Source organism: Eptatretus burgeri, chromosome 16 (genome assembly GCF_056783735.1).
Source record: "Eptatretus burgeri isolate ZD-2024b chromosome 16, Ebu_testis_v1, whole genome shotgun sequence".
NCBI classification, from domain to species: Eukaryota; Metazoa; Chordata; class Myxini; order Myxiniformes; family Myxinidae; genus Eptatretus; species Eptatretus burgeri.
This window is the reverse complement of record NC_140976.1, coordinates 14991000-15063088: the sequence shown is the minus strand read 5'-3', so window position 1 is coordinate 15063088 and position 72089 is coordinate 14991000. Positions and strand designations below refer to the sequence as shown.

At 44.1% G+C, this 72089-nt stretch overlaps 3 protein-coding genes across 12 annotated transcripts in view; 2 read left to right on the top strand and 1 right to left on the bottom strand.

The window, feature by feature from the left end:
- The window catches only part of LOC147010580 (paraspeckle component 1-like), a 118839-nt gene extending 110776 nt beyond the window's left edge, over nt 1-8063 (top strand). For 2 of the 4 annotated variants that reach the window (XR_015052538.1, XR_015052536.1), the window contains 3 exons: nt 1668-1703; nt 1829-1899; nt 6716-8063. The gene's annotated coding sequence lies outside the window, so the exon portion shown is untranslated. Of the gene's footprint in view, nt 1-1667; nt 1704-1828; nt 1900-6546 lie in introns of all 4 variants that reach the window. The other 2 variants (XR_015052540.1, XR_015052537.1) reach the window with 1 other exon arrangement.
- Nucleotides 8064-21158: 13095 nt separating this feature from the next.
- LOC147010579 (proto-oncogene tyrosine-protein kinase ROS-like) lies at nt 21159-64906 on the top strand. Of its 7 annotated transcripts, none has more exons than XM_085859757.1 (29): nt 21159-21315; nt 21493-21543; nt 31440-31496; nt 31626-31652; nt 31767-31824; nt 33390-33456; nt 34322-34416; nt 35350-35537; nt 36093-36187; nt 37705-37926; nt 38206-38525; nt 38623-38823; nt 40074-40184; nt 41485-41663; nt 42546-42731; nt 42845-42948; nt 44173-44396; nt 44529-44710; nt 44875-45013; nt 45358-45444; nt 45693-45849; nt 49261-49420; nt 50134-50198; nt 50452-50581; nt 51885-51982; nt 55856-56062; nt 56736-56870; nt 58672-58823; nt 64004-64906. In XM_085859757.1, exons 1-29 carry the CDS (start codon nt 21193-21195, stop codon nt 64480-64482), a joined length of 4299 nt encoding a protein of 1432 aa, XP_085715883.1. In that variant the 5' UTR covers nt 21159-21192; the 3' UTR covers nt 64483-64906. The 7 variants fall into 7 exon arrangements, with proteins under 7 accessions (XP_085715883.1, XP_085715882.1, XP_085715884.1 ...); XM_085859756.1 differs by having other exon boundaries at nt 45355-45444; XM_085859758.1 differs by lacking the exon at nt 31626-31652 and having other exon boundaries at nt 45355-45444.
- A 4080-nt stretch (nt 64907-68986) lies between these two features.
- LOC147010578 (gap junction beta-2 protein-like) lies at nt 68987-70773 on the bottom strand. Its single transcript, XM_085859763.1, has one exon. The coding sequence runs from the start codon at nt 70239-70241 to the stop codon at nt 69417-69419; it is 825 nt and encodes a 274-aa protein (XP_085715889.1). The 5' UTR covers nt 70242-70773; the 3' UTR covers nt 68987-69416.
- Between the last annotated feature and the right edge of the window lie 1316 nt (nt 70774-72089).

Below are 72089 nucleotides of genomic sequence, written 5' to 3'. Positions count from 1 at the left end.
GAAAAGCAAGCTTTACGTGTGGTCTCTCAGCCAGTCTGAAATCCAGACCTTCATTTGTTGCCTTGATTTATCATGTACATATAGATATATACACACCAAAAGGTAACGACTTGCCTTCCTCATTGAGAGCAAACGTATAGTGGGTGCATATACAATATACATGCATACATATTTAAACATACACTTGATGCACATATTCATATCCTGTTTATATTTATATACACACAGTACACACTGCCTGCATTTATCAATATGAGAGATCCATCAGGACCGTACTCTGTGCAGAGCGTTGGTGCTACCTAAGCAGTCTCCTTGGCTATTGGGCACAATCCTGGACGGGTCACCACTCCGACACAGTATACCAGCAAGCTGGCACTCATTTTGCCGACCTTGGAAGGATGACAGGCCAAGTTAACCCCACCTGGTATTAATTCAACAGCTGAGCGGAATTTGAACTTTGGACCCAAGGATCCCAAGCCCGCCACCCGAACCATTAAGCCAAAACCAGGCATATGTCAGAGATGAAAAGGTGAAAAGGATCTTATTCTGAAAAAGTGAAGTGAATGAGTTGTCATTTAGAATGAATGAGTTGGAGCACGTATTGGTCATCAACATTTATACCATGGAGAAACTTTGAAGTTTGTTTATCCAAAAAGACACGCGACTCAGGATCGTGGTGTGTGATTGATTTGCATTTGATTCGCTATCAGAGATTTGAATATCATCTATTGAGTCATCTGGCGGATTAAAATGTAACGTGTAAGGAAGAGATTTTCCATGATTAGTGTGAAAGTTTCTAATCTCTGACTGTGTTATTAAAGCATGTATAGAGTGTGTTCTCAGTTTTTCCAACGTATTGTTCAGTACATCTTTGACACGTGATGAAGCATATGACCCATGTAGATTAACAGTCCTTATAGGAGGTGATGGGGAACTTTTGTCCGGTGGTAGAACTGTGGAATTTGTTTCCTTCTAATATATGTTTGTTTATGATGGATTTTTTTTTGCTGTGCATTTGTGGAAGCCAGGAGTTTTCGTTTCTTTTGTTGTGGGGCTGTGTGTGCGCTTTTCCTTTCATAAAAGGTCCTTGTGTCAGCCACAAAGAAATGATGTTTGTGGAGGTTCAGGAAATGCCCTACCTCCTCTCCATCAGTCAGTAACACTCTGCACTACGTTTCCTGAACCTCCACTAAACTGCTTTTTCATTAATACCACGTCGGGCAAATTATATCGGGTCGTAAACCAACAGGTACATTTGCACACCATTATTACCCACACTTACCATGATGATCCCGATTAATTTAAAATCCCATATTCCAGGTTTGTTTATTTTCATTGAGCCTTTGACTTCTGCCGGAAACATGGATGACCAAAAACAAATTTCCGTTGATGGAAAGTCGTTGAACATTAACCTTGATTCCACTTTAGTAAACACGTCGGTATTTTGTGGTGTCTTCACTTTTTTCCACTTGTTCAAGGATTTTTTTGCGACTTCAGCCTTTTAAATAATTTATGTATTTGTACTCTAATTGAAAAGAAAATCTTCACATGGTTCGTGTTGCAAACGTATATTTTTGTTGGCATTGCACGAGAATAAATGAGATCTTTTTATTTTTATTTTTGACCTTTCAGTGTTGCCTTCTAAGATCGACTGGTTGTTTTCTCAGGTTGATGCTGCTTGAGATTTGAAGGAAGAAATTGTGGTGAGTATATTTTTGTTTGTTTGTTATAAACAGGAATTGCTGCTTGTTGATGGACAAGCTTTCTGCAAATGTTTTGATTTTGTTAGAAATGGGAGTACAACATTTATTTCTCTGGCTGTCACCAGGTGCACTCTATTCGCTTTTTCAAAGCTGGAACGAACCTGACATACACGCCTTCATAATTCGAGCAATCCGGGTGAGTTTTGTTGCCTTTCTTCCGACAATTGCTCGATTCGTTTGAGAAGCTGAATTTATTTTTAACACTTACGGAATCCAGTTTTTCCCGATTACCGACCGAGCAGGAAATGTTGCACACCAGTGCTTATCGTGGCTGAAGATGTGCCGACTTGTCTTTTCGATAAAAACAAAATCGATAAATAATCTTTTGCTGACGTCTGTTTTGCTGCGAACGATCAGAAGCCATAGTTTGGTGAACCTTGACTAATTACCGACCAATAATGCAATTGTTCTTGCCAAATACAGTGTTTCAAAAAGAGTGATGTAACTTTAAATGTTTATTTACAAAGAAACAGAAACCTCAGGAACATGAACCAAACATTTCTTGAAAGCTTATGACATGGTTATTTTCAATCACTGATTGCTATTGCAGTAAGTCACTGCGAGAGTTAGTGAGAGCCCAAGGTCTGAAATTGGCATTTATGTAAAATCCTTGTAATTGACGTTCTCGATGCGATTCCCTCCGGGGTTCAGACAGGCATTGATCCTGACTCCAAAGTTCTGTCCAACTTTCCTGCAGGTCTTTTGACAAATTTCCCTGACAATATCTGCTGCTCTTCCTTCGCTCCAATCGGTTCTTCTGACCACGTCCTTGTCAAAGTGGACATCTCTCTGGCTGTTATCAGAGAACCACCTCACCGCCGTCGAGTCTGGCATTTCACTCAAGCCGACTGTCAGGGTCTCCAAGCAGCCATCAAACTTACAGACTGGTCTCCTATCACTACTTTCTCCAACATCAACTCATCCTGGGAATTCTTTCAAAGAAACTTGCTCTCCCTCATGCACAGATTTATCCCCTCTCGTGTTCAGTTGTCCTACCCTTCCTCCCGCCCTTGGTTTACTGAAGCTTGTGGCGAGGCAGTTGTCCTGAAACAACTTGCCTTTGCCTCATGGAAAGCAAACCCAACTGAGGGCAATCTCAGTTCCTTCCACAAAGCTCGGACCAAGTGTGTATCTACCCTCAGGAGAGCCAGAAAACAACATCTTTCTCATCTCAAGTCTGAACTCTCAAACCTCTCTCCCTCTTCAAAATCCTGGTGGTGTTTAATCAAATCTGTTTCTGGTGTATGTTCCCCCTCCATCCCCTCCCTTACCTCAAATGGCCGCACTGCTGATTCCGCACGTGATAAAGCTGAATGTCTAAACTCGGTGTTTGCAGCTAAATCTTGTGTCCTAAACCCATCACTATCTCTACCCACTTTACCCAGTCGCACCCAACTGTCCCTGGACTCTGTATCCTTTTCTCCTGACAAGGTGGAGAGCTTGCTTTCAAACCTCGAGTCAGATTCTGCAACCGGTCCAGACGGCATCAGCCCACGTGTCCTCAAAGCCTGCTCTTCTGCTCTTGCTCACCCTCCCTCTGTTCTATTCACCCTCTCATTTGCCCAAGGTCATCTGCCATCTACTTGGAAATCTGCTAACATCACTGCCCTGCATAAAAAAGGTGCAAAAACAGATCCCTGTAACTACAGACCGATCAGCCTTCTCCCAATCATCAGCAAGGTTATGGAATCCATCGTCGCTTCAGACATGAAATCCTTCCTCTTCTCCAATGGCCTGATTTCCGATCATCAATTTGGTTTCAGACAAGGTCACTCTACCCTGGATATGCTGCTTCTGCTCTCCCATCAATGGATGGAGGTCCTCAATGCCAGACAGGAAATCCAAGCCGTATCCCTGGACATATCACGTGCTTTTGACACAGTCTGGCACCCTGCACTACTCACCAAACTCTCTTCCCATGGTATTCAAGGCCATCTCCACTCATGGCTCGCAGACTTCCTCTCCTGTCGCAGACAACGTGTGGCCCTAAATGGAGTTCTTTCATCCCCTCTTCCTGTCCAGGCTGGAGTTCCTCAAGGTAGCGTTCTGGGCCCTGTTCTTTTTCTGGTTTTCATCAGTGATCTCTCACTCTCTGGAAAATCCTCTATTTCTCTTTGCCGTACCATCTGTCATCCCTCAGACCGGCAAGCAGCAGCTTCTTCGCTCACTGCAGATCTGGATAAAATCACAAACTGGTCCAACACGTGGAACATGTCTTTCAATCCAGACAAATCTCACTCTCACTATGTCTCTTCGAAAGGACCGTTTAGAAAACCCCCCCATCCACCTTCTCAACAATCCTCTGGAAGAAGTCTTTTCTTTCAAGCTTCTGGGTCTCACTATCTGCCATGACCTTTCATGGGAAAGTCACATTTCCAACCTCGCCTCAAAAGCCAGTCGCCGACTGGGAATCCTCCGTCGTGCTAAGTCCTTCCTGGGCCCTCTTGAGCTCCTGACCACTTACAAAGCTTTTGTCCGTAGCCTGATGGAGTACTGCTCTCCCCTCTGGGCTGGTGCTCCTGCCTCCCACCTTTCTCGGCTTCACGCTGTCGAAACCAGGGCATTTAAGATCATCGGCATCTCCCGCAATGAAGCTGAGTCTTTGGACCTCTCACTCAATCACCGCAGGTTGGTCGGTGGTCTTTCTGTCTTCTACCGACTCCTCTCCAGCCTTGCCCCCCCTGCTCTCTCTGCGATTTGTCCCCACCACATTTCCACAGGGCGCTCAAGGTCCGCCAACAACCCCCTTCTGGTAAAACTACCAAAATCACGAATCACTGCTCATCTTCACTCTTTCATTCCTCTTTTTTCCCGCCTTTGGAATAAACATCCTCACTCTATTCTTTCCCATTCTTCCCTCCAGGCTTTCAAAACAGCTGTTCACCACCACCTCTTATCTTCCCCCATCCAAATCCTCGATCTTTTCTACCCCCGATAATCCACCCAAGCCCACTTCCTTCAATTCCCCTGCTTTCCTTCCTGAAAGTCCCTGTAATGTCCATCTTCCCTTCGCCATGTTCCCCGTCCCATCCCCATCCCTCTCCCTTCCACAGTTCACCTAATGTGTCTGTTCCCCACTGTTTTGTCCCTTCCACTCCTGCCCCTCTTGTCTCATGCTTCCTTGCTGTGAGTTGTGTGTTAGCTCTCATACGAGCCTCGACCAAGGTATACAAAAAAAAAGGTCTAATGTGGCACTGCCTGGAGGTAGTCTGACACCTCTTGGTTCAGATCATCCAGTGTGGCAGGGTGGTTGGTGCAGACATAGCCCTTGGCAACCCCCCAGAAGCAGTAGTCCAGAGAGCTCTGGGCTATGGAGTGCCCAGTCATGAGCGGTACCCAGGGCAACGAAGCGGTTTCTGAAGAGTTGCCGCAGGAAGTGATGGTGTCACTAGCTGTATGCGGGGGTGCACCATCCTGCATAAACCAGGTCATGCTGAGCTGGTTTGGGGTTTCCTTTTCGGCTATATCATTATGGAACTTCTGGAACACGGCCCAGTTGCGCTCACCATTGTCACCGTCCTGTTGCCATTCTCAAACCAGTAAGGCCCGAGCGTTCCCCATCTGGCATTGAAGGTGCAGAAGGAGGAGGAGGAGATTGGGACCACACTGTGCAGAGCATTGGTACTACTTAAACGGTCTCCTTGGCTATTGGGCACAATCCTGGATGGGTTGCCACTCCGACACAGTATACCAGCATGCTAGCACTCATTTTGCCGACCTTGGAAGGATGACAGGCCGAGTTAACCCCACCTGGTATTCAACACCTCAGCGGGATTTTAACTCAGGACCCTAGGATCCAAAGCCTGCCATCCTAACCATTAAGCCAACACCAGGCATAAGGTTCAGAAGCATGTGACCTTAGGCCCTTTCAGGTTCCTCTCAGTGATCTCAGGTGGTTCTGACCCCCCCCCCCCCCCCAGAAAATGTTGTTGTGGTTGTTGATGGCACCGTTCAAGTCGAAATTAGCTTCACTGAACCAGATCTGGTTGATTCAGTTTGGGTACCGCTCCATCCTGTCACTGAGCCAATTGTACATACCAAGTCTCCTCATGTTATCTTAGCTCAATTTATGCCTAATAGAGATGATGTATGTGAAAGGCTTCAGTTCCTTCGTGTGGATACGCCATACTGATGTTGGTTTGATGCCTAGCTTCTGGGAGTCCCAGTGGTGGGACTTCTTAGGACTGTCCACTGCAGAATCTTGCACGGCGTCGATGTTGGCTTGGCTCTTGGTTCCTGATCCTGGCCTGCCACTGGTGCCCTTGCTCTGGTTGTGCACTGCACCCTTGTGCTCAAAATGTTTCACAACATGTTGAATGGCACAATTTGTGGGCCATCACGTGTTTTGAGGTCGTATTCCCGGCAGAACCTCGGGTGTCTACATATGATTCTCATACCACAGAGCCACCATTTTTGTCTTCTGCTTCACTGTCAATGGCATAGTTGAGTTAGAGCTCGAGATCCTCGGAAACAAATACCACAATAACACCACCAACCCTGAAAAGGAAAACTGTGTAGGTCAAAAAACAAAGAAATGGCAGGAAGTCAAAGTTGTATCCATCTTTTTGAAACACCCTGTAGAATAGTTGGTGAAACATAATTTACCTGTTTTTTTGTTTGTTTGTTTTGCAGAAATTGCTTAACCCTAGCTAAATTGAACCCTAGCAGATGTCAATTTCAGTGAGCACCATGCCCGCACTCTTCCGGGCAGATGGTGTTGCATTTCTTGTTGAATATCCAGTTATTCCCTTTCATTGAGGATTAACCCTTTGAACCCTCGTAGCTGTTTTACTGCCGCTAAGCCAGGAGAGCACATATTGAGCCAGGATAAGGTAGAGTCCCCGATATTTCCTGCCAGGTCAGTATCGGTCGGTAATTAGTCGGACCCACTGAATCCATTTGAGAGTTGTCTTTTCGTGTTTTGTGGGGTTGTCTTTTTTTTTATCTTGCAGAGGAAACTACGCAGACGCACTTGTCCCAGGAAATCCTGAACCTCGGACATCTTTCACCTTCATCTTTTTGGAATCCAAAAGTTAAAGTTAAACTTCAAACATGACGTCTGAAATGTTTTCTTTCATCCAGTGCTTTTCCTTCAACACGTGGGGGGTGGGAGTGGGGGAGATCTATGCTTTTTTTTTTGTTTGTTTGTTTTTAATAAAGTGATAAACCTTTTCATCACTTTGTGTACTCAAATGTTACTTGTAAAAAAAAAAAAATTTTATTATTATTTTTTTTTAGTTGTGTGCAGTTTGATTGTGATGAAGTGATTTGGTTGTCATGTGAATGATTGTTTCACTTCAATGCAGTTTGACAACATTATTGGCATAAATGAGTACTTTTCATTGTTGTTGCTTTGGAAGGTCTTTGTCTCTAGCTGAGACAGGTTGACCTGCCTTTAAGGCATGTGGGATGATTGTTCCAGAACTAATGGAATTTTCAGAGATTTTTCAACGTCATTCCCAAGATATGTCAACTGCACCTTTATTAACAAATCCCATCAAGCTGAGCTCATTGATTTATTTGTTTATTTATTTATAAAATTATTCATTCATTCATTCAGTACCTGCCAAAGATATCCAGGGCATGGGTTCAACATCCAGAAGTGATTATCAAGTTGTATGCTTTGGCACACATTGCAAAGATGTCAGTACTGTTGACTCTTACATTCCCAGATTTGTTCCAATTTCCAAAACAGTTTTTGCAGCCTGACGTTTTGTCTTGCTGCAAGACGCATTGCTTACGTTAAATTGATTCATGAGGAATGGTCGCCATTTGCTTCAAATAATGCAAGAAAGCCTCGATCTAGCGCAGGCTAGTCAAACATATTACACTCACTGCAAAAACTCAACTCGGTCGGCCCCTGTACGGAGTGGAGTTTCGATACCGCGGTGTTCTAAGATTCTACAAGTGAATGTGAGAAAATGAGCCTTAACGTCTCATCCAACAGATGACCTGCTCTGTGATGCAGCGCCCATTGCTGCCACTGTGCTCGGTGACATTTTTGATTGGTTCCTTTTCTATTGTCATTTCAAACCATGGACTTTGCGACAACACAGAGGCGAGCACGCATTTATATGCACTCCACTAGCAGCATAGAACATGACTCCAGCTCTTTTCATTAAATACCCAAAAATGTTTTAAAGTGACGTGACTTGCCCCACGGGTATTTTTTATAAAGTTTAACGGGATATTTATTGGCATCCTCGAGCCATTGTTGTTTTTTTATTGGTTTTCTTTTTTTTATTCATCGTAAACTCACTTGTATGCTTGTTCTATAATAAATGGCATTCTCTTCGTGAATCTTATTTGTACATCGTACAATTATATTATGGATCTTATCAAAATCGAGCATCGAGGTTTCAATTTTTTTACTGCAAAGACTGTTCCGGCTCCGCCAAAATCCACAAAATCATGTTGGGTGTGTACAGCGAATGTGCATCCTTATTCTATCCACATTAATTTCAGACCTAACTTTAATCATAGACACTAGTCCATTGAAGATGCTGAGGTCAGGACATCTGTTCGGTGTGACTGACCCACAAGCTATTGCCCAGGATGAGTGATTACGCATGCAAGAGAAGACACGTAGACACATAAATCTTCCCCACAGTATGAGGTCTTTTTCACTCTGAAGCAGGTTCTGCTCAAGAATTTGCCTGTATTCAGCTCCATTCATTGTTGGCTCTATCCTTGCATGTCTCCCAGTTCCTGCCACTGAAAAGCATCCCAATAGCATGATGCTGCCACCACCATGCTTCATGGTTGGGGTGGTGTTGGATGGGTAATTAGCTGTGCCCAGTTTCCGCCAGACGTAGCGCTTTGCATTCAGGCCAAAGAGTTCAATTTTCGTCTCGTCAGACCACAGAATCTTTTGCCTCATGCTGTCAGAGTTTTTTACATGCCTTTTTGCAAACTACAGGCATGCTGGTATGTGCCTTTTTCTCAGGAGTGGTTTCCGTCTGGCCACTCTCCCATAAAGTTTAGATTTGTGAAGTGCTGCTGAGACTGTTGTCCTTCCAGCAGGTTCTCCCATCTCAGCCAAGGAACTCTGTAGTTCTGTCCGAGTGGTCATTGGTGTTGCTCACCTCCCCCACCAAGGTCCTTCTTGCCCGGTTGTTCGGTTTGTTTCGGGCGGCCAGCTCTAAAAGAGTCTGGGTTCCATATTCTTTCCATTACCTAATGATGGAGCGCATTGTGCTCTTGAGGACTTTCACCACTCCAGAAATAGTTTTATACCCTTCCGCAGATCTAGGCCTTCTCACAATTCTATCGAGAGTTCTACGGACAATTCCTTGAACTTCATGGTAGAGTTTCTGCTCTGACTTTGCAGTCAACCCTGGGACCTTATATAGAAAGGTGTGTTTCTCTCCAAGTCATTTCCAATCAATTGAATTGGCCACAGGTGGGCTCCAATCAAGTTGTAGGGATGATCAAAGGAAATTGGTTGCACCTGAGCTCAATTTGGAGTGTCACAGCAAAGGGGTTGAATACATATCGACGGAAGACATTTCAGCTTTTCATTTTTAATTAATTTGTAAAAATTTCCCCAAAAAATAATTCTACTTTGACATTATGGGGTATCATGTGCAGATTGGTGACAAAAATATGTCAAGGCTTGAGCATTTACAACGTAAATTTACAATGATGATATTTACTATTTATCATGTTGGGAGGGTGGGGGTGGATTGTGATGGCACAACATCAAAAGACATTGTGATGCTGTGCCCAAAGAGGATTCTGGTGTCGTATTGTGGCATCGTAATGTGTCATTACTCCCTTGTTTGGTTCTTCTTTTTGAGATTTCATCCCTCTGTTTTCACATTTTTTTTTTCTTCTTGTTTCTGCGATATATATATATATATATATATATATATATATATATATATATATATATATATATATATATATATATATATATATATATATATATATATATATATTGTTACGTTTGAGGGGGGGGTATGCATTCAAAGGGTAATTAGGATGTTTAATTAGGTATGCCATGCTGTTCGAGTTTACCAGGATCTCGATGTAATAAGTAGCAATTCAGTGGTGATAAGTTGTCTAGTAAATGTTCATTTCTTCAAGGGGGGAAATGATAATTGTCACGTAATTAGATAGGGACACGGGATAGGGTAAGTGTGTCTGCGTAAACCCCTTTTGGTATTCTCTGAAGACTGGCCGTGACATCACAGGACAGTGCAGCGGATGGCTCTGCCCCGTGATCACGATTGGCAGAAGGCGATGGCGGTGGGCCAATAAACGGCTCGATTGGAAGTGACGAGGACAGGAGGATAAAAAGGTTCTGTTCGGGGTCGAAAAGGAAGAGGAAGAAGATTACAACCAAAAGATCGTGTTTTTTTGGTGGGGAGGCTGTTGCGCGGGGAGCATCCTTGTTGTTGTGCTGATTCGATCGTGTTCTTGATCGTGTCTTGGAGCCTTGCTGAGCCTCGTGCCTCACCTTGGTTGGCTCTGGGGTTCTGCTGACTCGGAGTATGGGGTCGAACGGCGGGCGGACCTGCCTCCCTCTCCTGCTCGCAACTTGGCGCCAGAACTGGTTCCCTGGCGGCTGTGAGCGGACTTGGGCCAAGACCAGGAGGTCGACAGCACCACGGTTTCTCCTGCCCCCCTGACGAGAGCAAGGCCAGCTCGTCCGACGCCGATCCAGGGACAGTTGCCTCCACACCATGGTCCAGCCTGACCACCAGAAATAGCTATGTTGTGTGTGTGTGTGTGTGTGTGTGTGTGTGTGTGTGTGTGTGTGTGTGTGTGTGTGTGTGTGTGTGTGTGTGTGTGCTTGGCGCCTTTGAGGGATTGAGAACTGTATATTCATTGGAATTGTCTGTTTTTCCCCACACCCGATCCCACACCATCCCGTCGAATCGCCCCGGATCCCTCTTCTTGCCGAGTCTTGTTATTTCTGGTAATAATAAAAACAAATAAACATCATCAACTCAGTGAAAAGTGACTCGTGCCACCTTCCTCGTCCCGTTTGCGGTAGAGCGATTAGAACCGCCATGTTTGGGTTATAAATAAATAAACCGCCTCCATCGTTTTGGCTCATTCTACGTTGGCGGGACTGTTCAAGTCCCGTGGACGTCACATTGGTGTCAGGATGTTGGATGTTCGAACCCCTCTAAATTATATTTGGTATCGGGACAATATACCAAGATTAAAATCTCGCCACGAATTGGAATATAAAACTACTACAGAAAAGCGCGCGAGCGCGGGAAAATTTTGGCGGGATTTTTCAAATTTAATTTGATTGGCGGCAAACGGGACTTCTGCACCATGGCGGATGTGCACATGTTTGAGGAGGAAGGCCACGTGTCTGGCAGCGAGTCGGGGGAAGAAGGGAGAGACGGGGGTAGGGTTGGAACCTCCCCCATTCTGAGCGTGGACTGTGCTTCATCGCCCGTAACGGAGCCAGCAGCGCCGGAAACCGGCACGATGACGATCTGGACAATGTTGGAACGTTTAATGAGTGCAATTACAGCACAGGGGGCAAAAATGACGGCACAGGGGGCACAAATGGCAGAAATGACGGCACAAATGGAAAATCAATTCGTGACACAGAGGGCAGAAATGACGGCACAAATGGAAAATCAATTCGTGACACAGAGGGCAGAAATGACAGATCAATTGGGGGTAATGGGGGTACAGTTGGGTGCACGGATTGATTTAATGAGGGATGAATTGGGGGAAAAGATGGAGAAAATGCAAACTGAGATGCAGGAGTGTGTGGATGTTAAATTGGGGGAAATACAAAGTGAATTCGAGGATAGATTGGAGGAAACAAAGGTAGAAATTACATTGGAGGGGGAAAATATACGTAAAAAATTGGTGGATAAAATTGATGCAACGAACATTCGGGTTGATAAAGTGGATGAAAGCCTGGAACGTCATCGTGCCTGTGTGGATGCTCGTATGCAGCTGCAGGTTGAAGAGTGGGGAGAGCTGAGGAAGCAAGGGATGAATTTGGCGGAGGAGGTAAAAGGATTGGAGGCTCGTTTGGACGAACAAGATAAAATTATGAGCCAAGATGAAGTCTTGGATAAAGGCCTGGTAGAGCCGTCTTTTGTAAGTAGAGTGTCCGGGTTGGTTGAGGAGCAGCTACAAACTCGCGACGGAGCCTTGGAGGAGGTTGTGCGGGCCCAGAAGATCCTGCGGGAAGAGGTGAATCGGTCCATTCAACGTTTGGAACAGGAGGAAAAATTGACCCATGAGACCCTCACCACAAAACATCTTTGGCCACATTGGGCTCCGAAATTGGATACGCAGCCACAAGGGTGTTTGATCCCTGGGCTGGATTCGGACAAGGGAGAAACTGAGAAGCGTGCCACCGTAAAAGTGATCCCCCTGGTAAATTTTGACGGGTCAGGGAGCCTTGAAGCTTTTCTGATGCAATTTGAGTGTATTTCCCGACTAAACGGGTGGAATGAGCGGGAACGTACAGGGAATTTGGTGGCAACGTTGTGGGGACCAGCCGCAGATGTGTTAAACGTGATCGCGGAGGGGATGTTGACCAGCTCCCACATTTGCGAGGCGTTGAGCCGTCGGTTTGGGTTTGCAGCGAACTGTGATCTGGTGCGGGCCCAGCTCCAGCACCGCAGATTAAAGCCGGGTGAGACAGTGCAGGAGCTGGCACAGGACATTTACCAATCAGTCAGGATCGCGTATCGGGACCTTACAGTGGAGGCATGGGACAGACTGGCACTAGAGAAATTTTTAGCTGCTCTTCCTGACCCTGAGGTCCGAGCGCTAGTGGAGCTACAGGATCCACCCACCGTGCACCGAGCGGCCGAGTGCGCGGCCAGGCTGGCCTCGTGGAGTCGGCCGGGTCGGGTGCCCGAGAAGCCATCGGTGACGATCCGACAGGCGGAGATTCAGGATCAGGGAGGGGGGCTGGGAGAAATTGGCATTACCCAAATGTTACAGGAAATTTGCCAGAAACTGTCAAGTTTGATAAGGGGTAATTCGGTAGTTGATGCGCCAAAGCGGCGGGGTCCAGCCCAGCCAATAGAGCAATTCGATTATGGCCGAGGGGGTCCGGAACCGGAAGAGACATTACACCGATACCCACGGGGGCCTTTTAAGGGGAGTTGTTTCCGGTGCGGGCGAAGAGGACACATGCAACGATATTGCCGGTACCCGGCGATTGAGGGACCCTCCAATAGACTTTTAGACTCGGAGAGGGTGAATCCTCCTGCTGAACCGCCAGGTCTATCCGAGATGCCCTTTCATAGGTCGGGTCCGGAGATCACTGTCGGGGGTCCGGGAGACTAGATCGGGCTGAGCATATAGGGCCATGCACGGCTGGTGAGATTGTGGCGAAGTGCCCTCCTTTGTTGGAAAAAAATGAATTGTGGGAAAATTGGCATGGGTTTGTAAGTTCTGCTGGGTTTTAGAGTGACAATCGGGACAGTGGGTAATTGGAAACAAAGCGGGCACGAGTGGCTGTCCAATGGCTGGTGCGTGGATCGGGTGAGAAGTGCTGTGTGGGTTGTTTTAAGTGAAGAAGTGAAATGTATGGTGCACACATTGTTTTTTTTATTGGGCATGGTGTGGTAACAGGGAAGGTCATGGTCGGTGAAGTGTTAGAAATGCAGGTGTCACATGTAAGGCCGATGGGGTGGGGGAGTTATGTGGGTTTTGTGGGTGGGGATGATGTGCTTGTCCACAGGGATTGCTGAAGCTCACGGTGAGCGTGAATTGCGACCCCCTTCAAGGAGATTCACCACCTGGTGGCTAATGGTGACAGTGTCTGGAGGCAACTGGGAGAGGGTCTGGTTGGGCGACCAAGGCGGGTAGGACCTTGGCGACCCAGGAAGGCCAGAGGAGCCAGTGAGACCCCTTCCAGTGTGTTGTACGGGATGAGAGCTGACGACTACCAGGGGGGTGGGAATCAAAGGGAGCGGGGCGGAGAAACGTCTGGGTTGGACTAAAGCTTACCTGTGGGCATGGTTGCACCTGAGATGCCCCCATCATCTTGTGGTAACCCACCCCACGGCCACGACGGGATTCAGCCTGCATGATTAAAATGAGGACCATGACCTAGAAATGTGATGATGACCATGGTGTGAGTGTTGTGAAGATGTGTGGGTCCCACTCGATCCCGCACAACTTGACAGGTGCAGCAAGGGCATGATGTCCGCATAATTTTGGGGCAAGCAAATTTGAAAATTGGCTCCCCAGGTAACGCTGGGTCTATTAGCATCCACTGGGGGAGGCGGTCAAGTGTAAATATCCTGTGAATAGTGTCGTTAAGGATTAGAGTAGGAATGTAAAGTATAAGTGTTGTGTTTTTGTGGAACCTTTTGTTTCCCCTCCCCAGATCACTGGAAGAGTGCTGGGCAAGAGCGATGATCCAGAGGATGGAGTGCAACTTCGCTCAGTGCTCTCATGTGATAAAATAAAATAAAAAAAACGAATGATTGTTTAGGCGAGGATAAGGCCATAAGGGGGTAGTACATTAAGCAGGATAGGTAAGTTAGCTGCGACTCGCTGCCCATTGCCCCTCCTACTTTATTTCGTTAGGTTAATTAGGTTTGAGTCAGTAAGTGTTAAGGCTGGTACGGTAGCGCCTGTGATATACCTTGCAGGAGCTGCGGTACCAGAGGAGGGGGCAGTGTTATGTTTGAGGTGGGGGGGTATGCATTCAAAGGGTAATTAGGATGTTTAATTAGGTATGCCATGCTGTTCGAGTTTACCAGGATCTCGATGTAATAAGTAGCAATTCAGTGGTGATAAGTTGTCTAGTAAATGTTCATTTCTTCAAGGGGGGAAATGATAATTGTCACGTAATTAGATAGGGACACGGGATAGGGTAAGTGTGTCTGCGTAAACCCCTTTTGGTATTCTCTGGAGACTGGCCGTGACGTCACAGGACAGTGCAGCGGATGGCTCCTCCCCGTGATCACGATTGGCAGAAGGCGACGGCGGTGGGCCAATAAACGGCTCGATTGGAAGTGACGAGGACAGGAGGATAAAAAGGTTCTGTTCGGGGTCGAAAAGGAAGAGGAAGAAGATTACAACCAAAAGATCGTGTTTTTTTGGTGTGGAGGCTGTTGCGCGGGGAGCATCCTTGTTGTTGTGCTGATTCTATTGTGTTCTTGATCGTGTCTTCGAGCCTTGCTGAGCCTCGTGCCTCACCTTGGTTGGCTCTGGGGTTCTGCTGACTCGGAGTACGGGGTCGAACGGCGGGCGTTCCTGCCTCCCTCTCCTGCTCGCAACTTGGCGCCAGAACTGGTTCCCTGGCGGCTGTGAGCGGACTTGGGCCAAGACCAGGAGGTCGACAGCACCACGGTTTCTCCTGCCCCCCTGACGAGAGCAAGGCCAGCTCGTCTGACGCCGATCCAGGGACAGTTGCGTCCACACCACGGTCCAGCCTGACCACCAGAAATAGCTACGTTGTGTGTGTGTGTGTGTGTGTGTGTGTGTGTGTGTGTGTGTGTGTGTGTGTGTGTGTGTGTGTGTGTGTGTGTGTGTGCGTGTGTGTGCTTGGCGCCTTAGAGGGATTGAGAACTGTATATTCATTGGAATTGTCTGTGTTTTTCCCCACGCCCGATCCCACACCATCCCGTCGAATCGCCCCGGATCCCTCTTCTTGCCGAGTCTTGTTATTTCTGGTAATAATAAAAACAAATAAACATCATCAACTCAGTGAAAAGTGACTCGTGCCACCTTCCTCGTCCCGTTTGCGGTAGAGCGATTAGAACCGCCATGTTTGGGTTATAAATAAATAAACCGCCTCCATCGTTTCGGCTCATTCTAAGTTGGCGGGACTGTTCAAGTCCCGTGGACGTCACGATATATATATATATATATATATATATATATATATATATATATATATATATATATATATATATATATATATATATTTTTTTTTTTTTTTAAAGTAACTCGTGGGCCTGTTCGTCCATTGGACCAAATTTTCATTGGTCTTCACAGCCTTGTAGCATATCCGCCTGCTATTATTGCTTGAGCATTAGCTTGCCTTTCACCAAAACCAGATGTGCTTGGGGCCAGCGTGGGGATTATATGTTAATTATTATTATTGCCATATGATACTCCTATTCTTATTATTGTTGTAAATATTATTAGTATAAATTAATGTATGCTTTGTTACAATGTTATCATTGTTTTTGTTATTTTTTTTGGAATTAGAATGCCATGCCATGGTAGGATGTATTAAGCTGTTTTACATACCTCAACATGGCATGCGTTTAAACCATGGGAATGCTAACCGATTTTTTTTTTTAATGGTTAATTAGCCTAATCAACTCAGCTGGTCATGAAGATCATTTTGGTGTATCACATTCCACATCAGAATGCTCTTGTAGAGTTCTACAAAAACCATCACACACACACACACACACACACACACACACACACACACACACACACACACACACACACACACACACACACACACACACACACACACACACACACACACACACACACACACACTGGATTAAATCCATCTATGTTATTAAATGTGGCTTATGGTACATTTTACCCCTCCCCCTCAATCTTGGCATTTGGTTCGGTCCATGATGGGGATGACCACATATGCGAAATGATGCGATTATCATTAAAAAAAAAAAACCTTAATGTTTTATATATTTTACTATTTTGGTTTGGATTAGATCCATAGATGTTATTAAATTGTTTTAGTTGTTTCAGTTGATTTGGGTGATTGTCTGGATATGTATCACTTTGGAATGGTTCTGTCCACTGTCCATTTCCCCCCCTCCCACAATCCCGGCCTGGTTTGGGTGAGTCCACATTTACCTTTGATTATTTTTTCTAATAAAACGATAAATGTTTTATATATTTTAAAAATTTTGGTTGCGTGCACTCGCCCAGAGACAAAGTAACTTCCTCGCGTTGGAATCACCATCATAGCTTCAGCAATAATTTAGGTAGGTTGGGCTACAGTTTTACATTGTTTTGAGAGGGTAAGAAGCAGAAGTAGTACAAATTGGTGTTTTATCAATCTCTCATTGTGTTACTTTAGCAATGTATTTTGGCGTCTTTTTAAGTCTTGGGAGTTCAGAAAATGCTCGAGAATAAAAGTTATGGGTTTTAAATGCTTTTTACTTCACTCTATTGGAGTTTATCAGTGTATCATTGTGTACACGTTTGAATGGGCAGCCATTTTTTTTTCCTGTATCATCCCTCAATATGGAGTACTACCATACTCCATGATAAAAATAAAGATTTTAAAAGTCGAAGAAATTAATTCTGGAATTTACCGCTGTTTTACCCAGTGTTTTATGCACTCCCTTCTTTGACACATTACATTAGTTATTTGTGCCTGTTGTTTGTGTCCTTCATGACTTCCTTTTATAGAAATAGTAAGTTTCCTGTTTGGAATTATTGCCATATTGCATTTGGGTCTGTTTGTTACTTGCAAAATCGAAGATTTTTCAAGTATATTGGTTAGTCGCTTTTGTTGGGTGGTCGCTAGACTACCGTTATTCTCAGGTTTTCCATCTGTCTGTCTATGTATGTAATGGACAGCTCTGGAGGCCAGGGGAGTCAACCGATTTTGATGAAACTTGACTGGTAGGTTCATACCAGGATCTAGTTGTATGCTTTTGCGCACCGTTGCTATGGACACCACCGTTGGCCAGCAACGGGACTTTGAAATTTTTGAAAAAAATCCGAATTTTTTTTTTCCCGAAAATCAAAAATCGGCTTCCACACTTTTATGCGCACTATAATCAACCTTTGTCAAAATGTTCAGCCCGATCTGTCAAAAAGTGTATGACTAGTATGCAATTATGTAGCGACCACCCATGTCGCCTACCGGCTTGTTCTTCTGTCTATTTGTCTTTATGTCACCTACAGGTCACAAATTTAAACTGATCTTCACAAAACTTCACCACATGGTAGAGTTTGTCATAAGGAAGATGCCTATTGTTTTTGAGGTCGAAAGGTCAACAACTAAAGTGGTATTTCTAAAATCCTCAATTTTCATCCTATTGACTTGAAATTTGAAGAGGATTTATATTTCAGGTCAATTAATTCAACCAGCCAATTATTTTTGAGGTCAACATGGACCAAAAGGTCAACATAGGCCCAAGGTCAAAAACTGAGGTGGTATTTCTAAAATCCTCAATTTTCATCTGATTGACTTGAAATTTCAAGAGGATTTGTATAATTGGTCACTGAATTCAACCACCCATTATTTTCGAGGTCAACATTGGCCAAAAAGACAACATAGGCCAAATTTCTAAAATTGTCAATTTTCATCCGATTCACTTAAGATTTGAAGAATAGTTGGATATTTGGTTATTGAATTCAACCACCAATTATTTTTGAGGTCAAATTTGTTTTATGGATTTCGCAAGTGTCGTGCTCCGCATGACGTCATCTTCTTGTTTGTTTATTTGTCTTGGATTTCTACTCTTATATTTTGGTTTCTTCTCTTTCTTATTTGTTCCATATTAAACCTCCTGTTATTGCTGTGGTTATTTTGGTACAACGTCGCCGTCTTGTTTGTCTGTCTTTATTTGTTTGGCCGCACAGAACTTTCATGTTTTTCTCCGCAACTGCTTGTCGGATGGAGATGAAATTTTCACCATTGTTGCGACTACTCATGTAGAATGTTTCATTGATAATTATGATGTCAGAGGTCATGTGGTGTGGCAGCCATATTGAAAAAATGGAAAAACTTTGGACCTCTATCTCTGAAACCCCACCAAGGAAAATTTTGAAACTTGGCACACGGCAAGTACTCTTCATGGGGGAATGAGTGTGATTTTTTTTAATGACGTCATAGGTGCCCTCACTATGACGTCATAATTGCATATGTAGAACGCCACATTCAATCCGTATGAAATTTTTTTGAGTCATCTCAGGATAAAATGGTCCAGACAAAAATAATTTCATGACATCATCAGTCACGTGATTCGTCAGCCATATTGTTTTTTTTTCAAAAATCATCTCTGAAGTGGCTGAACAGATCGAGGCGAAACTTTACACATTTGACCGCCTGTCCATGAGGAACGAAAGGTTCACACATATGATGTCATTGGTCACATGGTTTGGCAGCCATATCGGATTTACCTGAAAATCTGTAAAAATACACCACTCAAAAGAAGTCCTGGTGAGGGTTTGCAATCTCTGATTGCTCTTTTTCTTGTTTTCAATTTTGTTTGACTGCCAGACAGGCAGGCAGAGTAAGAAAATGATCTCACTCCTCTCTGCATGCGTAATTGGGACGAATTCAGAAACAAAGTACTGTAAACGACGGATTTGACTTGCGATTCATGTTTGGATTAGTTTTCAAACTAAAACATTCAATTCAAATCGGTTGTTCCTCGATCATAAACTGATAAGATGGACGGATGGACGTGAACCAATTGCTTAATCCTGCTTTTCCTTCAAGTGCGTGGGGTAATAACAAGTGTACTGGATTAAAAGGGATCACTGCCACCCAATACATTTCGCACCAATTCCCTCGGCTGACAAGACATGGCCTCTCATTTTTCACTCTTGACTTTCTTTTGCACCTCCAACATTAATTGAGAATGACTTCTTGTAACAAGGGAAGGGAATAAGAGTGAAGCACAGTATGTGTTTGTGTCACATGTAAACCAGCCCAGGTAACTCAGGTAGATTATCCCTTCGTGAAGGTTGTTCACAATCCTGTTGAGTTGTGGTGTTTTTTTTTTTTGCCAACAATCCTATATTGTTGTGGCAGTTTTGAGATTTTCTCTACTTTCTGAAGCTTAGTATCTAAATATAGCCTCGAGGTATGTTATCACCTCTGTGCTGTCTCGCATGGGTCTGAATCCTGGCCCAGCTATAAACTGTAATCCTGGTGTTTTACCAGATAGGATGATTCATCAATGTGTGCACCATCACAAAGGTGTACCTGAAACTGGTTGTCCTGTCTGTCAGCATTAGTTGTTGGGTGTTAGATCCCACTTTGTCCTTCATGAAGTGGATAAATTCTTGCTCTAACCTTCAAGGGGCACTGCATCAGTGACACAGCTTTGCCCCCCCCACCTCCCCCCCCAGCAAATGATACCATTTTGCTGCAAACTAAACAAGATGGTACTGCTGCATTCAGCTTGATTTCACCGACAATCTTAAGTATGCCAGTCCATTGTCCTTACCGACAAGCCACCGTCGCTGGATCGACTGCTGTACAGCTTGGTACTGGACCAGGGTGACTCTCTTTGGACGTTTGAGGTCCACTGGCAAGGACTTGGTGCTGGCAGAAATTTGAAATCAAAAGACACCATGTGGGATCCTTCGCATCCACCAGCTCATGGTTTCAGAATGGACATCAAACTTGATGTCCATCCGAGGGATAGCACCCTTTGTGGTGTAACGCCCTGCCTGTGAAGCTCCAGTCGGGCCAATAATCAAATCCAGACTCGACAGCTCAAAGATGAGCTTGACTTTTCTGCACCATCCTATTGGACGTTTAAATGTGTACAAAATGTCTGTCTTCCCTGCAGTTATGTGTGATAAGAGTCCATTTTTCAAATAATCCTTTTGTTGGTCTCCAGGAGTATTTGATAGGCTCTCATTGAATGCGTTGTTTGCAGTCGGTATTAAAAGCAGTTGTCCTTCAGGATGTTGCAGGGGAAGCACATCAGCCTCTGAGCTGTTGATTCTGGGGTTTGATTCCCACCCTGACTAAATTCCTGTTGATGCTTCACAAAGAGGTCATTGCATCACAAGGAGCCCAGAGATGAGATGGGCAATACCAGGTTTTTTTGGGGGGGGGGGGGTTGGTTTGTATACCTTGTCGAGGCTCATCTGAGAGCTTACACTCAACGCACAGCAAGAGGGGCATTAGACAAGAGGGGCGGGAGAGGGAAGGACAAAACAGTTAGGAACAGAGACATTCGGAGATCTGTGGAAGGGAGACGGATGGGGCAGGGAACACGGGGGGTATACAAGATGGACATTACAGGGACTTTCAGGAAGGAAAGCAGGGAATTTGAAGGAGGTGGGCAACCCTCTACTGGTAAAACCACCAAAATCACGAATCACTTCTCACCTTCACTCTTTCATTCCTCTTTTTCCCCACCTTTGGAATAAACTCCCTCACTCTATTCAATCCCATTCTTCCCTCCAGGCCTCCAAAACAGCTGTTCACCACCACCTGATAAAAGTTTATTTGCTCCATGGAAATGCCCACATCGCACCCCCAAAAAACTGCTTGGTTTTACCTGCCAAAATTGTCACACCTGCTCAAATTTACTTTCCAAAATAAATTATTGGTGAAATGAGTTATAGTGTTTTCTTTTAAAGTTTCTCGCACCTCCGCAAATAATTCCCTTGCCGTGCGCATCATGCCATCTCTGCCACACAATGACGTCACAATGTGCGTTGCACTTTGCTCTTGGGCGGCACCGGGTAATAAATTGGAATACCTGCCGGGGACGAGACTTCCATGGCACTGGGCATGAGAGAACGAATCTTTGTCTTGGTTGTCCTGGTTCTCACTTGGGGAAAGACCCTCCTTGGGCAGAACGGGTGGCCCAAGGCATGTCGGACGAGGTGTGACAATTTCACGGTGGGTTTTGTGCTCCACATACTTCATTCATTCGTCCCTCTTGCCTTTTCCTTTAATTTACCTTGATTTATTTATTTATTTAATACCTACATGCCCTTCAAATCCACCCCACATTGAAATATTATACGTGATAAACTTTAATTGACATATTTGTTTATTGTCGGCATGAAAATTCAGCAAACCACCGAGGGCTTCTGGACCTGCAACAAGACCTCGAGTTTGCGACCAGTGAGTAACCTCCTGCTCACCTATCATCTCTTCCCTTGTTCACCTGTCAAATCCTTTCACTTTTCCAATCTTCCGATGTGTTCTTCCTGCTATATTGGAATCTTGGTATTTCCAACTACGATACCTCAAAAACTTCCGCAGGCCGACAATCCCACCGAAAGTAAAGGAACTTTATTTTTATTTTTATTTGAAATTTTGGACAATTTTGTGAAACTTCTTTCCCATTATTCCTGATTGTGAAATATTCTTCAGATAAATGTGCTTTTAGGGATTGAGAGGTCCCGATTATACAATGCAACTGAGTGTCACTCGAAGCACAGCATTGTTACAAATCGCACTTACGGCTGGTCATCGAAGTTTGATCGACACAACAGTGATAACTGAAAACAGAGAAGGGGTGAAAGCACGAACAAAGGGGGAAAGGAATACTGTGCAGGAAAAGCACAAAGGGCAAGCGGTCGAGCAGCTTCATATAGGAATAACATGTACAAGGCTTGCTCACCCCTCCCCCCCCCTCTCGCATCCCAATCACCTCCCTTTGTGGCTTTCCCCTCCTCCCCATACTCACCCATTCTTCCTCAATAGTCTCTCCGTTGTGACCCTCTACCAAGCTGATGGTGTATTTCTGCTCTTTCCACTGTTCTGTTTTGTGTTGCAGCTCTTACATGAGCCTCAACTTCATATACGACTCGATGTCTGTGATCGCCAAGAGAAAGCCTTCGCCGGCTTACCCTGGCGATCACCCGCGACTTTCCCTTGGCCCGCGATCCAATGATGGCCATATTATTTTCTGACCGCCATATGGCCTTGACTTTCAACATTTAGGGATAGAGTGTAAATTAAGAAAATGTGTCCACTTCGACAATCTATCCAGAAAACTCAACATCATGAAAATCGGAGGACAATCATTCAAGTTATGATTAAAAAAGTGTTTTTATTTTATTTTATTAATTAGGTCACAATCCAAAAAAAGTAGGTCAAGGACACTAATCAAATATCAGGTGCACAAATATTATGATGCAAGAACATCTTGGAAGGCCAAGCAGTCTTTGAGATTCCGCATTGGCAAAAATGGAGTGATGCGTACCTTGTCCAAGGCTCGTGTGATGACAAAAAAAAAGTGTTGTTTTTTTTCAATTGACTTTGACCGCATTGTTTTTCAGACTCCATTTTACCTTGACCTTTAACCCGGAGGGATATGATGTAAATGTGCCTTGATCTCGGCGGTCTGAGGAGTGCAATTTAGTTCCAATCAGAAAAACTTCAGTTGAGGTTTGGTGAACGATGTTAAAATGTCGAATTCGGTCATGAGCATGAAAAAAAATTAGGTCGTGGTCAAAAATTATGTCAACGCTGAATACCTTTTCCATTATTGATGCAAAAGTCCCAGCCAGATGCAAGATAAAGCTCGTAAACTGAGAGCGCAGGAAAGAAACCCTAAAGCAGGTATTGGCCTTCCCCGACCGTGTACGAGTCGACGGGGAGGCTTAAATAGACAAACCATGTTGTAAATGTCGAGCAGGTTTATGGATTAAGTTTCTCAAATTGGTATTTGCTGGTGTTGTTTGTGTCGGCTGAAAAAATGTCTCTTACACCTTACTAGATCAAACTGGAAACGATGGGAACAGCCGATGATGCTGAAGGTATGTGTGGTCAAGCTTTCTTCTGATTCGTTCTTCCTCTGTATGTTTGAACAAATTTTCGAGGTGAAAGGCAAACATCATATTCTTGGATTTTTCAAGTGAAAGGCAAACATCATCTTACAGGAACCAACATTCTCTCGGAAGAGCTCGCGACCAGTCGATGTCAGTCCTTCGATAAGTCGGAGCCCGACTTTGAGCTCACCTGAGGTCAATTACACAAGGATACGCAATAAAATTTGATGCAGGAGGAGGCCATCCGTCCAATCAAGTCTGCACCCCATCAACTGATCCCCTTCCGAATACAACCGAAAACACGATTTGCTTTACCTATAGCTGCCTGGCACTGTGCTACCTGCTTACCTCCCATATCTATTAGCACCCCCAGATCCTTCTCCCGTGTGACACGCTCCAAAATTACCCCTTACATCCTGTAATCTCTATTTTCATTGTTCTTTCCCATCCCCAACACCTTACACTTGTTCAGGTTAAATTACATCTGCCAATCTTTTACCCAATCGATACAAGTATCAATACTTTCCTGTATCTGATCCCCATCCCCTCTGCTATCCACCTCACCTCCAAGCTTTGTGTCATCTGCAAATTTGGAAATCTTACTCTTTACCCTATTATCCAAATCATTGATGTAAATAATAAATAGTAATGGTCCGAATCCTGATCCCTGAGGGACCCCGCAACTTCCATCCTCCCAGCAAGACATCCTCCCACTCACAGCCACTCTTTGCTTCCTACCACAAAGCCAGTTTGCAATCCAATTAGCTACCTGACCAGCCACTCACCTCTGATGTGATCCCTTATCAAATGCCTTCATAAAGTTTAGATATACTATGTCCACTGCCCTTCCTTCATCCACCCAATCAGACACAGCTTCATAGAACTCCAAAAGATTTGTTAAACAGGAACCACCTTTGGTAAACCCATGCTGATTTCCTTGAATTAGTTTGTATTTATTTAAATGATCCCTAATTAATGTCTCCAACAGCTTCCCAACAACTGAAATCAAGTTCTCAAGCCTCTCACCGTCCTCCAAGGCTTGGTGGCAGGTGGTCAATCCTGTCTGGTATAAATATCCCATCTGTACCTTCACTCCTATAAAGAAAGGGTGGTCAGGTTGGTTAGACATTGCTCTTGAAGAAGCTGAATACCGTAATTCTGTTTGCTGAGATGGCCAAGATTCCCAATCCCTCCTTTTATGTTCCCATCTTTTCAATGGAGAAGTCTTCAGGCATTATTTCTTCAACAATGCTCTCATCTCGGATCATCAGTTCAGATTCTTCCCCAGGCTATTCCACCTTGGACATGTTTATGTTAACTTAACATTGGATGATGGATTCAACAAATGTCAAACGAGAGGTCAGGGCCATCTCACTGGACATCTCTTCAACCTTTGATACCGTCCGACGCACAGACTTTCTTCCCAAGCCGTCTGTCAATGGGATTCAGAAGACCAGCCGAGAATGATTATCTGATTTTTGTTTTTTTCCTTTGCAAGGACATGCAACATGTTGCTCTTGTTATCGTCTTGTGAACTTCTGTTGAGGCTAAATGTCACAAGGGCCATTTTAGAACCAATGCTATTCCTGATCTCCATCAGTGACTTCCCTGCATCCCTGTAAAACCATCTATCTCATTTTGCTGCTCCCCTTCCCTGTGCAGAGCAGTATCACCACACTCTGAGAATTATGTTATTGCAGCAGCTTACCTGTCTGCAAATCTGGATTTGGAAAAAAAAATCACAAGTCGTTGGTCATCTACCTGCAATGTCTTTCAATCCAAGAAAATCCCACGCACTAAACCCATCCCTCCAGATTGCATCTCTTCAGGAGTTGACTTGAGAGGTAAATGAGGTCCCCACCCCTCCCATTTACCTGTGTGGTTGACTTCTGAAATAAGTGCAATCGCCGGAGCTCTTTGGTCTCACGAGCTGCAACAAGCTGACTTGGGTGCACCTTATCTCTAAACTCCTTCTCTTTCGGCTGTCCGTTGCAAATGATGATGACCGTGGAGGCGTGTGGGTTAACGCTTGCGTGATGATGGGCAGCGAGATCAGCATCGGATACAAATCCTTTGTTACAATGAGGGCAATGGAAGTTTGTCGGTCAGTTTTTATTGCCAACTTTGTGCCGCTGGAGATGACTGCGTTGATATTCATCCTCTCTTTGTTGCTGAACCATCTCAACTGAGTCGTAGATAATAGTTCTCCACTGTTTTTTTTTTTTTTCATCTCTGGCAAGTTCTTCTCAGTTCTCTTTGTTCATGTTTGCTTTCTTCAGATGTCTTTTCACAACATCTTTGTCACGTAGCTTTTGTCCTCCAGGTGCACGTTTGCCCTCCTTCAACGCTCCATAAAATAAAAAAATTTTTAGGAGCCAATTCTCTGGCATACGAATGACATCACCTGTCCATCGAAGTTGAGCAGATGTAATTAGTGCCCCAACACTGGGTATCCCAGCTCTCCTTCGGACTGTGGTATTGGGGACTCAGGTCTTTTTAAGACATTGTCGAGACTCGTATGAGAGCAAACACACAGAACGTACAATAAGGGGAGCAGGAGACAAGAGGGGTGGGAGAGGGAAAGAAAAAATCAGTGGAGTACAGAGACATGAGGAGATCTGTGGAAGGAGGAGGGATGGGGCAGGGTACATGGGGTAAACAAGATAGATACTACAGGGACTTTCAGGAAGGAAAGCAGAGAATTTGAAGGAGGTGGGTTTGGGGTGGATTAACGGGGGTAGAAAAGATCATGGTTTTGGATGGGGAAAGATAAGAGGTGGTGGTGAACAGCTGTTTTGAAGACCTGGAGGGAAGAATGGGATTGAAGAGAGTGTGGGAGTTTGTTCCAAAGGTGGGGAAAAAGAGGAATGAAAGAGTGAAGGTGAGCGGTGATTCTTGATTTTGGTAGTTTTACCAGAAGGGGGTTGCTGGCAGACCTAGAGTGCCCTGCGGAAATATAGGGGGGGGAGGACATATCTCAGACAGAGCAGGGGGAGCGAGGCCGGAGAGGAGAAGGTAGAAGAAAAAGACCACCGACCAGCCTGTGGTGAGGGAGTGAGAGGCCCAAAGACTCAGCCTCATCGCAGGAGATACCAATGATCCCAAGTGCCTTGGTTTCCACAGCGTGAAGCCGAGAAAGGTGGGAGGCAGGAGCATCAGCCCAGAGGGGAGAGCAGTACTCCATCAGGCTGCGGACGAAAACTTTGTATGTGGTCAGGAGCTCAAGAGGGCTGAGGAAGGACTTTGCACGACGGAGGATTCCCAGTCAGCGACTGGCGTTGGAGGCCAGGTTGGAAATGTGGCTTTCCCAGGAAAGATCATGGCAGATAGTGAGACCCAGAAGCTTGAATGAAAGGACTTCTTCCAGAGGATTGTTGAGAAAGTAGATGGAGGGGGCAGGGGAGTTTCCAAACGGTCCTTTCGGAGAGACATAGTGAGAGTGTGAGATTTGTCAGGATTGAAAGACATGTTCCACGTGTTGGACCAGTTTGTGATTTTATCCAGATCTGCAGAGAGTGAAGAGGCTGCTGCTTGCCGATCTGAGGGATGACAGATCATTCATGAAAACTGGAAAAAGAACAGGGCCCAGAACGTTGCCTTGAGGAACTACAGCCTGGACAGGAAGAGGGGATGAAAGAACTCCATTTTGGGCCACACGTTGACTGCGACATGAGAGGAAGTCTGCGAGTCATGAGTCGAGATGGCCTTGGATACCATAGGAAGAGAGTTTGGTGAGCGGGGCAGGGTTCCAGACCGTACCAAAGACACGCGATATGTCTCGGGATACGGCTCTGATTTCATTTCTGCCATTGAGGACCTCCATCCATTGTTGGGAGAGCAGAAGCAGCATATCCAGGGTAGAGTGATCTGGTCTGAAACCAAATTGATGATTGGAAATCAGGCCATTGGAGAAGAGGAAGGATTTAATGTCTGAAGCGATGATGGATTCCATAACCTTGCTGATGATTGGGAGAAGGCTGATTGGTCTGTAGTTGCAGTGATCTGTTTTTGCACCTTGTTTGTGCAGGGTAGTGATGTTTACTCATTTCCAAGCAGATGGCAGATGACCTTCAGCAAATGAGAGTGTGAATGGAAGAGAAAGAAGGTGAGCAAGACAACTGGAGCAGGTTTTTAGGACACGTGGGCTGATGCCGTCTGGACCGGTTGCAGAATCTGAGTCGAGGTTTGACAGCAAGCTCTCCACCTTGTCAGGAGAAAAGGACACAGAGTCCAGGGACAGTTGGGTGTGACTGGGTAAGGTGAGTACAGAAAGTGAAGGGTTTGGGACACAAGATTTAGGATTAAACACGGAGTTGAGGCATTCAGCCTTTTCACGTGCAGTGTCAGCTCTGCGGTGATTTGATGTAAGGGAGGGGATGGAGGGGGAACATACACCAAAAAGTGTTGTCATTTGATTCCCAGAAGCTGCCGCAGGTGTCTTAATTGCAAGTTTGTGAGTTTGTTTATGTGGCTCTTGTTGAGAGTCATAACTTCCACTGAGTACAAAAGTGCAGTCATCACCACAGCTCGATAGACCTTTGTTTTGTTTGTAGTTCTGATGTCATGCTGGAACCAGAGACTTTTGGTCAGGCTTCCGAAAGCTTTTGATGCTGCCTGCATGTGGTGGAATCCAAATTAATTTAGAGTCCAAATTGTTTCGCTGCATCCCTGAGTGAATGGGCAACTTGGGCTGAATCGTCAGCAAACAGAAGTTCTCCAACGCATTCTACTCGCACATTGGTGTTGGCATGTTTTCTGCTATTTCTGGCCTGGATATGAATTCCAGAACTAAAATTTTGTGACACTGGTAAAGACTCAAGTTAGGAACGAAGTCAACTGAATGGGTGCTGGCGCACGGCCCTGTGTGGGTGCTAGCGCACGGCCCTGTGTGGGTGCTGGCGCACGGCCCTGTGTGGGTGCTGGCGCACGGCCCTGTGTGGGTGCTGGCGCACGGCCCTGTGTGGGTGCTGGCGCACGGCCCTGTGTGGGTGCTAGCGCACGGCCCTGTGTGGGTGCTGGCGCTCGGCCCTGTGTGGGTGCTGGCGCACGGCCCTGTGTGGGTGCTGGCGCACGGCCCTGTGTGGGTGCTGGCGCACGGCCCTGTGTGGGTGCTAGCGCACGGCCCTGTGTGGGTGCTGGCGCTCGGCCCTGTGTGGGTGCTGGCGCACGGCCCTGTGTGGGTGCTGGCGCACGGCCCTGGGCGGGTGCCGGCACACGGCCCTGAGCGGGTGCCGGCACACAGCCCTGAGCGGGTGCTTGTGCACAGCCCTGGGCGGGTGCTTGCACACGGCCCTGAGTGGGTGCCGGCACACGACCCTGAGTGGGTGCCGGCACACGACCCTGAGTGGGTGCCGGCGGACGGCCCTGCGTGGGTGCCGGCGCACGGCCCTGGGTGGGTGCCTGCGCACGGCCCTGGGTGGGTGCTGGCACATGGCCCTGGGCGCTTTTTGAAGTGTGTGTGGGGTCATTGTCCTGCTGCAAGACCCATGACCTTCGACAGAGACTCGGCTTTCTGATGCTGGGTTGAACATTGTGCTCCAAAATGCCTTGGTAATCTCCTGATTTCATGATGCCATGCACACATTCACGGCACTCAATGCCAGAGGCAGCACAGCATCCCCAAACATCACTGAACCTCCTCCATGTTTGACTGTAGGGAAGGTGTTCTTTTTTTGAACTTTTCATTTTGTTTTCTGTAAACATAGAGATGATGTGCTTTTATTTATGAAAAAGCTCTAATTTGGTCTCCTCTGTCCACACGACATTCTTCCAGGATTTTGGCTTGTTCAGGTGTGTTTTGGCAAATTCCAGTTGGACTTTCTTATATCTCTCTCAGCAGCGGGGTCCTCCTTCCATCGAACCACCTTTCATTGAGTTGGAGACAGATGGTGCGAGTTGAAACTGTCGTACCTTGTACCTGAAGGTCAGCTTGAACCTGTTTGGCAGTTGATCGAGGTGCTTTCTCCACCATTCGAACAATCCTTCGCTGCAATCTTCGATCAAGTTTTCTCTTGTGGCCACGTCCAGGCAGGTTGGCGACAGTGCCATGGGCCTTAAACTTCCTGATAACATTGTGTACGGTGGACACAGGAATATCAAGGTCTTTGGAGATGGACTTGTAGCCTTGAGATTGTCCATGTTTGGCTACAATCTTGTGTCTGACCTCTTCAGACAATTATCTGGTTTTCTTTGTTTTCTCCATGCTCATTGCGGTACATACAGTGACACAAAATAGCAGAATGACTCCTTTTCTCGATTCAAACCGGTTGAATGAGTGATTTTTATATATTGCATGCACCTGTAACTCACCACGGGTGAGTTCAGTTCCAAAGTAAAGGAGAATCACCTTCCTGAAATCTCATTATTTCCAACAACTTCTAAAAGGAGCCAATAATATTGTCCAGGCCATTTTAGGATTTCTTTGTGTAACAAGCAAAGATTTAGTGATTATTTTTCAGCTTGTTGTGTTTTGTTCCGCTGTAAACCAATAGAAATACATTTGTGGAAACAAAAATATGTTTTTTTTAATTTCAACAATTTTCTGAAAGAAATGGTGCATTATTTGAAAAATGTGCAAAGGTGTCAATATTTTTGGCCACGACAGTGGATCCAATCCAAATTTCGAGTCGCACACAGTTTATCCCGGTGTCCAAGGCCTTCATCCAAAGTACAAAGTTAATAATTATGGACTGTTCGTTTTCTATCGCCTCGTTTCTGGCCTTGATCCATCTGCCCTCTTTCCTTCAGTCCACCCACAGACCACCCTCTCCTCCCCTCCTCCCCTCCTCCTCCAGTTGCCATCCCCCAGGTCACACACGTTCTTCGAGAAATCCACACCTGGTTTCCTTCACTACTTTTAATTTGGGTGCTCACTTCCATTCATTCATCCCTCTGTTCTCTCATCTATCGAACCAACTCGTTATGAATGTTGCCCCTCGTCTTCCCTCCCGTATTTCAAACCTCACATCTGTTGTTCGTGCCCCCAATTTTTAGTTGTACCTCGAGTTTCTTCGACCCCTTGGAGTACTGAACCACCATTTAGGTTTTTTTTTCTGTTCATTAATTTTTTTCTTTCTCTTTTTTTTTTTGTCGACAATGTCGAGACTCGTATGAGAGATAACACCGGAGACTTTTGGAATGAAATTTTGCATCAATAATGTGAATATAAATGACACGCGGTTGACTTTTTTTTTTGACGTTGACCTAATTTTAAGGTCGTGACCTAATTGTAGAAAACTTTTAACATTTTTCACCAAAACTCCACTAATTGGGATTGGAACAAAATTACCCTCTCTAGATGGCCGAGAGCAAGGCACGCTTACCTTTTATTTATATCACACCCCTCAGGGTTAAAGGTCAAGGTCAAATGGCGGTCTGACAAATAAAAACTCGTGTTTTTTATCATCGCTAAGTTTTGCCAATGCGGAATTTCAGACCGCTTGGCCTTCCAAGATGTTCTTGCATCATAACAGCGTGTACCTGCACTGAACTTGTGCACCTGATATTTGTTTCGTGTCCTTGACCTATTTTTTTCAGATCATGACCTAATTAATAAAGATAAACACCTTTGTGATCATAACTTGAAAAATTTTCCTCCGATTTTCAAGATGTTGAGTTTTTTTTTTGGATGGATTGTTGATGGGGACACATTTTCTTGATGTACACTCCATCCTTGAATGTTGAAGGACGAGGCCTTATGGCGGTCCAAAAAAGAAAATGGACATCATTGGACCGTGGCTGTTTTGTGATTGCAGGTATCTAGTTTTAAATATTTTTTTTTACCTCCGCCAGTCTGTGAAGCTGTTGCTCTCTATCGTTTAGCTCCTCCATGAGCCAGACCAGCATATTTAAAAAAATTAATAAATTGTTGTTGTTGATTGCCAAGCACAACACATCATCACCTGTTCGATCTTCAGACTAGGTATTGAGGGGGTGAAGGAGGGATCACCGAAGAAGGAAGAACATTGCAACCCAAGTCTCAGTCGAATGTAGAAGTCAGTTCTGGAGGTCCGACAGACACCATGTGGGCTGGTTTGTCGATGTAGCTTTGGAAGTCATGTCTGATCATATCTCAGGTGTTTTGTTGGGGTTTTTTTTTCTTTCTTTTACCATGTGTGGAATGGAGCCAATTAAATGGTGCTGTTCGTGCTCAGGAAGTTGGGCGTCCATTGTATCTGGTATGACATGCAGTGTACGTTTGTGTTTGGATAAAGGTACAAGGTACATGTCATATGTCCGCAGTGTATCGCCGGATGTACCTCTCGCAGCCTTCGACCCCTGACTTGCAATGCACGATGTGTAAGTTTATTTATTTATTTTCTCCCCCCCTCTGATATTTTCTTGATCACTTTTGTTTTGTGAATTATTTTCTCATGGATGTTTGTAATTTATCAACAACTTTAACCTGTTGTTTTATAATCAACCCAGAACTCAACTTTTCAAGATGCTTGTGAGGTAAGAAGACCATCATCGTTGGAAGCACGAAGACCGACATCCAAAAAGTTTTTGTCGTTTAATTCGATGATGATGCGGGTGCAAGTTCTTGATCACCCTCTTGTTTTCCTTCAGGTCCGCGCCTGCCGCCTTGGATGCTCGTCTGCTCTCGAGGATGATCAAACACCTTTGGGTAAGATTATAATCTTGTGCATGGGTCTTTGCTGACTTCTGGTGCGTTTCAAAGGCCCCTGGTGTGTCCAAGTGCTCATCTGATTATTAGAATTCATTCGAAATGGGGAAAAAAAATCATTTTCCATCAACTACTGGGCAACAACATTGCATCGCTGATTTGCAGCAAAATCCAGATTCCTGAACAAACAAAACCGATGATATTTGACACTTTCGTGTGAATGTGGCGGTGATGGAGTTTCACCAACAGATGCAATAATACAAAGAAGCGCCAACGTTTTATTTTTCAATCTGTAAGTACAGTATTTGTCAAGAAAAAAAAGAAAATCTGCATGTCATGGATGAAGAGTGTCGAGCCATTAACTCGCGTGATTATTTGTCTCTTAATTACGTACTGTTTTTACGTCAGTTGCACTGTGACTACGTCTATCAATTACATACCATTGGAACGTACCTTTAAGCCTTTCGACCCTTTCGACTCATGAGACCACTTAGACCTTTGAACACCCTATAACACCCTTTAGACATTTGAGACCCTGCTTAGACCCCTTTAGAGCCCTAAGACCATTTATAACCCTTGAGACAATTAAGACCTTGGAAGACCCTATATACCCAGCTAGACCCCCAATACCCCTATAGACCCCTAAGATCCTTTTGACCCCTAAAACCCGATAGACGCCGAAGACCCAATAGATGCCTTAGACCCCTTTAGACACTTCACATTTTAGATCCTTATACACTTTTGATCCCACAGACTTTTTAGACCTTTTCGACCCACAGACCTTTTTGACCTTTTTTTTATGCTTTCGACCCTTTAGACCCCACATAACCTTTATACTCTTTCGACCCTTTCGACCCCAATACCCTTTCGACCTTTTAGACGCCAATACCCTTTAGACCGCAGTCCCACAGACCTTTTAGACCTCCATACCTCTAAGTCCGTTGACTCCCTTTGGACACCTTTGACCTTTTCACCCTTTCGACCCTTTAAACTCTTCATACTCTTTAGACATGTTAGACATCTTTAGACTCCTTTGACCATTTTGACTATTTCGACCACTTTGACCAGTTAAACCTTTTTAGATACTTTAGATCCCTCTTGACGCCTTCACACATTTGTATAGACTTTAGAGATTATATAAGACCCTTCAGACCATCCAGAACCTTTCAGACGCACACCACACAAACATCTATAGTCTTCCTGCAAAACTCAGGCTCCATTTTTTTCAGTAATAATGCACAAACTCGACCCACCTAGAGGGGCTGTACTCATAGTAATTATAATACAGCTGTTCGTGGATTATCGTGCACATCTCATTCCATGAACTTTTTGATTTCTCCCCCGCATGATGTTAGAGTCCAAGGTTGGAGTCCTGACACCTCTTTGTGCTGTGTGTAAAGACACAGAATTTGAATGAATGGCTCATGGTATTGGTCGATGAAAACCCTGAACCTGAGTTGGGAAGTGTTTGCTTCAATGTTTGTTGGAAGGGCTTTGGTAAAGTTTGTTATAAAATCTAACAATACTGTAGTTCCAAAAAACAAAAAAGTACTCTTGTTTTTCAGGACCAAGGGAAAGAGATTCTGAATACGCTTTGAATGCCACTGATCAACGGAAGTCAAACAATGAATTGTAAGAGTGGTTTTGTTAATGAGAGAGAGAGAGACAGACAGAATGAATGAGTGCCAGTGACATTAGAAATCCAGAAATAATGACATTTACTTATTCATTCATTTTCTTTCAATACAAAAGTGATAGATGAAGGGCTCAAGATAGTCTCAGACAAACAAAACCTCCACTGCACATGCTCACCGTCACCATCAGGGTTTGACGAACCTTGAGCTGGCAGGATGGCCTGGAGCCATAGTGGTACACACACACACTCGCCTCTGAGCAGTCTACGCTGGGTTCGAATCCAGACCCAGCTACAATCTCTCTCAACCTGGTGTTTCACAGGAAGGGGTGCTTCATCAATACGTGTGTGCCGTCCCTCGGATGGATGGTTAACTGGGACTCCCATCTGCTGGCATTTATTAATTTGTGGACGTTAAAGATCCCACGGTGTTTTTCGCAAAAAGTAGGCAAGCTATCTGCCGGCACCATGAACTAATTCCAAATTCCTGCTCCAACTACAGAGGGCAATGCATCAGTGGCACAGCCATGCCCTCAGCCAACGATCGTACTCCTCAACCTTGTGCTACTTACGGAATAATAACGAGGAGGATGACGAACCTTGGTGGCGTCGATGTGATGGAGCAATGAAAAGTTGACTTATTCGATATATTCACATGTGTGCAGCAAATCTGTAAACTTGTGACGATTCACTTTCTTGAAACATCCTGTTTGTGTTTCCTGTTTCCATCACCCATTCTCAGCATATTGATGCATCCATCATGTCTGCCTTGCATGGTCCTCTCCATGTGCGATGCCACCGTGAGTAGGGCTTTATTTAGTCGCGATGCGGTTGCTAACTAGCATTCCCTTAATTCTTCCTCAGGTTGAACGAGTCAACAATTTTTGCATCGAAAGCTTCGACTTTGCTCATCGATGAGGCCACGTGCATCGAAAAACTCAAGTTTGGAAACATCACAGGTGGGGACCTGGCCTTGCCCTCAATACCAGGGAGTCAGAACCATCTCGAGGTTTGTCCCAGATCTAATGGCAAGCAGTTTCTGTTTAAAATAAAATTATCCACTTTTGTGAAGGATCTCCTGAGATATTGTTTGTCCAAATGACTGCACAAGGGAAAGCTGCTTTAACATTCCCCTCTGTAGGAAGATTTACTCCATCGTACAAAACTTTCTGTGTTGCACGAGTTGCACAACTGTTCCATGTTCCATTCCAGCAAATACCATGTGGTTCGATTCGAGACCAAGAGAGCTGGGAGCCAAACACACTCTCGATGAACAGTCTGTCTCGACCCTCTCCAGTTAAACAAAGCTTTTTTAAGTTTGTCTCTTCACCCCATTGACATTTTTTTTTACCTCCGCCACTGAAGGTGGACGGATGTTATGTTTCCACCCCTGTTTGTCTGTCTGTGAACAGGATATCTCAAAAAGAAGTCATGGACAGATTTGGACAAAATTTGGTGGACAGGTCAGGTGTGTGACAAGGACGAATGATTATGTTTTGGTGAAGATCCAGATCCAGATACTAGAATCTTCTAGTAATTTGTCAACATTGAAAGATCTAGACAAAATCGATATTGAGCACAAGATCTCAAAACATTGCGGACTGATTCGGACGAAGCTTGGTGGATGAGTTGGATAGGTGACGACAACAAGCCGATTCGGTTTTGGTTCTGGTTCAGGTCCGGATTCAGATCCAACCTTTTGGTGAAAGACAAAATGTAAACTGTTCAGCCTGGCAGGGGGAGGGGGGGGTGTGCTCAACCAAGTTCCGTTCTTGTTGAGACAGAATTTGTCAAATGTACACTTCTAACATGTTCGCCATTGAGACTTGTCCAGCTCATATTTTAAAATGCTGTCTCATTCCGCTCCCTGTGTCTGTGCCCATTCTGCACAGGCATCTCTGTGGACGTGCAGGGTCGCATGGTTTATTTTGTGGATCGTGCTGCTCTCTGGGGAGCCGTCGTCAAGCCGCCTGATGTACACGACATACGCTTGGTGTGGAACGCATCTACAGAACTTCCAGCACTTGATGTTTCCATCGATTGGTTAAATCGACAGCTGTATGTGCTTTCCATAGGCACAGTGAGTATGTTTATTTATTTATTTATTTATTATGTTTAATCAATGTAATAGTTGCCAGATTGTATATCTTACGAGTAGGGGTACCCGGCATTGCCCGTTGCTCTTCTATTCCTGTAACATTTTGAAGAAATCAAATGTTGCTTTTTGGGGGTTTTTTTTGTGGGGATTCTAAAACACTTCCTAACACCCACTAAGGAATTAAGGAATGTGGTTTGGGATCATCTAATATTACCTTTCATGCAGATACAAAAGCTTAAGCACTATCAAGCGATTTAAAATAAAAAAAAATTCAATCTTCAAAAATCCCCCCAAAATCAAACTTTCATTTCAAATTTTTACCGGCTTTTCAAATTACCGGCTGCTATTCAAACCTCCACATACCTGAGCAGCTGGGTTTTTCTCCAGGGAGCCCAGGGTGGGGGAGCTAAAAATCCAAGGAGCTCAGGGTTCAAAGGGTTAAAAAAAAGAAGAAGAAAATGTTCCAATTGATGATATGTCAGACTTTTTTAAATGTTCGAATTGATTGATTTTAAATGTTCCTTGGCACTTTGCCAGGTGCTGCGCTGTGAGCTACCGAACTGCCCAGCACTCTCCACGATCCTCCTGCTCAACACCACAGCCACCACTATCACTGCAGATCCTTACAATGGGTAAAGCTCGACCATCCACCAGCCCTTGTTTGTTATTATAATCATGAAAAATAAATTCTTTAATTTTTTTTTTCTTAAAAACCTCGATCCATAGCATGACTCGAACATTGTTGAAGTTCGATGCTTTAGGCGTCAGCATTTAATGTTTAGACATTGACTTCGAAAGATATACAAATGAGTCTTTACTATGGACTCAACCTCCCAGAAGTGTGATTGAACCTTTTATCTGTTGGCTTTGGGGGATTAAACGAGGCTCTTTGGGGCTTGTTGCTAATGTATGTCCCTTCCATCAGGTCTCCTACACACTTTTGCATTATTTTTGGTCCTTGAGGAAAGGTGTATATGATTTTGATTTTGATTTTGATTTTGATATGTATATATATCTCCCAGCTCTACTTTTTATGTACATACTCGATACCTTGCGATTTATTACTTTTTATACCTATGGTGGATACATTGCTTCCATGAGCTTCTGGTGTACCAAAAACTTGGTTTATAAACAAATCAAAACGAGACAAATCTACTTCTAATTTTGCTCGAGTAATCAAATTGATGCATTCTGAATTTGCGGAGATCGGTTGAGCCAATGTAGATGTGGCTCGGTCTTCTTGTTTTCCCTCCAGGTGTGACAGACTTTGGGGGGAATGGTGAAGCTGAGCGTGATCATGCGGTCTACAGGGTAACAATAGGTTATGAAACAAAATGGCCTCACCAGATTTGTTGTAGCCCAACCTCATTTGGAAAATACAGACTGTCAGCTTTAGGAACTCGCAATCAAAACAGGGCCATCTAGTCGTAAGGTATACACAAGTATCTTCCACCACACTCTCATTCCCCACTTTTCCTCTCTTGTCATCCCCATTCTTGTCATTCCTTTTACCAATATAAATTTCTAAATTTAGCCCCCTCTCTCCACAACTATCTCGAAAATGAGCAAAGTAGGACGGCACTCGGTAGAGCGCACACCTCCGCCAAGCTGAACAGTTTACGTTTTGTATCCCACTGATCGATCGGATGTGAATCCGTACCTTAACCAAAATTTAATCGCCTTGTTATTGTCACCTGCCCAACTCATCCACCAAGTTTCGTCCGAATCCGTCTCCAACATTTGGAGATCTCATGCTGTGTATTCGTTTGGCCCCATCTCTCGATGGTACAGAATCACTTAATAAATGCTCGTATCCGGATCGGGATCTTCACCAAAATCTGATCAATTCGTCCTTTTGTCACACACCCAACCCGTCCCCAATCCGTCCCTAACCTTTTGAGATGTCGTGCTCACAGACAGACAAACGGGTGGAAACATAACCTCACCTTTGGTGGTGGAGGGAAAAAAAAATCTCCAAGTGCAGACAGTCAGACACCTCCAACTGGTCGAAGTAAATCAGAACCATCTGTTGTGATTGGTGATGAATTACGAAGTAGCAATGATGCCGAAGATAGGAAAACGATTTTTGGTATGGTGAAAATAGCAAAAACTAACGGTTCTTCTACTTACTTTTCATTGTGCTGTCAAGATTCCTGTTTTGGCTTTCCTCGGAGGGGATATTCCGCACGGATTTGCCGAGCCACGCCATCAACGGCAACTGCGACAGTGTGGCATGCCGCACAGATCACCTGGTCCATAGTGATGCCGTTACTGCAATGGCAATTGGTTTTGAGTCGCGGAGGGTGCTCTACTATAACTATTCCACTGGGTCCATCATGGCAATGTCACTGAACGGCACGGACGTCCAGGAGTAAGAAAGCATATCTTTGTGTCGACGTTGCGTCAGTGCTTTGTTTCTTACGAAATGAATGATTCATTCTTTTGTTTTGGTCACAGTAACTGCAAATGGGTAGTTTGAGTCTCCTTGGTTGGTGGTTCTTGTTCTCATGTTAAACTTCTTGCAACACGATTATAATCTGGAAAGTTTTTTTTTTTTTTTTCCTTTTGCTTTCACATTGAATATATATATAATGGAAAATTCTGAAGTCCATGTTCTCATGGTTTGTGTGGTCATGTAACCTGCGAGCAGAATGCGCTCGCTCGACAGTATTAAGAGCAAAGGCCAATTGCTTGACTTTGACCACCTTCGAGAGAATCGACTGATCTTGAGCTTCTCCACATCCGTTATGCTTGAAGAGTGGAACCAATTGACGAAGACGTACTACTACAATGAGGTGATCTTTTTTTGCCATGTTCTGGGAAGTATCGGTGGACCTGTTGCATACTTTGCCCCCACAGCACAACCCGTCCCAACACCCACGAAAGCTCCAGATGAGTTCCAGGCCTGGTTTGGAATCGATGAGGTGCTCCTTCAGTGGAGTAAACCCATCGATGATGTCGCTGAATCTGGTGGGTTATGAAGATTCACCGTGGATAAAATGCTCTCCTCTCAACGATGTTGAGGAACGAGACAAAGATCAGCTTCTGCTCCTCTGTTTCTCTGCAGCGTGGCAAAACTGGAAGTATGAGGTGGAAGTAATGAACACGAGCTTAACAGACCAGGTGCTGAGCACATCACTTGCTCTCCAACACCGGATAGAAGGACTCTTACCAGGCAGCAACTACATCTTTCGTGTTCGTGCCGCATCTGCTGCCGGTCAAGGCCCATGGACGGCCAATTTCTCTGGGCAGACTCTCCCGCCCAAAGGTATTGTTTTGATTCATTATAATATCTTATGCGTCAAACCTGTTTTGCTTGCCAAGTTCTCTGTCCGTGCCATGGAAGGCCACCTTCATTCCTGGATTTCTGATTTCCTCAACTCCCACAGTCAACGTGTTACCATCAACGGAGCCCTCTCCTAGTGGAGGTTGGAGTTCTCCAAGGCAGTGTTTTGGGCCCTGTTTTGTTCCTCGTATAGTATTGAAGTAAAAAAAAATTAAAAATGTTTTTTTTTCTGGATAAAGAGGACGTTGTTGGTCAGGCGTCCGATCAAAGTGGGGTTCTATCAAAGCAGTGGGGCAGGGGATGGTACCCGGCCATAACTACTCGCAGTTATAGAGCATATAGCGCTTCTCGTTTAATTTTTTGAAACGGTAAACACAGGTTCATGGAGGCACTTGTACATATATCACAGGGCTGGCAGGATGGCCCAGAGGTCCACGCACTCGCCTCCATATTGTCGAGTCTGTGTTTGAATCAGAATCTCAACCCAGCTATAAACAATCATCCTGGTGTTTTGCAGGCAGGGTGATTGCTGATTCATCAATGTGGGTGCCGTCCCTCGGACGGACGTTAACCTGGAGTGACATCTGCCGGCATTAGTTGGTGAACTAGTTGGTGAACGTTAAAGATCCCACAGTGTCCTTCGTGAAGACTTGGCAAGCTATCGTCAGCACCGTGAACAAATTAGAAAATCCTGCTCGAACCAACAGAGGGCATTGCATCAGCGGCACATTCACACTCGCAGGCAATGATGCTACCCCGCAGCCTTGTGCTGCATACGAAGAAGAAAGACACATCACCAGTAGGACAAATACATTGGGTCGACATCAGTGAACCTTTGCATTTATTTCAAGGTCATAAGCATGCCAATGGACGAACATGTACAGAGAATTGGATTTTAACCTAGGTTCCATGCGTAATGAGCCAGGGGTTCAGAGGGACTACTGAGGGGCCAAACCTTTGTGTTCTCGACATTTTGGGTTTCTACCCCTGTTAAACTTCATCAAACTCTTCTCCATACTTCTCATTCATACGTGATTCCTCCTTCCCTCAATGTCTGTTCATTCACCCAACTGTTTGTTGTGTATTTTCTTCATTGCTCCCAACCACTGCCACAATCTCCCCCTCTCCAGAATTTCTCCCATCTCGTTCCATGAACATTTAATTGATCTTGGAATCTGATCCCTTAAAATGAAAATGCGAAACTTTTTTTGTAAATCTTGTTCTTTGAGCAGTTGAAGGTGAAGAGCCATTTATTTGGTTTTCGAGTGGTTCTGGCCTGTGGAAAACTGCTCTTGGGGCTCACAATGTGCAGACCCTCGTGTTCACGAACGTCACCATCACAGGTGAGGATCCCAAGATCTTTCAGGTAAGAGAATGGTAGACTCACGCACGGCCCCTTGTAAAGGCTTGATGGTCACTTGTGCTTCGGTTTTGTGATGCAAATAGAAGCATCGGTGGAACATATAACTATACACACATATTAACTACGTCCCGCCAGGGCATTGGGAGGAACCTGACCACAACGTGATGACCTTTGAATATCGGCAAAGGTTAAAACTTCACCTAATTGTCATGAAAGCCCTGACATCATTACCCCGTGCACCGCGATGCGAAAAGTGGAGTTAACCAATAATTGGTTCATTTGTCTGTCTGTCTGTCTGTCTTCAGATGTCAGTCCATGACCGAGGAACTACGTACTTGGTTTCAATTGAATGTGATATTTTGAACATTGTAGAACACGAATCGGAACACGAACCTGCAGTTTCACAGTACTTGGCTCTGAATTTGGCAAACTGTTCGGAATTTTGTCTCGAGCACGCATCCACAGCCTGCCTGGCAGTCAAACAAAATTTAAAATCATTCCAAACAGGAAATTACTCTTTTTCAGGACGTTATAAAGGACACATACAACAGTTAACTAATGTAACATGTTAAATAAGGTGGTGTAAAAGATGCTGCATCAACGGCCATAGACTTCCAATTCAATCCTTTTTTTTCCCCCCCTTCGTTTGTTTTCTTCCTACACCTTTTAAAACCTTTATTTAATTTCAATTGAATTATATACTTGAACACCATAGAACACAGATCACCTTATTGGCAATTCCAAAAATCTCCAGTTTAGCCGTACTTGGACAAAATATTACGCCATCTTACGACACCTCAAGCAATGAACGAGTCCTTATCACGTGCTCCCAGTGTTGGGGGAATATTGAGATTCTGACTCAACCTAATCTTGTCGGAAATATAGATTGTGCTCGGAAACGCAAAGAAAGAATTAAAAAAATAAAGACGCTTCTCATGTCCTTTATCTCAAGACCGCAGTCAGAGAAGGTGTTTTATGAACTCTCGTTTCCATTGTAATGCACGGGGTTCTGGCACGGATCAGGCACAGCCCTCCCCTTCCTCCTGCTGCCTCCCCCCCCTTCAACCCACTCTCCATCCCCTCCCTTCCCCATAACCTCCCTCCTCATCTTCCTTTCCCTACCCTCTCACCATTGAAATTAGAGTTGTTGTCCTATGTCTCGCGATGGAATTAATGATCCTCACATGAATTTAAACTTTTTAATTGAGATGCACTTTGTGTTTAGACCTTCAACGTTGGGCATTCTGCCCACACCTTACGATAATTCCTCTGCCATACAGATCTGACATGGTCGAACGGATTCCTATACGGAAGCTTGTCTTCAGGAAGGGTGCAGATGTGGTCACTGAATGAGTCTCATGACCTGCCAGTCACAGTGCCCAAGGTTAACCTGACCACAGCCATCGCTGTGGACTGGCTGGGGAACAGGTTTTACTGGGGAGACGGAGAGAGCTATAAGGTCGGTGCTGAGTCAAGGCATGGCTATTGACACTCAAGACTGCTCAACATTGGAACATTGTTTTGGAGTAAACACACAATACACAAGTGGAGTGTTCAGGTTTTTTTTTAATGTTAAATATATACTTTGGGTTGATGATTTCTTTTTTTTTTTCTTTCCTTGGAACTGTTAATATCTATAGTTGTAATAACTTTTTGAGCACCCTTTGTGACGTTGCTTAATGCCATCGTTTTTTTTACTGGGCGAGACGTATTTGTGAAAATGCGGAGGGATGATTCCTGGTCCACGGATTTATTGTCAGTAATTCTAGAGGGTGAGATTGTGGATGGTCCCTTTTGGACTACCCTCTGATGTGGTTGTCATTGGACCATACACTGATCTGGAGTACGATCCTTGCTGATTTCTCATTGATAAAAAGATCTGTGGGATCGATTATTTTTCTATTGACTTTCTTTGGGAGCCATCTATGTATTATGTATACATGTGGTTGTGGGAGGGAAAGGGGATGGTGGGGAAGGTTAAGTGGAGAATATTTAAATTTACAAAAGGAAGCAATCAGGGGAGGTAGCAGGTTGAGAGGGAGTGCGCAAGGAGTGGTGAGAGGAGGGAAAGAAGGTTGGAAGGAAATGGGAGTAATTGTGGATGGGAAGGGGGGGATGGGGGGTTGCGAGCTTTCTTGGAGAATAATGGAGTGAACATTGTTCTACATTGGCCCATATAATTAATAAATGTCTCCAAGTAAACCCAGCTAAAGGACAACCCACAGGAATACTGCACATTGTCTTTATGAAAAACCTCTTTGAGCAGAAAATTGGAACAATTATGTCATTGACTTGCATGTAACTATTATCTCAGTCGAGACCTGTACTTGTATCCCCACAGCTGGTTCGGATGGCCCTTCCTTCTGGGCCATCCGAAGTGGTGATTGATGAGACCGATGGCCCTGTTTTGGATTTGGCACTAGACGCTGTGAATGGACATATGTATTGGACCAGCGGTGTTCATCTTAGGGGAGCATTTCTCAATGGCTGGTCACCAGTCAACTTTCCAGTTCAGCATGGAGTGAACGTAGGTTTTAGCTGTCAAAGGATGCATACTCACAACAAGCATTTTAATGTTTACCTGGAATTGGCACTCTCGTTTACAGTGGAAGCATGTCGCTTGGACATTGTTTGCCGCAGATTTCAACCCTGACTGTTGTGTTGGACCATGACAGCTTGTACTGGCTTACTCAGGACAGTGCATCCTCCGTGTCCATTTTCTATGTGAAGTTGCTGAGCTCCGGGTAAGTTTAAAGTACTTTGTGAAATTGCGGATCAACCATTTCGTACGCAGCCCGTGCTTCCTGTTTGTATTATTCCTAGGAGCGCAGCTGTGCCGTTGATGCAGTTCCCCCTGTCGGTCAGGGTCGAAATTTTGTAATTTGTTCACTGTGCTGACGATAGCTCGCTCGCCTACTCTTCGCAAAGGACACCATGGGATTTTTAACATCCCACCAACTAAAAACTAACGCTGACGGATGTGACGCCCCGTTTAACGTCCGTCCGAGGGACGGGCACACACATTGATGAATCACCCAGCTTGCAAGACACCAGGATGACATTTTATATCTGGACAGTGAATGGAACCCAGGCTCGACAGCTTCGAGGAGAGTGTGCATACCTCTCGGTCTATGCCATCCCATCAGCCAAATACCGGATAATCCATTTCTGAAGCTTTGCATTCGACGATTGACTTATTCATGTACTTGTGTTTGATCATGTCGAAGGTCCATGTACTTGACTTTGATCTGTCTATTTGGATATTCCTTTTCATTTTTCCAGGGTAAATTTGTTCCCTTTCGAATGACAATGCTGCTTAATACAATGCCCTGCTTGTGAATCTTCTGGCCCACAGTTAATCGTCAGGTTCTTTCCAGACAAGACCGATCAAACGCAAGCACACCACTTTTAGCCATTACATACTTGGGACAAAATATTACGCCATCTTTACGCCATCTCAACCTGTCAGGATGATCTATTCCGAGCAACATCTATATATTTCCTATGAGACACAATATTGTCTACATCTCAATATTCCCCAAGTTTGAGAGCACGAGCGGCAAATTTGATTGCTCGAGATGGCGTAAAGACGGCGTAATATTTTGTCCCAAGTGCGGCTAAACTGGGGAATTTTTGGAAGTGTTAACAAGGTGATTTGTTTTCTCTGGTGTTCAAGTATATAATTCAATTGAAATAAAATAAAGGTCTTAAAGGCTGGAGAAAAATAAAAAAAATTGGAAGTTTACACAGTGTCTTTTACACCACCTTATTTAACACATCACATTAGTTGCCTGTTTGTACGTGTCCTTTGTAACGTCCTTAAAATCAGTAATCTCCTGTTTGGAATGATTTTCAATTTTTTTTTTTGATCGTTCATATTCACTGCCAAAGTATTCCCTGTGTTCATATTCACAGGACGTCATTCATATTCACTACGAGGCAACTTTTGGACGTATTTTGTTTTTCAGAACAACGGTGCCGGACAAGCCGACAAAGCTGCAGTTCTTGGATGGTGACCACGACGGAGGTTGGGGCCTATCCTATTACAGTGCGCGGCTGGTCTGGATGGACGCGAAGGGGGAAATCGTCGTGCAGAGTTTGCTGGGAAATGCGAGTCAATTGCCAACAGTATCTGACGGCCTCGGCTACCGTTCCCTCACACTCGTTCAGCCTACATTGCAACCGTTACCAGGTGTTTGATTATGACGAACTATAAAAACAAGCCTATAGATTTCGTGTCCTGACGATGTGGTTGGTTAAGACTGGGAACGATTGTACATCGGCGATTTCACGACTAATTGTTGTCGTTTTCTGATTTTTCCAGGTGGGTATTCCTCTAAACCGCTGGTGGTACCCTCACAAATACCCTCCGATTCAGTCCACATTACAGGAACGTCCAATCAGTTCAATGTTTCCTGGGCACCTTCGATTGAGGTGGAATATGGCCAGGTGTATTACAGCCTGGTGATGGAATCCCTGGATCCTGACACGCAGACCATACGGACTGTGAGTGCACACTTGATAAACTGTTTAACTCTTTCAGAAAGAGTCTTTGCTATTGGCTGTGCTTATCACAAAATACCTGGCATACGCATATCTCCGGTGGCAGGTTTAAATATGCATTTGGATGTTTAAAATTTTCTGAATAATCAGTGAATTCTACCTTACAGAACCTCGACGAACCGAATTTCGAGGTGACGAAGAAGCTTGGCCTTCTTCCAAACACTTTGTTCAACGTCACCATTCAGGCCTTCACCTACTGGGCAATGGCCTCACCAACCACGGTTACCCTCAGGTCTCCAACACAAGGTAAGAGCAAACAAGACGATATGCAAGGACTAAAAACGGGGCAACGTCAGGATTTTATTCGCAAGTCATGGAACGACCCGTAACTTGTGACTATAACCCCAAAGATTGCCTCATCGTTCCTCAGTAGCCAGGAAGGGTCACCCCTTTAAGGGAAGGCTGGAGTAATGCACACACACACACACACACACACACACACACACACACACACACACACACACACACACACACACACACACACACACACACACACACACACACACACACACACACACCTCATCAGGAGAACCTTATACAATGAAAAATAGAATCTAAAAATGGTTTCCATTTTGGACTTGCCCCAGAAGAGCAGTCACAATACAAGCTGAGACTCGTTGCCGTTCTGGGAGTGCTTCTTGCTGTAATTGCAGTTTGTTGTCTCGCAATTTCCATCGGTGAGATCGGGTTCTGCAATGTTATACTTTTTTCTTTTCTTGTTGCTTGTTTTTCTTTTTTTCTTTCAACACGTTTGCTTTTTCAAATCGGACTTTGTGCTGAAGATATATATATATATTTTTTTTCTATAATACTGTCATCTTGGGATTGAATTGCAATCCATTTTGTATGAACTGGCAATGCAAACGATGGAGGTCACAGCTAGATACCTGACGACGATTTGTACACCTGCTTTGTTGTTACACAGGCTGTAGATGCTATAGCAACATTCAAAACTCAGATGACAAGCCGACGGAGAAGATTTCCAGCCCCATCGCAAACAAGACACCATATTTGATAGACAACAAGGATGTCGGTGAAAACGACAAGACGTTATCTCACTCCCAGACCATCATCACGCGCAGGTGTGACTTGCCAAGCATGCTTAGAATGATTCACGCTTTAAACAAGACAAATGGGATCAAATTGAGGCCTAGCTTGTACTGGATGCAAAACTCAGGCCTCGATGGAAGACAACAAACAAAGGAGAGGTAGTTTGTGAAGTTCAAGCATGATTATCCCCCGCCAACCAACGAAGTTGGCGGGGGATATAGAAATGGATTCCGTCCGTCCGTCCGTCATATTTCGTTTCCGGAGCTTAACTACAAATCCCCTCAAGATATATTTACGAAATTTGGTACACATATCAAGCAAGTGGTGAACTGGTGCCTTTTGATATTTTCTAATCGATAGGTCACATGGTTTGGCAGCCATGTTGGATTCAAGAAAAATATTAAATAATGTTTTCTATGGAATCACATAACCTAACGAAGCGAAAATTTGCAACGATCATCTTCTGTCATGTCTGCATACATCGTAAAAATTATGACTTCACAAGTCGCATGGTTTAGTGGCCATCTTGGATAGAAAAACACACCTCATCCGATTAACACGAAACTTCACACATGTATTCCACTGGAGGATTGGAGGCAGAATGTAAATTTATGACGTCATAGGTCACATGGTTCGTCAGCCATCTTGGATTGAAAATTAATAATTTTTAAAAATCTTCTTCTCCAGAACGGCTGGACAGATTGAGGCAAAATTTCACATACACTTTCCCCAAGACATCCTTTCAGAAGTTTGTTAATTTCTAATTGATAGGTCACATGGTTTGGCAGCCATATTGAATTTACCCTAAAACTTTCAAACATCTCCTCCCGAACGGCTGGTCAGATCAAGGAGAAACTTCACATACATATTGCACACGCTTAGGGAATATAACCTTGTTAATCCTCATTTACTATGGCGGGGGATATCGAAGACTTTGTCTTCAACGGAAGCTAGTTTGTATTACATTGTTACATCAATGGCCTATGAATGAGGCGTTGTGTTTTTTTTTGACATTTAGCAAAATTGTCAAACATGTAGCATGTTGAGCACACAGAAAATTCAATCTTTACATTAAAATCTTTTTTGGCCAATTTATTGGTAATACCGGTGTCAAGATGGTGCAGAGGGAGCACACCCACCTTTGAAGCCGGCTCATCTGGATTTGATTCCCGGCCCAATCATGCTATGAGATTGATGCTTCCCAGGTAGGGCATTGTCATAAAGAATTCCGTCTCATGGATGGACTTTAAGCCGGGTGTCCTGCCTGCTGGTATGAGTTGGGACACGTTAAATATCCTGATGTCTTTCGTGAAGATTAGGCGAGTTTTCATGAGTACCTTGAACAAATTACAAATTTCTGCCCAAAAAGCACCTTCGCTCAAACGTCAGGCTCAGCCAGCGGATTCTTAAAAGAATTGGACCAATAACTTTCCCCAGGTGACTCCACAAAGAAGGTAGGATCAATGGGGGCTGGTTCAAAAAAAAGTAGTGGTCGTAGTCTCGGTGTTTCTTCTTCTCTCATATGCAGCACATGATCATTGAATGGATGAGTAAGAGACTGTGCTGCTGATGCAAAGCCCCCTGTATATCAAGGCCAGGAATTTGTTATTTGTTCAGGGTGCCTGCGATAACTCGCCTACTTTTCGCAAAGCACAGTGCCTGGGATCTTTAACGGCCACCAACTAATGTCGGCAGATGAGACGCCTAATTTAACGTAGTCTGCCTGAAGTCTTGGAAATAACGGTAGTTTGAATGATAACTGATGCTCAGTAATTCAGTCGCTCTTTTTCTTGTCACGTCCACTGAAGTTTCAGACTAAATATCCAATTCACTTTCTTGTCCTGAATTATAGCCACCACACATGTTTGTGGAAAGGGAGTAGTGAGTGGTAAGTTGAGAAAGAGAAGTTTGAGAAAAGTGGATGTTGGAAAGAAGGGGGAGGAAAGGAAGAAGGACTTTTGGAGGAAGAGGAGGAAGAGCTGTTGTACATGCCTATGGTGCAGTAGGATGTACAAATCTGAAAAGGAGGGGTGGGTCAGATTCACATCATTGTTTTTGTATCCTTGATATAAATAAAAGTCAGCCCCGAACATGGAACCATTCTGATGCTGCCTCCTCGCAATGCTTACGTCGTAGCCAGTTTTTAAAGGTTCGTACAAAATATGGGATGTTTGTGCACCAAGAAAGCATTTCAACCGTCTCGTCTGATCTGATCTGACCTGATAAGTACCATTTTTCAAAAATAGAGCAGAGCTGCCAAAGCAATTTTGGGTGGGTCGGTCTCCATTGCCTCGCCAGCACAAGTCCACGGCAGCAATTTGAAATTTAGCCCAGACTCCATTTTTTTGGCCTACTACACACACAATGGCCTACTTTTTTTTGAAGAGTTCCGATTTCAACCTTGCATCGCTCAAAACAATAAGAGTCAATGGAAAGACAACTTGTGACTTCAATGTAAAGTTTCAAAACAATACTCGATTGGAGCTGCTTTCCCGATTTAATTGTTTTCAATGTGAATTCCCTCGTATTCTTTGGTTATTGTTTCAGCGTTTAAGTGTGGATTCAAAATGCATCCAAATTGGAGTTTGATATTTGAGATGCTTTAAAGTTTGCACGGAAACATGGAAAGGGCTCGGATTTATTTTGGGCACCCAAGTTATGGGCATTTTCACATTTTGAATGCAGTCTTGTTATTTGAAAGAAAGTTGTCAAGAGTGTCAATAATTTTGTCGTCCTTCACAGGACGCCTGATTCGGCACACGCCATGTTTCCCATTTTTAACCTCCGCCATCGAAGATCGGAGGTTGCTGTTTTCACCCGTCTGTTGTTTGTTTGTTTGTTTGTTTGTTTGTGAACAGTATTACGGAAAAACTCCTCGACGGATTTCGACGAAACTTGGTGGGGGGGTTCGGTATGGTCCAAGGATCATGCCATTAGATTTTGGACATGGTCCAAAGTCCAATATGGCCGCCATAGCGGCCATTTTGAAAAAATATTTGAATTTTTTTTTTTGCATTTCTACATGTTTTAAGTGATTTTCAACCAAAAAAAAAATGTTGGAGAAAAAAATAACTTGGAAATTTTGCAACTTTTTTTCAAAAAAATTTCGATTTTATTTTTGGGCATTTCTCCATGCGCGTCGATCTAGTTTAGTTTATTCAATCGTGGTTCAGTAGAGTCTGATCCGTTTTGACCTTCAATGAATAGGATATCAGGTTCACTTAAGTGACCCAGCAGTATTTGCGGCGGAGGTTTTGCACTCTACCGAGTGCTCCCCCTCTAGTTGTCTGATATCTCAAGCAGATTTGCAAATCCAAAGCTTGTAACAAGCTATGAAATCCGACAAATAGAATTTGCAAACGAGCATTATCTGGTGCCTGAGTGGGTCCAACTGCCTTTTCCTTGTTGTTTGTCAAACATATTTGTGCCGTGGGGTGTTCCAGCAAGATACAATACCAGGAGCAACTCCAAGACCTACTGCATTTACCTTGGGATAACGTAATTCTACTGGAGTCCTTGGGGAGTGGTGCGTTTGGCGAGGTCTTCTCGGGCTTGGCTTGTAGAATTGGAGGCCAGGACATGGAGACTCATGTTGCTGTGAAGGTGAGCCAACTTCATTATCTCCCCTCGCTTCCCCATGCACAGCATCTGAGATTCCTTGCCCAAAAATTACAATTATATATTTGTCATGCTCTTTAAAAAAAAAATAAAAAAAATTGGGGGTTTATGATTTCAAAAGAATTTAGGACAAAGTCAGGAGCACGCACCAGTGTACTTTCAAAATTAATTATACAAGAACAACTAGACTCGGTGGTGTAATGGTTATAGCGTCCACAGGGAGGTCATTTGTTGAGACCCCCGCCGAGTCATACCAAAGACTTAAAAGATGGTACGTGCTGCTTTCTTGCATGACGCTCAGCATTTAAAAAGGATAGAGCACGGACAAACAACCATATGTTGGCAACCATTGTACAGGCTTGATGGGCCTCATGACCTCCTCCTCCTCCTCCTCCTCCTCCTGTATTGAAGTTCCTTGTAATGGAACTCGTGTTTATTTATCAGTGGACAATGGACAAACATATGGTGCATGGGAATTAAGCCTGGGTTTATTGCATTGTGCGCCAGAGGTTCAGATGGAAACACTAACGCGTGTTGCCCCCAGCACATTGCCATCTGTCATGAAATTTTTCAGATCATCTTGAAAATAAGCCAATGGTGAAATGACACTTGTAAATCTGTGCATAAAAATTGACGAAGTCCCACATGCTGTTGGGTTTTGTGGTTTAAGAATTGCAGATTTCACATGTATTCCCTAGACTCTGCACAGTGAGGCGACAGACGAGGAGAAAGTGGAATTTCTCAAGGAGGCTTACACAATGAGGTTGGTAGTTCCACATCAGCACCCTTGGATTGCGTTTGTTGAACCTCTATGCAAACGCAAGCCCAATGTGGAGAATCTTTGAGTGCTGTGGGTGAGTGGGCTTGGGTGCTCAGAGGCGCCTTGCTGTGTTTTTGAGAAAGTGTTATTATCCTATCACCAATTGATGACCCAGCTTCGATGGTGACTCCACCTTCTCTCAAAGCTACAGATAGGTGAGCCACGATGAACGCTTTCTCTCCTTGTTTTCCTGCAGCTTCTTCGATCACTCGAATATCTTGCGACTACTTGCTGTCTGCCTGGACCATGAACCTCAGTGCATCTTGTTGGAACTTATGGAAGGCGGGGATCTTCTCATGTACCTTCGTGAGGCTCGTTCCACACAAGTGAGATGGCATGATATGTCCTGATTTGTTTTAATCATGCCCAAGATGATTTGTTTCATACAAGCGGTACTACATTTCACAGGCAGCTTTCATGCCCACGTTGCATAAACAAAAAGAAAGTCGACAATGAAATACAGGCTAACATCACATGTAAGCTACACTCAGTGGGGCAGGTGTATTACCCAATCAACGAATGTCATTAGTGAGCTATCTGGTCTTTTGTAGACAATCCAATAATGCCTCAGGTTCTGCGAGCTAAAATCCAAGTCCTTAACGCTGTAACGGTCACTCCGGATGCCCGGTACGAGTCCCGACGAGTCGTATCAACACGGCCGTAAAGGTCGATCACAAATGAGGCCGAGCGAGATTGACGTGCGATGTGATCCAGGTGTACGGTGTTGTCTCCCCATGGACAATTACCCCTTAACGGATCTTTATACCACCGAAGGAGAACCACGACAATTAGAATTCACCCGAGACCAAGAGGATTTAATTGGAAAATGGCACGGGGGAAGGAATCTAAAGGAAGCAATCACAATGAAGTACGTAATAGAAACTCCTTAACCCACTACCGGCATAAGTGCCCACGAAACCAAACTAACGGACGGGATCCTTGAATAGCTAAGTTCTTACCGGGCCCAATCAATCACACCACGATAAAGAGACGGGACAGGGTCATAGAAGGACATTCGGTGGAGTGCATACCTCCGCCAGGCTGAAGTTTACGTTTTGTATCCCACTGATGGGCCGCAACCAGATCTGGAACTCCAAAATGGAATTGGCTTGTTCTTGTCACTCACCAAACTCATCCACAAGGTTTTGTCCAAATCCGTCTGCAACTATTTGAGATATCCTGTTCACAGACAGACAGGTGAAAACATAACCTCTGCTCACCTTCAGTGGCAGACGTAAAAATGGGGTCAAAAGGATTGGTAATTTTCGAAACAGACATAGTGGTGGGTAGACATTGCCAAACAAGACATATAAGTGACACATATCTAATATCACAATTAATTACTTCACGCTTGTGCCTAACATTCACTTTCAGGCAATAACTACTCTATTTCAAGTAGTTTTCAAGGAAGGTTTCATTTTTCATCAACGGTTCCTTATGAGCCTCACCTGTACATTGTAATCGGTCAGTGAGTGCGTGCACTTGGGTACGCGTGCGAGAGTCCAAATGCAGATGTACTTTAATGTAGATCGTTCATTATCAGATCTACTATAATGTATCCATCCTGGTGATGCTGTCCATTGTTAAATGCTCAGTCTTGTTCAAAATGGTTTCTCTTCTTCCTTTCAGTCCCATGGAGTCTTGCTCAGCATGGCAGACCTCATGCAGATCTGTTTGGAGGTGGCTTGTGGTTGCTCCTATTTGGAACGTCTACACTTTGTTCATCGGTAGAACCACGTGATGTTGAATTTTATCTCCATTTTCCTTATCCCTGGCATTTGGTTCAAGCATAAACGTCCTGTTTGCTTTCCTTTGCCATTTGCTCGTGAAATAACTTATTAGTTTATTTACAACATTAACAGCCATTGAATTTGCATGTTTGTTGATGGCGTTGTAAAAAAATGGACAAACCTACAATACAGTCCGAAGTTCAAGTACAACCATCTGCCATCCCACATTGCCCTCCATCATTTATTTTCACTTTTCCTTTTTTGCACCAATTTCTCTATTTTTCTCTCACTCACTCACTTTAAAAACTTTTATCTTCCCATTTTGTTTTTACCTTTCAATTCTGGTCTTGATTCCACACAGTTTTCTTGTTACTTGCGAAAATCGAAGATTTTTCAAGTATATTAGTCAGTCGATTTTGTTATTCTGTTTCTGTCTGTCTGTCTGTCTGTCTGTCTGTCTGTCTGTCTGTCTGTCTGTCTGTCTGTTTATCTGTTTGTCACCTGCAGGTCACAATTTTAAACCAATCTTCACGAAACTTCACCTTATGGTAGAGTTTATCATAAGGAAGAAGCCTATTGTTTTTAAGGTCAAAAGGTCAACATAGGCTCAAGGTCAACAACTTGGGTGGTATTTCTAAAATCCTCAATTTTCATCCGATTGACTTGAATTTTGAAGAGGATATTTCTATTTCATGTCAATGAATTCAACCAGCCAATTATTTTTCAGGTCAACATTGACCGAAATTTCAACATAGGCCAATGGTCAACAAACTTAAGGCCCGGTCACACCTTGACGTTTTAGCCAACGTATGCCGATTTTTGAATTTTTTTTCTAAAACGCTGACACACGTTGAATACGTTATGGGCAAGTTTTGATAACATTGAGAGCACGCTGAAAAACACTGCCATACGTCGTTGTACGTTGGCTTTAAACGTTGTACTTTTTGGTTGTCCTCAAATTTTTTCATGCTTGAAATTTCACGACGTATGCCGGCGTATGACTCACACGTTCCGCTACGCTGGCCACAAGTTGTATGCACGGTCTGCGATCGTTGACAGACGTCAACACATGCTACTTGTAAGTTAATCATAAGTTGAGACACGCCGAGGTAATGTTTAGCGTACCCGAAACTTATTTCTGACCTATGATTAACGTGTTGTTGGCACGTTACGCGATCGTTGCCACACGTCGACAGACGTTACTTTTAAGTTACTCATAGGCTGAAAGACGTCGGTATAATGGATCGTCCTTGCGTCAGCGTCCACAGCCATGGCCAGGACACTTATTTGCAGCATTCTTCAAACTTTTCTTCAGCATGACGAGGATGTTCACACTTCGATGTCTAGCTTGGCTATGATTCCAATTGTCCATCGGCAGCGTCTATTTAAAATAGTCGAGTTTGAGCGTTTTAACACGTTCAGAAGAAACGCTTCAAATTTCCAAACCCCAGCGTCAAAAAACAAAGGCGAGTGACAGCAATTTAAATCGTTCATTGTAAACAATGAAAATAGCTGAGTGGTACCGTTTAAAAGTCGTTGAGTGTAAAAAAAATCCAATTGTTGAGCGCAAGCGTCTACTTTCAATTGTGGAGATGCAGCCATTTAAATCGTTGTTTATCATTTAAATCGTTAAATCGTTAAACGCAAGGACGATCCATCATAACCCACACCCTCCCCCTCACACTCACCTACTACTGCCAACATGAACAAACTACTACTAATACTAATACTAATACTGATACTGATACTGATACTGTTACCGCTGAATTGGACATCGACTCAAAAAGGACTCAAACACTGTTGGGTTCCCCTTTTATGAACACCATTTTTATATACCAATTCCCAAAACCGCTGGGAACACGTCTTTATGTGGCAGTTGTAAGTTAGAAACACATTCATTTATTTTTTTTGTCGACCGGAAGACGTCATTGGAATACGTCTACATACGTCTGTGTGTTTGGACTACGTAAAGAATTGGTTCAAAGCACGTCAAACATAAGTTAGAAATAAGTTTCGCGTAAAAAAGACATTACCGCGACATGTTTCGACTTATGAGGAGCTTATAAGTAGCCTTTGTGGACGTGTGTAAGCGTCTGCATATCGTGTGTACAACTTATCCCCATCGCATGCGGAACGTGTGTCATATGCCGAGTACGTCGTAAAATTTTGAACATGTTTAAAATTTCTTGACGTACTCTACTTACTACGACGTATGATAGCGTACTTTAGCGTTGTACTCACGTATACCAAACTTACTCATACCGTATTTGACGTGCCCCAACGTTTTAGACACATTTTCTTAGGTCGGCATACACTGGCAAGATCGCCAAGGTGTGACCGCGATGTTGTCACTTCCATTTCTACGGCAGTTATGATTCGAATCGTTGTGCGTCAGCCTTTTAATAGGCTACGTCACGACATCGTCGGCGATGCGTGCAACGCGCTATGCCTAAGTTAGACTATCGTTGGGCATCGGTTGTGTAGGCCGACAACAGGTTCAGCATTCGTTGGTATAAGTTTTCTATAACACAACGAAACGTTCTGTGTCCGTTACCAATGCGTTATACACAAGACCAAGTCGCTATGAATACGTCCGAATCTTTAAAAAAAAAACATCAAAAGTTCAACGTAAACCAGCGTTTTACATACATTTTAATACGTTGCCATCGCTGGCTAAAACGTCAAGGTGTGACCGGGCCTTTAGGTGCTGTTTCTAAAATCCTCGGTTTTCATCCCATTGACTCAGTAACCTGATTTGCAAATCCTCTTCATGTTTCGAGTTCAACCAGCCTATTCTTTTTGAGGTCGACAAAGGCCAAAAGGTCAACATAGGCTGAGTTTCTGAAATTGTTAATTTTCATCCGATTGACTTGAAATTTGAAGAGGATTTGCATATCCGTTTACTGAGTTCAACCACCAATTATTTTTTGAGGTCAACATAGGCCAAAAGGTCAACATAGGATGAATTTCTAAAATCCTCAATTTTCATCCAATTGACTTGAAATTTGAAGAGTTGTTGCATATTTGGTCATTGAATTCAACCACCAATTATTTTTGAGGTCAAATGTGTTTTGTGGATTTCGCAAGTAACGTGCTCTGCAATACATAGTCTTCTTCTTTGTTTATTTGTCTTGGATTTCTTCTCTTACATTTTGGTTTCTTCTCTTTCTTATTTGTTCCATATTAAACCTGCTGTTATTGCTGTGGTTGGCTTTGCAGAATATATTATATGTACACGCAGTCGTGCATGCATCTTTGACCTGTCTATCCTGTGTTTTAATGTCGACCCAGCTCTGAACTGTAACCCTGGTGCTTCATATTCAGAGCAGGGCATCAATGTGGGTGCCATCTCTCAGAAGGACGATAATCCAGAGGACCCATCTGCTAGCACTTGTCGGTGAAAGTTCGATCCCATGGTGTCTTTTCGTGAAAAGTGCATGAGTTGTCCTTAGAGCCACCTTAAGCTCTAGAAATTCTTGCCACCTTAAGTGGAGCGTGTTGCCTGGCCTGCCTTTTCGTGAAAGACTTGGGCCAAAAGAAACTTTCCCCGGCCGACTTCACAAGAAGGAAGGAATACTCAGTGCTGTTAAAGAAGAGGACGAGTCGTAGTCGTCATGTTATTATTGAAGTTGTACAGCTTTCAACAATCTGGAATACATTATTTAGAAACCTTGCTTGATTCAAATGCCAAATCTCAACAGCTCTGTTGTGGGATTATATGACTAACTGCCTGAGGCAAGAAGATGCCATTCAACCTAATAACACCTGTTTCATCTCTTTATTTTTTTTTCCTATTATATCTGCATCTTGTTTAACTTTACTTGCAGGTACTTGACAAGTCTGCCATTTTACTCGATTAACTCGCCCTAGGGATTTGGCCTCTCGAAACTGCTTGGTGTCAACTCCGGGGTACAACCCGGACTCCAACAGGGTGGTGAAGATTGGAGACTTTGGATTAGCCCGAGACATCTACCGATTTGACTACTACCGGAAAGGTGGAGAGGGCCTTCTGCCCGTACGATGGATGGCCCCAGAAAGCCTTCAGGATGGGATTTTCACCATTCGTTCAGACGTTTGGTTAGTCATTGTTGCTACCGACATGTTTGCACAAAAATTACAACTCTAGGCTAAGTCGAAGCACTCATCCCATATTTCATTGTTCCTATAATCCCTGTTGCCACGCAGTCTCAGAAAGGAAAACCAGTTAAAAGATACAAAAGTGCGTACAAAGCCAATCTGCTGTTACAACATCGTGCGGATGTTCCTTTTCTTCTTTTTACTAATGTCTTTACTTTTGTCGTCCTTTACTTATAAAGTACTCTCTCTTTGCCAGTAAACGTTTTTGTGGTTTTCAGCACCCCTTACATTCGTGGTGTATTTTAGTTTGAAGATCTTGGTGAAGGGTTGGGGGGCGAGGGGGGTAGGAGAGAGTGGGGTGGAGGTGAGGAAGTTTGAGAGTATTTGTATTTTTCACGAGTTCTAAATTTATTGTTTTGTGCTGACGAGATCCTTCAAGCAACAATGGTGTGATCAATCCAGAAATTAATGTTATTGTGAACTTGAAAGGTATTTGACCATTTCAGTGCTTCTGTTGATTTGTGGTCGATGATAATACTCTGTGGCGAAATCTACAATCCTTGAGTGTTACTTTGTCTCCATTGGATTTTTGTGTGCGGGTGCATGCATTGCTTTATATGTTGTCTTGCGATCACTAATCGCATCAGTGATTCTCCATTGTGCCTGTGTGCAGGGCATTTGGAGTGCTCCTCTGGGAGATTATGTCATTGGGTCAACAGCCATACCCAGCACGCACCAACATTGAGGTTTTGAAATTTGTGGTGGCGGATGGTCGATTGGAATGCCCCAGCAACTGTCCTGATGCTATGTATGTATCAACTGTAATGTGGACAATCTGAGAATGCATGCGCATTGTTTTTATGATTATTATTATTATGATCAATGTAGGTGTGATGTATGCAAGCAAATGTGGGAGGTAATTTCAGAAGGGGAGGAGGGGTGAAGGAAAGGCAGGATAGGAAATTGGGGGAAGAGCAGGGAGGAAAGAGAGGATTGGCAGGAATGGGACCCAAGAGAAGAGGGAGGAGGAGGACAGTGGGAGCATATTCATTGAAATGCAAAATTTTCCAATTGTTGTTGTTTTGCATGTTATGTCAATATATGTCTTCTGTAGTCACTTCCTCCAAGTAAGAGGTGGTGAAAACAAATAAAAAACGAGAACAGCTACTCGGTAGAGTGCATACCTCCGTCACGCAATGCTGGATCAAGTAGAACATATGGAGCCCAATAAATTTTTGAAATATCATTCTTTTCTCGTTTTTGGCCCCATCTCTATGCCTGGTGTTGGCTTAATGGTTTGGGTGGTGGGTTTGGGATCCTATGATCCTGAGTTCAAACCCCACTCGGCTGTTGAATTAATACCAGGTGGGGTTGACTCTGCCTGTCATCCTTCTGAGGTCGGCAAAATGAGTGCCAGCTTGCAGGTATACTGTGTCGGAGTGGCGACCCGTCCAGGATTGTGTCCAATAACCAAGGAGTCTGCTTAGGCAGCACCAACGCTCTGCACAGAGTATGGTCCCGACGGAAGGATGGATGGCCCCATCTCTCAATGTTGAAGAATCAATTTAGAAATTCAAAAAATTCTCGTATTCGGATCTGGATTTCGATCTTCACCAAAATCCAATCAGTTCATCCTTGTCACATACCCAACCTGTCCACCAAGTTTCGTCCGAATCCATCGACCATTGTTTTGGGGAGATATTATGCTATATATCATTTACAGTCATATCTCTCAATGGTGAAGAATCACTTAATTTCTAATAGCCGGATCCAGATCAGGATCTTCACCAAAATCTCATCAGTTTGTCCGTGTCACATACCGAACCTGCCCACCAAATTTCATCCGAATCAGTCAACAACTTTTTGAGATATCCTGCACACAAACAAACAACAAGAAGAAGACATCGTGCATCGCACGATACTTGCGAAATCCATAAAACAAATTTGACCTCAAAAATAATAATTGCTGGTTGAATTAATTGACCTGAAATATTTATCCTCTTTAAATTTCAAGTCAATGGGATGAAAATTGAGGATTTTAGAAATACCAGCTTAGTTGTTGACCTTTGGTCTATGTTGACCTTTTGGTGTATTACGACCAAAAAAAAAAATAGGTGGTTAAATTCAATGACCAAATAAGCAATTCCTCTTCAAATTTCATGTCAATAAAATTAAAATCGTCAATTTTAGAAATGTGGTCTATGTTGACCTTTTGGCCTATGATGACCTCAAAAATAATTGATGGTTGAATTCAGTGAGCTAATCTGCAAATCCTGTTCAAATTTCTAGTCAATTTGATGAAAATTTAAGATTTTAGAAACTTGGTCTATGTTGACCTTTTGACCTGAAAAAACAACAAGCTTCTTGCTGATAATGAACTTTACTACCATGTGGTGAAGTTTCGTGAAGATCAGTTTAAAATTGTGACCTCTCGGCGATGAACATAAAAACAAACAAACACAATCACGCAATTATAATCGAGCAACACATCACCTTAATCTACTGATAATAAAAGGAGAAAAAAGATGATGACCCTTGCTGCTTCTGAGCTTTTCATTTTTCATTGTAAATTCCATCAGCTCTCAGATAGTGTCCACCTGTCCCATTAGATACAAGCTCATGGCAAGCTGCTGGAGGACCGGTGCAGACGAGCGCCCGTCATTTTCCTTCCTTCTCGAGGAGCTGCAGACTCTGGTGCTTTCTCAACCTGTGCTATCAGAGGATAATTGCATCGATTCCATCACCTATGCAGACTTTTCAGGTCGGTCTTGGCAGTTTTCTCTTTTTTTTTTTTTTTAAACCCAAAACTTTGAGTGTGTATTTCTTTAGCTTTGCACAGAGAAAACATAACGGAAGATAGCTTGTGATTTGACAGTTCTTTGAGGTAGGTGCATTTAGTAATTCGATACTTTTGTATGATTTGCCTTTAACATTACATGTAGTGAACGAACTTGTATTTGTGAATCAGAAAGTTAAAATCGCATCTCCGAAACATTCTAAAATATATATTTTATATTTATTATACAAGATGAAAGGGTCTTGGAAGGACTTGCACACATGCACACACACACACGCGTCACAGAAATGATGTACCACCACCTAACAACAAGGAGGTTGAGAGGCAGAACAGAAGGGATGTAAGAGAGGATGCTTTGGAGCAATAGACCACCTACGATGAAACAAGGCCATACTCAAAAACTGTAAAACCAGACCAACCAAATCGTCCACAACCCGGACGGACTACAAAAAATCTTTTGATAGTGTTCCACATTCATGGATGATAAAATGCATGCAGGTATGCAAGATCTATCCCCAAATAATCAAACTGATTGAGAAAGCAATGGAGCTTTGGAACACCCACATTTATACTGCAGTACTCGGAAGGAAAGTTCGAAATACCGGATCTTCTCGGATGATGGTCTTTTGCCCCTCCTGTTTTTCCTGCCCCTGGAACCTCATTAATGAGCAAGGATGCAGATAGGGCAGATGGCGAAGGAGCTCAAAGGGCGGAGGAGCTCCTTGTGAGCCAACGGCCATCCATATCTAGTGCCCAACTGTGTCTGCGGACGTCCTCCTGCAGTTGGGTTACTTCTTATTAGGAGGTTGGTGGCAGGATTTGCACTCCGGCCACCGTAAAACCCTTCATTCCGCAAACCATTCCAAAAGTATGAAAAAATCTGAAAACCCACTCCGTGGGAGTACCTCCTGTGCAGCTTCCCTTCGCAGGGTGGCTCACCGGATGACGGGATTGGGGCAAAGCCTTTGGGACCCCCAATCGTTGATAATAGGGGGGAAACCACAGGGTAACATTCCCAGGTCAGATTGCGGGAGAGTGTGTCGGGGTGGTGTTGAGGTGTCGTCCACAAAAAAAGGACGCAGCGACGCGCTGCTCTGGGCCATGCTCCCATACCTGACCTGACCTGATGCAGATACACCCGACCATCCCATAGAAGAACATCCAAAGAGATCGGAGAATGTGACACATCTACTGTATATGGACGATTTTAAACTCTGCACCAAATGACGAAAAATTTACATAATAACTCAAATTATTGAAACGGTACTCCAACGACATTCAAATGGAATTTCTCATAGATATGTGTGCTAAGTTCACATTTGTACAAGGTAAACCAACAAAAACAGACAAAATAAAAATCGACCTTGATAGCACAATACAGGAGCTAGAAAACGAAGCATCATACAAATACCTCAGAGTAGATGAGGCCCACAAAATATGTCGCGAACAAATGTGCAAAACAATCGTCATAGAATACTTGCGTAGAACAAGGCTAATCCTGAAAACATATCTCACCACAACAAACAAAATCAAGGCCATTAACCCACTAGCAGTACCAGTGTTCCAATACAGCTGGAGAATAATATACTGGCCACAATAAAAAAAAATCAACAAGTTACATATCAAAACAAGGAAACTAACTATCCGCAAAATGTTCTACAAAACCAATGCATCCTGCGAATATACCTGCCGAAAAGAGGAGGTCGCGGCCTGATGGATCTCGACCAAATGCGCAGAGTAACGACAGTAGGATTGGCTGAGTATGTGAAAAGTTCAACAGACTACTGAATCCAATTTGTGTGCAAACACAGACAGCAAACCAGAGAAGTTATCCCTAACCCACCTTGCAAAAAATTTCCAAACACAGGTGCAAATGGAAGATGTCATGTATGAAACCGAAACGCCAAGGAATACAGCCCCAATGATTGCAAAAGAGAAACAAACAACATATCAACAGATATACACTGACAACTGGGAGAACGACAAAAGAGCAGGATGATGTATAAAAAAGAATTGCACAGATTGGGCACAGACAAAGAAGACCCATTGAATGGTTAAGAAGAGGTCAGCTTGACTGGGATGGAGAACGACTCATAATAAATGCCCAAAACCAAGGACACTACACCAATGGCTTTAAGAAGATGGCGGGACTGAGTCAATCGGAGAGGTGTAGATTCTGCTAGGTAGAAACAGAAAGTACGAGCCTCCTCCTATTGGGATGTAACAAAACTCATGTCAGAACAGCTGTACACACAGAGGCACAACACGGTATGTTGAGTAATCCATTGGCACATCTGCAAAAACTTCAATATCCCAGTCGCAAAAAACTCATGGAACATGAACCAAAAGCAATCACAGAAAACAAGGAAACAAGGTAATAACCCTCGATCGTATATGACCCGATGATCCCATCGATTGTGAACATAGAAAACAAAGCATCGTGACCGGATATAGTACTTGGGTATCAAAAAAAGAAAAAAAGAAGGCATTGCTAATTGAGGTCTCAGTTTCCATTGATTTTGGCATAAACAACACAGAAATCAAGAAAATGACCGAATACCAGGATCTCAAAAATAGTCAAAAGATCATGGGAGCTGAAGAGTGCCAAAATTGTACCAGTGACAAATGGAGCAACAGGAATGATGAAGACGAATCACACGGAGGTCTTAAAAACCATCCCTGGGAATATTACTACAAACGAACTACAGTTGGAAGTTTCCCGGGGCTCGGTGATGATCCTCAAGAGCCCTCAGACCAAAATTTTGAGAACAAGAAAACTTCACAACCTGTTCCATGAATCATGATCCCTTACTGAAATGGAGATGGATACTTTGAGCCTTGGGAGGATTCCATTACACCTTCTGAAACCCAAATGTGGAGATAACAACCCACCACAGTGACACACACACGTAAACAAATACATGAGATAATACTGGACTTGACTTCAGACAAACACAGACACTGGGCTTCAGCCGCTGTCACACCTTGACGATTTAGCCAGCGTATGCCGACGTATGAAAAATTTGTCTAAAACGCTGGCACACGTCGAATACGTTATGGGTAAGTTTGGTATACGTTAAGAGCACGCTGAAGCACGCTGGCATACGTCGTAGTACGCCGAGTACGTTGACAAATTTTAACATGCTCAAAATTTTTCGACGTATGCCAGCGTATGACTCACACGTTCCGCATATGCTGGCCATAAGTTGTCGGCATGTTACGCGATTGTTTACACACGTCGACACACGTTACTTGTAAGTTACTCATAAGTCGAAACACGTCAAGGTAACGTTTAGCGTCGGTGTTCCAGACTCCCCGGTTTTTTTTCTTTTCTTCGGCATGACGGCGATGTTGACACTTCGATTTCTAGTGCGGTTATAATATAATATAATTAATAGGCTGCCGCTCAACCATTTACATCATAATCGCACTAGAAATCGAAGTGTCAACAATCACCGTCATGCCGAAGAAAAAAACAAACAAAAAAAACATGGAGTCTGGAACACTGACGGGTTCCTCCTGTGAAGCCCATTTGTATATACCAATTCCCCTAAACGCTGCCAATACGCCATTATACGGTAGCTGTAAGTGAGAAACACGTTCAGTAAATTCTGTGGTCGTCCGGAAGACGTCTACATACGTCAATATGCGTTGGAGATATGTTAATCATAGGTTCAAAGCACGTTACTCATAGGTTAGAAATGAGTTTCGGGTACGCTAAACATTACCTTGACGTGTTTCGACTTAAGAGTAACTTACAAGTAACGTGTGTCAACGATCGCATAATGTGCCTACAATTTATGGCCAGCGTATGCGGAACGTGTGAGTCATATGCTGGCATACGTCTAAAAATTTTGAGCATGCTTAAAATTTGTCGACGAGCTCGGCGTACTACGACGTATGCCAGCGTGCTCTTAACGTATACCAAACTTACCCATAACGTATTCGACGTGTGCCAGCGTATTCGGCAAATTTTTCATACATCGGCATACGCTGGCTAAATCGTCAAGGTGTGACAGGGCCTTGACACTTCGATGTCTTGTGCGGTTATGATTTGAATCGTCGAGCGGCAGCCTTTTAATAGGCTACGCCACGTGATTTCGGCGATACGCTGCCGCGCTATGCATATGTTAGACTATCATTGGGCATAGGTTGTGAACGCCGACAACACGCTAAGCATCCGTTGGTATAAGTTATCTATATGTTATCGAAACGTTCTGTGTACGTTACTAATACGTTATGCATACATCTAAGTCATTATGAATACGCCAAAAACTGGAAAAAAAACATCAATAGTTCAACGTACGCCAGCGTTTTACATACATTTTGATACGTTGCCATACGCTGGCTAAAACGTCAAGGTGTGACAGCGGCTTTAGAGAAGTGATGTCACTTCCCAGGACACTTTGGGTACCAGTACCAGCAATACCATTTTTATGACGTCGCTTTTCTTTCGGCAGTCAGTGGGGTCATACAAAAGAAAGAAGAGGTAATTAAGGAGAAAGTTCCTCCTCCTCATGGATACCAACATATTGGGTTTGTCCATGCACTATCCTCTAAATGCTGAGCATCAAGCGAGGAAGCATAAGCACGTACCATTTTAAAAGTCTTTGGTTTGATTCGGTCAGGGTCGGAATCTAAGTGTCCAGAAATAAATCTCGTTTTGCAGACATTCGATCCTTTCCTTCCTTTTGTACACAACACACGGCTGCTGGTTGCATCATTTGCTGGGGGTGGGGGATGGCTATGCCCCTGATGCAGTGCCTCCTGAAGATTAGAACAGGAATTTATAATTTGGTGAGGGTGCCGGTGATACCTTGCCTACTCTTCACGAAGGCCACCGTGGGATCTTTATCATCCGCTCAATAAAGCTAGCAAATGAAAAGCCCAGTTTAATGTCCATCTGAGGGATGGCACACACATCGATGCCTTGCCTTGCCCTGCACGTGAAACACCAGGATGGCAGGTTATTGCCGGGTCGGGATTCAAACCCAGGATAGACAGCTCGGAGGCGAATGTGCGTATCTCTGTCCTGCCAGTCCAGACATGCCTTGAAAGGATGAATATGCAAATGAGTGGTTGATTTCCCTCGGCCCAACCCTGATTTATCTCCGTCTTTGTGTTTTTGACACGTTGTTTTGCAGACGTGAATGCAAACCTGGAAATCTCAGCAGATGCAACTTTGATTGAGGAGGAAATGCACGGGATTGATAACCCCATTTGGTCACCAGAGCAGGTGATGGAAAATGGGCATTCTCAACAACAAAATGACACCAATGCCTTTTGTCATTATGCTTCGACTGCTTTGATCTTTGAGGGAAAACGTTCCGCCAGTCCCGAGTCCCACAACACGTCGTGGGAAAGATTTGACCATTTGGAGGACGTTGATTTGCAAGATCAACCACAAGAGAACCTCTGTCTTGGCAGAGAACAAGACAAAAGCTCAAGCGGATCCACGAGGGATTCTGAGAATCAGCTGGGAGGAGTGCAAGCTTGCGATAATCCCACAGTTGACGTTGGTGTTCCTCTTAACTACATCGTGCTCAACCTTGGGCCTGGCAACAGTAAGAGGTCCTCCATTGCATCGGATTATTCGCTTGTTGAAAGCGACTCCATCTTATGAGGCACAATTATTTAATGCAGGTTTTGATTGCATTGCTCTTTCGTTCTAAGACTGGTTCTGATTGAACAAGCATAATTTTTCAACAGCGAAACAAAACATTTCCAGCAATGCTCACACAAGTGGACTGAATTTAATGTTGAACAACAACTGTGCAGTGCACAGCAAGCCGAAGTGCTACCCATTTGGATGAAGCCTGATGTTTCGGCTGCCGGCATTCGTTGATGGACTTTAAACTGACCAGCCGGTTCTTGAAAGAATTGAGGCAAACTTCCCCCACAGCTGACCCCACAATGGGGTCGGATTAATGTGGGTGGGTGGTGGTAGTAGTAGTAGTAGTACTACTACTAATAGTAGTAGGAGAAGAATAATTACTTTTTGTTTTCACATCGATTGTAGAGGCAGATTATATCAACCATTTCCTCGATTTCTAGTTTGGTGCTTTTTAAGTGTGATCGTTCGTCCGTTCATGTGCAGCACAAGGCTGTGGGGTAGCATCATTGGCTGATTGTGCAGCTCTGCCGCTGATGCAATGCCCTCTACTGGTTATGGCAGAAATTTGGAATTTGTTCAGAGTGCCGGTGATGGCTCGCCTACTCTTCACGAAGGATATCGTGGGATCTTTAACGTCCACCGACGAAGACGGGACACCCAGTTTTAACGTCCATCCGAGGGACGGGTACACACATTGAAGAATCACCCTACCTGTGAAACACCGGGATGACAGTTTATAGTGGCTTCGGGATTCAAACCCAGGCTCAACAGCTTAGAGGTGAGTGTGCGTACCTCTCGGCCTCAGTGGCAGCCTCTAAGTGTGATGATAAAATGTTTTGACAAATTTAAAACACTTTTCATCTTTCATTTTGTGATGTCGCTGTGACGTAAACAAGAAGCCCACCCCGCAGACTCGATGCAAGTCTATGCATCCCTGCTTGATACAACAGGCCTCAGAAGTCGGCCATGTTGTCCACTCTGTCCATTGGGTTTTGTCATTCCTCACTTCAGCACAATCTCCTCCTTTGGCAGCACTTGCTCACCCCCTGCCCCAAACAGCACTAGCATAGTATCCTAACAGGGAACACATAAACTATACCACAAGCCTGAGTTGGGTGAGGACTAGACACCATGTGGACACCACACTCAGGTCATTCACGGATTGCCGACATTTAAAGGATTTGAATTTCTTTTGTTTTCTTTCTTCATATCTGAGTCATCGACGTCGGGTGGAACAGTTCGAATTAATTATCAAGGAACTTTTCAGGCTTAATCTCACTTTCTCTTCCTCATTGAAATTGAAGGGCACGAGTTGCAATGTTGCCACACTCACAGCAAGAATTTTCCTTCCCCTTTGACAGTTTGTTGAATCATCTTGATACCATGGTACACGCATCCCTTCCATCAAAGCAGCCAAGCATTCAACATCAGGTGCTCAAAATATTTCCATTTCCACAGAAGCGTGATCGTTACAGCTCAGTGCATTCATCATCCAGCGGGAACAACAAATCAATTTTTGTGGACCAATTACTTCGGCAATTACCGTGCGGTGTGGTGTTCGCTCTGCAATGAAATGAGCATCACACCTAATTTACAATCTCGAAAAACATCACTGAAGCATCCCTGCATTTCAATGTTCAGACTTTGTTCGAGGCATTGCTTGCGAGGTTCGGCTGCCTTGCGTGAGAAGCATCACGTCACTGCTTCCAGAGGTCTTTCAGTTGTTTCACCCGATTTGTAAAACACTTGCAACTGGGATTCAAATAAGAGAATGAAAAAAAAATAAAATCCACCAGGAGGCCTCACTCCAAATATTTTCTTTGTAAGAAGTGCTCGAGACTGAAGAAGCCGCTTGTGCATGTACGAGTATGGGTCACTAGATCGACACTCGGTAAAACGCATACCTCCGCCAGGCTGAACAGTTGACGGTTTGTATCTCGCAGCGATAGGCCGGATTTGCATCCAGATCTTCACCAAAATCGAATCGATTCATCCTCATCACACACCCAACCTGTCCACCAAGTTTCGTCTGATTCCATCGACAACGTTTTAAATATCCTGCTCACAGACCAATAAACAAACAGGTGTGAATACATAAGCTCCGTCTACCTTCTTTCTACTGTCGTCCTGTAGATCCCATGAACCATGAACCTGATATTACACGGAAACTTGTGTTGGAGTCATGGTGGTGGTCATTTAATGTATACACAGGGTATTTTTACCCCGCGCACTCAAAGTCAAAAGCGAGGTTAAGCAATTGGGTCACTCTGTCTATCTGGACGTCAGTCCATGATTGAGGAACTATTTCACTTCTTTTTTTTTTTTTTAAAGAAATTTTATATTTTGTTGTCGAACTCCAATCGAAACAGGAACCTGCGGCTTCGCACTACTTTGGCTCTGAAATTAGCGAAACGTACGGAATGTCGTGCGGATCGTGCACGCTCAAGCAAAATTCAAAATGATTCCAAACAGAAAACTTAATGCTTTTAACGACGTCATAAAGGACACAAACAACAGGCTAAATAACGAATTTAACGTGTTAAAAAGGTGGTGTGACAGACTGTACGTCGACGGCAATAAACTTCGAGAAAAAACAATTCCTGCAGCTTTTAAAACCTTTCTTTATTTCCAATGAATTATACACTTGAACACTGTGGAACGCAATCCCCTTCTTGTCACTTTCAAAAACCTTCCGTTTTTCAGTACTTGGGCAAATGTTTACGCCGTCTCGCGACCTGAGAGCAGAGTAACTGTGAGATCACCGAGATTCAGCTATCAGACGCCTTGCGCTGTTTGTTTCGTCTAAAATGCAAAGTAACAGTTTAAAAGATGCTTCCCATGTCATTTTTCTCAATACTGCGTGGGGTAAAGTGTTCTATGAACTCTCTTTTTTTTTTTTAAGCCCCCCCCTCCCTTCCCGGGGTCGATGACTCATGGAAGAGTCATCATTCAAAGGGCACACCACACACACGCAGAGACAGATTTGAGACAACACTGGACTTGACTTCAGACAAATGCAGCCGTAACCTTGTGGGAAGTGCTCCTGGAGTACTCCCAGGACCGGAAGTTATGACGTCGCTTTCCTCTCTGTAGTTAATACGGAAATCAAGCAGAAATTTCCACATACACATGGGGTTTATCCATATTCTATCCTATACATGCTGAACATGTTATTTTTAGTCTTTGGAATCGAATGGCTGACATACCAGACTCGGACTGTAAACTCTACACCGCAAACCCACTGAGTTATTTGTGGTTGTAAGTTGGGGTTTTTTTTTTAGACGTCCGTGTAAACTAAACTTAACTATACTATTGTTCCCTCTAATACAATTTTTAACTAGAATGGCACTCAGTTGAGTGCATACATCTTCCAGGCTGAACAGTTTACATTTTGGGTCCCACTGATATGATGGATCCGGATCTTCACCAAAATCTAATCATTCGTCCTTGTCACACACCCAACCCAACCAACCTGTCCAAATTTGGTCCGAATCTGCCATAACTTTTTGAGATATCCTGCTCACAGACAGACAGACAAACTAGAGGTGAAAACACAATCATTCCGAGATGTAAAAATGATACGAATTTGCATCTATTCCTCGCATTTCATCTCTTGCACTGAGCCGAGTGTTGGCTTAGCGGTTAGGGTGGCTGGCTTCGGATCCGAGGGTCCTGAGTTCGAGCGCCGTTGGCCACTGAATTAACACCAGGTGCGGTTGACTCAGCCTGCCATCCTTTCGAGGTCGGCGGAATGAGTACCAGTGTTCTGGTAGAGGGGCACAGCATCAGCGGCACAGCCGCGCTTCCAAGAAATGATAGCTCTCCAGCAGCCAAGCCCCCATATGCAAGAACAGATCTCTTGCACTTTAAGACTTAAACAACAAAGACAATTGTAAAAGAATGATAGTTTCATCTATACGGGACTCATCAGAATTGTTCTCCAGTCGAAGTGACTGACTCTGTCGAGAGGAATGCACATAACTGATACATTTTGATGCAGGGGTCATAAGGCATTACCAAAAACGATTCAAGTCATGCGGATTGCAGAAGTTTTAAATCGCAAGGTATTCCAACACACCTTTCTTTGTTCTACTTTACCCACCAATCATTCATCGCCTCCAGTGCTGTGGTCCGGTGACACACCTGTTTAACGCACCATTCTCTCACAATGGACAGGTACATTCTAATTACATGGAGGAGGTGTCATGCAAAGCATCCATTTGGTCCTTTTGCTCGTCTCTTTTTCTTTAAACGCCACTTCAAAACCAAAATCCGTTTATTTGAACTTCCTCCATCCCACAGGTATCTGTGATGTATTTTGTAAATTGATTCCTTTTGAGAAAGTTTTCAATGAAGCTTTTACAAGTCCTCACGTAGATATCTATGGGCTCGAGTTGTACGGCCTGTTCGACAAAATGATAACTTACTTACTGGCGTGTACCTTTGCGTGATGTGTCGGCATGCCAAAATGGTACGAGATCACGTGTGATGAATCGCACTGAATTTTGTTTGATTGATTTAATTATTCATTTATTTCTCAAGTGAACAACACAATGGGGTATGGGGTGGGTGGTAATTGGTCTTTCTACATAGCTTGTTCATCACCTATCATTTGTATATAATGTGAACACAGGATATACTCTCCGAATGGATTTGCCCTTATCCCTGCATCATGTGTAAACTCTCAAAGGAAATGTTTGAACATCCCATGAAAATCCATCTTCCATCAATTTGGAAAAAGTAAACAACCAAAAAAAAGGTTTTCCTCATTGAACCAGTGTGGAAAATAACTTTTTCCAAAGCATAATTAACACCAAAGCCTGAGAATTTTTGAATCAGGAGCGTTATGAATCAAAATGCGGAACGGTTTGAAAAAGGCACCAAATATGGACAAAATAATTTAACAATACATTGGATTTGACGCATTGGAATAGATCATGATGTTACTCGGTGTTGGAGCCATGGTGGTGGCCGTTAGCCGGGCACGTCTTGTCACCTCCGTGAAACGTCCGGTTGACCTGATTTTGTTCGAGGTCTGTAAGAGCCAAAGGCTCCCCCTCGGCCGTGGCTCTCCATCGCGCTCGACCCGGACAGCAGTTGCGCGAGCACTCCTTAACGAGCAGGTAGAGTCCCTCTGCCATGTTGAGGAGCATGCAGACCGCAGAGACTGACAGCATGAAGATTGTGAAGACCGTTTTCTCGGTGGGACGCGAGATGAAGCAGTCCACAATGTTGGGACATGGAGATGCGTCGCATTTGACAAGACGAGGCATGATGAATCCAGGGTATATGGAATAAAAGATGTACAGTGAGACACATTCCACCACGATCCTAAAAAGGACACTCGCGATGTACGTCCAGAGCAACATGCCGTTTATCCGCACTCTCTGCACCTCCTGAACCAGTTGGAGACTCGTTGCTGGCAGAACGTTCGCTTGCTGCCGTCGGGTCTTGCTCTTTTTGGCGCGGTGGTGACGATGAGCCACATGCGCCGTGACTAACAACGCTGGAGTCGATACGAAGATGAGTTGCAGTGCCCACAGCCGGATGTGGGACACGGGAAAGAAATGGTCGTAGCACACGGTGCGGCAGCCTGGCTGTAGAGTGTTGCATACAAAGTCTGACTGCTCGTCGTCCCAGACAGACTCCGCTGCCACTACCAGAACCATGATGCGGAAAATGAACAGCACAGAGAGCCAGATGCGCCCGATGGATGTTGAGTACTTGTTCACGCCACTGAGGATCTCATATAGACCACCCCAGTTCATGCTTCTCAGTTTTACAGAGTTTGAAATATCAATTCATGTAATCAAATGGATGTAGAGGACGTAGTTCTATAATCTCATCGAAGGACCACAACAGCAACCTCCGTGAGCAGTCAATCCTTAAAGTATATAGTTGTTCAACAAAGGAAAGACCTGACCTGCCAGTTGCCAGTCCAGCGGTCCATCAATTGGTTACCATGGTACAGCATACCACAATGGTTGATAGCTTATTTCATGCCACGTCTGCACGTTTGTGGCTCCAGGACACCCCTCAATGAAAGAACCGACTTCTCAGGGCCTATGAAACCAGTTTTGCAGTCAAGGTGCAGGTCCTTGGTTCGAAGTACACTTTAGAACAGCCAGATTCTGGGGTGACGCATTGAAAGCTTCAAAACATCCTGCGGTGACTCCTGTCCCAGGGAGGTGCCAATTCCATTCCAACACCTTTGACTGCTCGCTCGGTCCACTCTACTCGCTGGACATGCAACATAATTTGACACAACACTGCTACAGCAGTGGGCAGTCAGGACTGGTTCCCTCCTCCCACATTTGGGAGAGGGAGGGGAAGATGAATTGATGTTGGGATTTGTGGTAACAGGGGTGGTGAGTGAGGAGGACTTTCACAGAGTGGTACGTCTGCTGTGCTGTGTGTGAACCTGCTCCAGAGGGTGTTTGGCCTTCGGACCTTCAGCCATCACGTGACTGTGTGTTTAAGCCTCACCTTTTGTTTGGAATCTCACTGGTTGCCATCATGTTTATTTCGTCTGATGGAATTTCGAGCAAGCGGAACTTTCAGTCGCGGCGACTTCGAACGGCAATCCATTGTTTGACGTGGATAAAGTTTTTGTGAGACTGAAAATAACCCCCCCCCCCCCCCCCGAAGGTGATTTTTACATCGTTTCATGGAGACGTGTCCATTCTGTGTGTTTGTTAGATCACAATGGATACATTGTTTTTCGTTTGATGATGATCTTGTATACTTTCCACGAAATATCTTGTTGACTCATAATGCAGATAAAGGACAAACTTACTTGAGCTATACCTGTATATCGTTATGTGACAAGGAGCTATACCTCTCTCTCTCTCTCTCTCTCTCTCTCTCTCTCTCTCTCCTCTCTCTCTCTCTCTCTCTCTCTCTCTCTCTCTCTCTCTCTCTCTCTCTCTCTCTCTCTCTCTCTCTCTCTCTCTCTCTCTCTCTCTCTCTCTCTCTCTCTCTCTCTCTCTCTCTCTCTCTCTCTCTCTCTCTCTCTCTCTCTCTCTCTCTCTCTCTCTCTCTCTCTCTCTCTCTCTCTCTCTCTCTCTCTCTCTCTCTCTCTCTCTCTCTCTCTCTCTCTCTCCTCTCTCTCCTCTCTCTCCTCTCTCTCCTCTCTCTCCTCTCTCTCCTCTCTCTCGGCTGCCATTCTTGCACAGGAGTGGAGACAGTCGAGCGTTGTACTAATTAATTTAAACGATTTCCATTCGATTTTGTCTCAGCTGACAATGCACCTTGGTAACCCGGTAACGACAACGATATCTCGTTTAGTTAGTTATCTTGGGGGATCCGGTGCCTACCCCGGATCGTTCTCACAATTCAATTCCCTCTGATCATTCTCACCTCTTCGATTCCTTCGCTTTCCACAGGCTTTCCGAAATGTGTTTTTCATTCTCACCACAGGAACCCCTGGAAGACTCAAATGGATAAAATAAAAATTTGATATATACTGTATATATATATATATATATATATATATATATATATATATATATATATATTGTTGTGGTTACCAAATTCGCAAACCACCATTCAGGTCCCTTAGGTGAGGTATCTCGGCAAGTATATGTGTAGTTAGGTCCAAACCCGTTGTCTAGTGG

Coding starts and splice junctions, on each gene's coding strand:
- LOC147010579 (XM_085859756.1), top strand. CDS start 21,193: ATGGCACTGGGCATGAGAGAACGAATCTTTGTCTTGGTTGTCCTGGTT. Junction 34,417..35,349: donor CAAGTTTGGAAACATCACAG/GTGGGGACCTGG, acceptor CATTCTGCACAG/GCATCTCTGTGGACGTGCAG. Junction 44,711..44,874: donor ACACGCAGACCATACGGACT/GTGAGTGCACAC, acceptor TCTACCTTACAG/AACCTCGACGAACCGAATTT.
- LOC147010578 (XM_085859763.1), bottom strand. CDS start 70,241: ATGAACTGGGGTGGTCTATATGAGATCCTCAGTGGCGTGAACAAGTAC.